This window comes from Zea mays, chromosome 2, assembly GCF_902167145.1.
Source record: "Zea mays cultivar B73 chromosome 2, Zm-B73-REFERENCE-NAM-5.0, whole genome shotgun sequence".
Lineage (NCBI taxonomy): Eukaryota > Viridiplantae > Streptophyta > Magnoliopsida > Poales > Poaceae > Zea > Zea mays.
In genome coordinates, this window is record NC_050097.1 from 135,027,268 (window position 1) to 135,099,356 (window position 72,089).

The 72,089-nt window shown below is 42.4% G+C and overlaps 1 protein-coding gene across 1 annotated transcript; it reads right to left on the reverse strand.

Annotated features, from left to right (window-relative positions):
* Positions 1 to 26,009: 26,009 nt before the first annotated feature.
* On the reverse strand, positions 26,010 to 32,682 carry LOC100192672 (transmembrane 9 superfamily protein member 3). The gene is made up of 12 exons (NM_001137880.2): positions 32,489 to 32,682; positions 30,355 to 30,547; positions 30,119 to 30,223; positions 29,982 to 29,999; positions 29,806 to 29,894; positions 29,584 to 29,736; positions 28,951 to 29,085; positions 28,421 to 28,587; positions 27,628 to 27,722; positions 26,883 to 27,256; positions 26,464 to 26,737; positions 26,010 to 26,384 (listed from the first exon to the last, which is right to left on the reverse strand). The coding sequence occupies exons 1-12, from the start codon at positions 32,576 to 32,578 to the stop codon at positions 26,317 to 26,319; spliced, it is 1,761 nt and encodes a 586-aa protein (NP_001131352.2). The 5' UTR covers positions 32,579 to 32,682; the 3' UTR covers positions 26,010 to 26,316.
* Positions 32,683 to 72,089: the final 39,407 nt, after the last annotated feature.

Sequence of the window (72,089 nt, forward strand, 5' to 3'; positions counted from 1 at the left end):
ACAACCGAAGAAGAGGAAGTTTTCATACCTTGGCCTCTGATCAACTTCTTCTTACTTTAGTTGAATAGTATCCTTTAAGCTTGTGATTTATCCAATTTAAAACAAGCACTATCTCTTAACATAGATTTTCTATGGATAAACTCAACACAAGAGATGACATTAGTAGCACAAGCACTAGTTTCTTATTTAGCAACCCTTTATATGTGGAAGGCAATCGAGTTGCTAAAATAGAGAAACATCATAATATGAACTAAATTTCCCTTGAGCCCTCATGCACAATATATTTTGAATGACATGGATAATATGCATGGTTGTTCAATGAAGTCTAAAGGGCTGGCTTAATCCATATTATGGTGAGTGTCTAATAAAGAAGAATTAAATCCAAATTAACTAGATAGAGAATATGTCACATAATTTTGGATTGTTCACCATATGATAATATTCATTCATCTTCCAATTAGACCTTTATTTCATAATCAACAACTGATGTATATGCTCAAGTGCTTCTTTTTCCTTAGTGGCTACATAAGTCACAAAAAGATAAGATTTGAAAATAATATGCACTTGAGATTCAGTTGTTACCACCCTTGCTACTATCTCCAAATATGATTTATACATTTATTATCGAGCACCCAACTTGATCCATTGAAGGCGTGATCCTGCAAAACAAGTTTAAGCTGCATATCTTGGTATCCATTTGAATTGGGTCCTTTAAGATTAGTAGGAAGAACCTTGAGTACCCACACAATCCTTATTGTAACCTTTCTATTTGTGTAGGCACCCACATATACTTGACAACCATCTTACATGGTTTCAAGTCAATATTTAATCACATAGATAAAAGCTAGAGTTAAGAGTAGGAGCCATTTCTCCTTTTCTTGATACATCATTGTGTTGCCTTCTTGATGATGAACCTAGCTTGACCTTGGGTGCACCTAGCTTATTAAGGTTAATTGCACAAGCATTCATATCATAAAGACAAGTTATGCATGTAATTTACAACTTAGCGATCCAATTCAATGTGAAGCATATGGATACTGATTGAAGTAGATTTCTAAGATACCAAAATATGGGTTTCCAAAATTTATAGAGTATGGATCACTAATTGTACCTTTTACAGTTTAAAAATCATATCCATGTTAGTGCATATGTATGAGATGAATATTAACAAAAAAGATTCTTATGCACTTTTAGATTTAACTATAAGGGAATTTTAAACTGCATCAAGAGTAGCTATTAAAAAAACAAAGATTACAATCCATATGAATGAGATACAAATTTACCATTTTGGATTGTCTTAGTATAGCTTACTCAGGGGAAACTTATTCTCTACGACACAAGATATATAATGTTCTCCCACTAGATATGTGCATCAAGTATTTGAATGACTTACCACATGCACTTTCAATTCAGTTAAGAGTCTCATGAGGAGTACATTACATATCATGGTCAAGGCATGACAAATTTGCAATGAATTAACTTATGCCTAAGAATACTTACCACCATATAGAACATACCATTTGTTATACCAATTTGATAGATCTTACTATCTGTGGTGGTGTCACCTTAGTATTCTTATTTTCATCATTTGTGGAGACTTCCTTCTTTGTTATCTCTTTTCCTTTTAAAACTAGTCGATAAAACACTTTAAAAAGAGGCATTAGTAGTACAAGGAAGTATTTAATGAATGATGATATCTATATATGAATGACAAACAAATCATCATTTATGAGACATAAAGGCATAAATTAAATTCCTTTTAAATTAATGCACATGGATGAGTGAATTAATAATATGCACCAATTTACTAATGTAAGCCAAAAGGAATTTAACCTTCATATTGGCATTTCTTTTCATAAAATAGATTATTACCAATTGAAAGAATGCCACTTGAAAGGAACTATTATTGGTCACATACCAAATGAAACAACTAGTTCCATACCTTTGCCTTGAGCATTCCTAATCTTTCTTTATTTGAAGATTAACCTTTAATGCTTATGATTTTACCAAATGAAAGAGCACAATCTCTACTTATGAATTTCCATGAAATGGCTTAAAAGAGATTGCATTAGAAACACAAACAATATTTTCCTATTTAGAAACCTCTAGTATATGAATGACAAGAAGGTTACTAAAATAAGGAAACCTCATGATATGAACTAAATTTCCCTTACAAGCATCATGCATAACACCAAAATTAAACAAGGTGAAAAAAGCATGATTATTTAATTAAGTTTACATGGCAAGTTTAATTCAAAGCATGGTGAGTGATTAATGTAGAAGACCCAAAACCAATTTAAATGAGAATGAATACATCACATAGTATTGGTTCGATCTTCTTTGAATGTTGAATGTCACACTCCATTTGAGAAACACATTCTCATATTCTGAGACTACATAAACACTTAGATAGAAATATTAGTCTCACAACTCTAGTCATATAGAGAATTCCCCTTTTGATAAGTGCTTTAAGAATTTGAATTTCTTACTTAGCACTCTATTCATTTAAGAACATGGGATAATCCTCTTTATGTCTAGGTCATGGCAATAATACGATAATTCATTTGAAATATGCCATGAATTAATTATCATCAATTAAAGTATGTAGATTGCCACATATAAGAATAACAAATATGCAATCTACCATATAATTGGATTCTTTCCAAAGCAAGGTAAAATATTTTAAGTTCATTCTCATGTGCTTCATTTTTCCTATGTGGCTACAAAAGACACAAAGGAATATAATAATTAAAAGCAATGTGCACCTAAGATTTAATTTTTACCATCCTTTAGATATCCCTTAGTTGTAGGCATTTTGCTTGACAAAGGTTAATCCTTATTCCCTACAACACAAGTTCTTGCTAGAGATGAATATGAAGTTAGTGATATAACAACTAAATTCATCTTTGGGTCAATCTTAAAGGATAGACAATGTAAGATTGATAGTTTGAGATAAGGATTGAGTTAAACTATTTAAGCACCCCAAAGCTTCATATCATCTCTAGGTACCTGCAAAATCTTATTAAGTATATTTTGGTACCCATCTCATGATGGGTCCATCAAGGTTAGTCAATAAGGACTTAGGCACCCAAATAGCCTTGGTCCTAGAATGTGGTGAACTCATCACCTTTCTAGCACAAGAGTCAAATTTGGGTCTCCTAAGTATATTTGAATGTATTGACAGGTTAGGCTTAGGTGTTTTACCCTTTGGACAAACCTTGAATAGATGACCTCTTTCACAGCAATTGTAGCAAATGCGGTGCTTGTCCTTGCAATGCATTTGCCTTTTGCTTTCATCCTTCTTGATGGTCATCTTTCTTGATCGTGCAAGGTCTTGGTTCTTCATGCGGGGGCATGAACCAATTTCATGACCCTTCTCCTTGCATCCATAGCACCTCCTATCGCTTCTCTTTGATCTTTCTTTGTTGAAGCACATAGGTACATTGTTAGAGCAAATAATATGAGCATTAATTTTCTCACCTTGAGTCTTGCTCATGTCCTTCTTGGAAAGCTTGGTATTCTTTTGAAGGGGTTTTGTGCATGCTACAGTTGTCACCTTCTCAAGCTTTTTCACCATATTATCACGGTTATCTTGAGAAGGTTGAGCATGACACTTTCCCTTCAAAATAGTTAAGCTCATTCTTAGCCTTCCAACTTCTTCCTTGAGCTCTTTATTTTCTTGTGTGATAGAAATATCACTAATTCCTGAAATTTCTAGCTCAATGGAAGATTGGTTTTCTTGAGAGCAACATTTGTTAGCACATGATAATATAGTTTCTACTTGAGTACATGTGCATATGTGAGGTTGTTATGATTTAAAATTAGTTAACACAACCTCATGAGTCATTTCTAACATGATATGTGAATCCATAAATTTATTATGAGAGCACACAAGCATATCATGTTTTTCTTGCCATTCTAGATTTTCAATATTTAGCCTTTCTATCGTGTTCTTGAACATAACATTTTTATTTTATAATTGAGCAATATATGATGAATGATTAACAGCTTTAATTTGCTCAATTGAAATGTCTTCATACCTTTGGACCAAATCATCATGACAACACTTTAGCTTCTCATGCTCTTTGGTCAACTTCTCTAAGTCTTCGATTTTTCTGATGAGGAAGTCTTCTTGCTTATGAAGCATTTCTTTTTGTTCTTCCGCTCTTTTCATGAGTTTGAGCAAGCTCATCCGATGTTTCTTGCTTATCTGAGCGAAGAATTGTTGAAGATCATCCTCATCTTCATTATCCCTTTCTTGCTCCTCCTCATCCTCTCTTTCGCTTTCACTGTCACTCCCATTAGCAATAAAGCACATATGAGAAGTGGAATTGAAAGACGAACCTTGTGAAGAGGTGGATTCATCATTTGGTCTCCATCGATCATTTTCTTCTTCAGTTTTGTTCTTCGCCTCATCTTCCTTCATTTTGAGGACCATCCTTTCGGCGATTCTCATGGCAAGATCTATTGCCCTAGGATCAACATCTGCACCAAAAGATGAAGTCGAGGCAATCTCAACTTTTTCAAGCTTAGAAGCACTTTCGTTTCTTAGTCCCCCCGACATGATCTTTTCCTCACGCGGTTAAGCGTTAGAACGAGGATTAGGCTTGATACCAATTCAAAGTTGCCTAGAGGGGGATGAATAGGCAAGTTAAATCTTTTTCAACAAAAACTAGAAGCAAACTGGGTAAAACTGAATTGATCTCGAAATTCACCCAGTTAACTTTGGAAATGAGATGTTCTAGTTGATCCACAGGGTTCAAAGTAGTAGATCTGAGAAGGGCACTTCTCAGAATCCACACACCAAAAATATATAAACAAATCTTCCACGCAATGGTGAGAGAACGAAGAACACGAATAAGCATAATGAACAAGAACACAAAAAACACAAGATTTATCCCGAGGTTCGGTCACACCACCAAGGTGCCCTACTTCCTCGTTGAGGCGCCCACAAAGAGCCGGGTCTCTTTCAACCCTAATCCTCCCTTTGCCGACCACAAAGGTCAAGCTCACACACTAATCTTTGCTCAAACGAGCGGGTAATACAAACTTTCTTGTGGTCTGTCACACCCGGCTTTAAGGAACAAAGTCAGGTGCATCTCATACATGCGCCAAGAAGACAACACATATAATAACAGAGTGTATAGAGATAAATGTCACAAAACATCAGAGTATTTATTACATAGCGGAAGACTTATTACAAAATAAAATAATAAATATAAAACGAACTAAGGATCGTCGGTGCCAATGTCAACCGAGAAACGCCACCTAGATCAGATAAAACTCCTCGCCTTGTGGCTCCTCCTGAACCACCTGCTCTTCTCCTGTGGGGGGTGTGAGACAGCAAGGGTGAGCTCACACATGATCATCGCTCAACAAGTTGTAGGGAATAATGTGACATGAACTCACCAAAGGTGGGAGCTCATGGAGTGTAAGGCTTATCAAAGAGAATGGTTAAAGCTGAGCATTGCTTTTAATGTTGGTCAAACTTTTATTAGCAATTACTAGATGTAAGTAAATACCAAACCTTAATAAATAATAGAACAAATTTAATAATAAACCCATGCATATGAAAATGACAAAATTGAATTTAAGTTCCATAATTTAATCATCAGAGAGTCTTGAGCTGCTCATGACCGTGAGCTCGGCTAGTATACCAGTTTTACACTCTGCAGAGGTTGTACCCTTTACCCACAAGTCATGTTACCCATCTGCCAAGGGGTCGCGAATCCCATACACCTCTACCTAGGAAGCGCGGCAAGGCAACACTACGAGGCCTTTACAAAGTTCCACTAGCTTCCGAAAACCCGCTACAGTTTATAGGAAGCTCCAATGCAGGGTTCTTGTCTGACCGTCATCGCAGCAAAATCAACCAAGGACCTCCCTACACTGACCACTCCCCTACTGCCCTTGCCCCTTTCGGGTAAGGTAGTCTTCCACTAGCTTTCCTAATTAGTCAGCCAAGGGCATCCCATTAAACCCTTGTGGTGGCACGTGGTTCTCAAGTTAAGCTCTATGTTCCAATTAACATTAATGAACTTGACATGAACATAAATAGAATAACAAGAATAATTGGAACATAGATATAATGAATGATTATCCCAAAACCATATAAAGCAATAGCAAACTACCTAAGTGGTTCAGGGGTAAACAAGGTAATGAGATAAACAATCTAGGGTAACCTATTGGGTCCCATCAAAATTAACCTATGCATGGATAAATGATATTAAAGAACATTATTGGGTAAAAAGTGGTCAAGGGCACAACTTGCCTTCAATGAGCTCCTGCTCAGCTACTTCAACCTGCTGCTCACCAGGATCCTCAGCAACGGGCTCTTCTACTCGCCACAATACAAACAAGCACAGTGCATATAGAGAAATTAACATTACACCAAACATATAAACAAAATACACAGAGATATTCTACACATTAAAATAAAATTCTAGGAACAGTAATCATAATTTTTGGAGTTATATAATTTAAGTTACGAATTTTCAAAGGTTTCATGTGTTTTAAATAGGATTAAGTGATAAATAAATTCTCTTACTGTTTTCATGACAAAATAGAGGCTCTAAGTGATAGAGAATAAAATTATAAAATTTTAGGAAGTTGAATGGCTCAATTTGGACCAGAGATGAATTTTCTATGAATTTTATAAGTTCTAGCAATTCTTTTCATATTAAATATTCAATTTCTATTTCATTTATACAGTTTAAATAGGCTCTGGACTGGGCCTCAAATCTAGAGAAACCTAGGGGGCTCGGGGTAAAAATCTGCAGACACAGAGCACAGCTCCCGTGGATGGCGGGTTGATTCTCTGGAATCCTGGGGTCTCTTTAATAAAACTGACCCGCGAAGGGGTATGGACTAACGTGGGCCGTCCGATTAAAATTCTAGGGCGCAGATTAGATCTAACTTAACTGAAGTGGTGCACGATTCGAGCCGCCGGATCCGAGATCCACGGCCACGGTTTAATGAGACCCGATCTAATCTGAGTCGTCCAGAGAGCGATCAACGGCACAAGCTGTTCCCCTTCAATCCTACACTGGCGCCATCATTCTGAACCGTTGGATGCGGTTTCAACGGCCAGCATCTTTCCCCCAACACCCCGAGCTCCAGCGCGGCGGCGCGCTCCCACCGCGGTGGCGCAGGCACCGGCGAACCCAATTCTTCCCCTCCGGTGCACCACCCCTACTTCCGATACCCGCAAAACGAAATTGGCACGACGACGGACTTGGGATGGAGGTGCATACCGACAGTTGAAGGGCGAATCTTCCTGTCCACGGCGCGGCGGAGATGGCACCCGACGGTGAGAAATCTCGGGGTCTCCGTCGACCAAACGTGCACGTCGAGGCCACTGACACCTTCCTTGCGGTCCGTGGAAACTCCCAGACACGACGTTAAGGCAGTGGCAACGAGGAGCTCGAGGTTTGCCTACCGGCTCTCACTCCCAACCCGCGGCGGCACTCTCCCTCGCTCGAATCCCCTTTCTCTGTGTGATTCACGGCGGCGCAAACGGATGAGGAGGGAAGGAGGGAGCAGGGGAGTTCGCCTACTTATCCTCCATGGACTCGGCTCGGACTGGAAGGAGGTCGTCCACGATTCACGGCAACGGCGGCGAGTATCTCGCGCGGGTCTGTTAAGGCGAAGAGGAACGGGCTGACACGGGGGCCCAGCCAGTCAGCGACCATAATGAGTTCGTGCGGTAATGGATGGCTGGCCAGTGGGACTCGCGGAACAGCGGCTCAAGTTGCGGACGCGCGCGCGAGTGAGCCACTGGCCGAGCGGGCCCACGTGTAAGTGGCGGATATCACGTTTGCGCGCGGGTGGCTAGTGGTGGCTTCGTGGGCCGCGCAGGGGGTTTCCTCTGATGGGCCAAAATTGCAGTCGTGGCCTAGGTAAGTTATCTTTCCTTTTTCTTTTATTTTCTACTTTTCTTTTCTCTCTTTTCAACTTCCATTTGAATTCAAATTTAATTCAAACTTTTGGGGCTCATCATTACAAATTATTTATGAGATTAAATATACCAATCTTTAAGAATTTAATTTATTATCTATATTTTTATATCATTTCTCTTCTTCCATTTTCAAAACCCTAATTTCAATCTAGGGTATAATTTAACTTCTAGTATTTATTAACTTATTATCCTTATTATTATTATTGTTATTATTTCATTTGATGCACAAACATATAAACTCCACATGATGCATTTTCTTTTATTTTGGTATTCATTGGTTTTAATTAATCACTCTCATTTATCTGTGTGCTTTTTTTCTTTTATGATGCAAATAAGGCACATAACATAAGGAAATCACCACATAAGGCTTTTATACACTTTTGAGTATTACAAATCCTACCCCCTTAAAAATAATCTCGTCCTCGAGATTTAAGAAGATCTAGGGAAAAGGTGGAGAAAATCTATGCGAAGCTCTTCTTCTCTCTCTCACGTTGCTTCATCTTCACCGTGGTGACTCCATTGAACTTTGCATATCTTTATCACCTTATTTCTTGTAACTCGAGTCAAAGTATCCAAAATCTTGATCGGGTACTCCGTGTAAGTCAAATCACCTTGAACACTGAGCTCTTCCATGGGTAACTGTTCCTCAGGGACACGGAGACACTTCTTCAGTTGAGATACGTGGAACACATTATGCACATCCGATAGACTATCAGGTAACTCAAGCTGGTATGCCATCTCTCCAACTCTTCTAAAGATCAAGAATGGTCCAATATAGCGAGGGGACAATTTGCCCTTGACTTTGAATCTCCTCATCCCACGAAGTGGTGACACCTTGAGATACACATAATCTCCTTCTTCAAATTCCAGTGGTCTCCTTCTATTATCAGCATAGCTCTTTTGCCTGGTTTGAGCCACCCTCAAATTCTCTCGAATTATACGGACTTGTTCTTCTGCTTCTTGAATCAGTTCGGGCCCAAAGAACTGTCTCTCTCCAGTCTGATCCCAATATAGAGGAGTCCTGCACTTCCTCCCATATAAAGCTTCAAAAGGTGACATCTTCAGACTGGCCTGATAACTATTATTATACGAGAACTCAGCATACAGTAGACTTTTATCCCAACTTCCTCCATGCTGAAGTGCACAAGCTCTCAACATATCTTCCAATACTTGATTAGTCCTTTCAGTCTGTCCATCAGTCTGAGGGTGATAAGCTGTACTAAAATTCAACTTCGTACTCATATTCTCATGAAAGCTTCTCCAAAATCTTGAGGTAAACTGTGAACCTCGATCAGACACGATCTTCTTTGGTACTCCATGTAAACACACAATCCGAGCCATATATAACTCTGCTAGCTGAGAGCCTTTATAAGTAGTCTTTACAGGAATAAAGTGAGCCACTTTAGTCAATCTATCCACAATCACCCATATAGCATCATATCCTTTCTGGGTGCGAGGCAATCCAGTAATAAAATCCATACCAATCTCTTCCCACTTCCACTCGGGTATCTTCAGTGGGTGCAGTAGTCCAGCTGGCCTCTGGTGTTCAGCCTTAACTTTTTGACATACATCGCACATAGCCACATGTGCAGCCACATCTCTCTTCAATCCATACCACCAATATTTCTGCTTCAAATCCTGATACATCTTGGTACTACCAGGATGAATAGAATAATCCGAGTCATGCGCCTCCTTTAAACTAGTCTCACGAAGGCTTTCAATATCAGGAACACATATCCTGTCCTTGAACCATATGGTGCCTTGCTCGTCTTCCGTAAATTCCGGAACTCGACCTTCAGTAATCAGATCCTTGATCTCTTTTATTTTAGCATCACCAACCTGACCTTTACGAATTTCTTGCTCCAAGGTAGGTTCCAATTCGATGGTAACTCCTTCCGTATGTGTAACAATTCCCAGGTTGAGCCTCTCAAAATCTTTTGCTAATTCATCAGGTAGCTGGACAACGAAAGCGGAGTGAACATGCTCCTTCCGACTCAAGGCATCTGCAACCAAATTTTTGCCTTGCCAGGGTGATAATGAATCTCCAAATCGTAATCCTTAATAAGCTCCAACCAACAGCGTTGCCTAAGGTTGAGATCCTTCTGAGTGAATATGTACTTCAAACTCTTATGATCCGTGTATACTTGGCACTTAGTTCCCATAATGTAGTGTCTCCAAATCTTAAGTGCATGCACAACGGCTGCCAGTTCTAAGTCTTGAGTGGGGTAGTTCAACTCATGTTTCCGCAACTGACGAGACGCGTAGGCGATCACATGTCCTTCTTGCATGAGCACACATCCCAAGCCTTGGCCGCAGGCATCACAATAAACGTCAAATCCTTTCTATAGATCTGGCATAACCAACATTGGGGTGACATCAATCTCAACTTCAGTTGGTTAAAACTATCTTGGTACCTCTCGTCCCACTTAAACTCTCTTCCCTTCTCTAGAAGTGAGGTCATAGGCTTAGCAATCTTAGAAAATCCTTCAATAAATCTCCGATAGTATCCTGCAAGCCCCAAGAAACTCCGGACCTCAGTAACTGTAGTGGGTATGCTCCACGCCACTATCTTCTTGACTTTAGCAGGATCCATTGATATCCTTCCATGATATGTTCAAGGACTGGCATCTCGTCAATCCAGAACTCGCACTTGCTAAACTTGGCGTAGAGTTGATTATCTCGTAGCTTCTGTTGCACCAATCTCAGATGTTCCTCATGATCACTATCACTCTTGGAATAAATAAGAATATCGTCGATGAACACTACGACGAATCTGTCCAAATACTCCATAAACACCTTATTCATCAAATTCATAAAATAAGCTGGTGCATTAGTTAATCCAAACGACATAACAGTGAACTCATATAATCCATATCGGGTTGAGAAATCCATCTTGAAAAAAATCTGATGGCCTAATCTTCATTTGATGGTAACCCGATCGGAGATCAATCTTCGAGAATACCCTAGCATCTCTCATCCGATCAAATAAATCCTCCATGCGGGGTAATGGATACTTGTTCTTCATAGTGACACCATTAAGTGATCTATAGTCCACGCACATCCCTTGCGATCCATCTTTCTTCTGTATAAATAGAACTGGCGCTCCCCCAAGGTGAGGAACTCGGACGAATGTACCCAGCCTCTTGTAATTATGTTAACTGCTTCTTCAGACCCTTTAACTCTTCTACAAACATCCGAAAAATCTCTAACCACACGGATGTTGTCACCAACAAACTTCCCATCTACTAAGTATGTCGCTAGTCTGGTGGCAGTAGTTACTACAATTCCAGCTTCAAATCTTTCTCCTTTGGAACTAGTGAGTTCTATGGTTCCCTTAGCATAGTGTATAAACTGTTTGTGCCTTTCTTAACCATGACATACCAAGGATCACGTCTATAGTGCTCTCTTCTAACACTATAGGGGTAGCCCATCTAGGTTAGAAACACAGGGTAAGAAAGGAAGAATTGTAGACAAGGCGGGTAATTACGAGGAATGTTACTGCTGGGGATTTATTAGCTAAGTAGATTAGTGTGTCACCTAATAACGCTAATACATTACCTTATGATGGTACATGCTAAGATGCCCGTCTATACTATTTCAATCAATCAAAGAAGCAAATCAGACATTGTTCATCAGCACAATCAACCAACATTTTTTTTAATAGAGAAAATAATTTTAATTTTTGTCTTAGGTCTCCTATCTCTTAAAAAGGTCATAAATGTAGGATTCCAAAGTGTGAAATCCATCTTGTCTCAGAGTAGAAAAGGTAAGAATCATCAGAGTAGAACAATAGAAGGTGAGACAGGATCAAGATAAGTATAGAGAGAATAAGAGTAAGGTAAGTATAGAATGAATCAGAAGAAGGTAAGTAGATAAGGGTTTGTCCATTTCTATCTAGGTTTCGTCCTACAGTCAACATTTCCTCTGATACCACTTCTGTCACACCCGGCTTTAAGGAACAAAGCCAGGTGCATCTCATACATGCGCCAAGAAGACAACACATATAATAACAGAGTGTATAGAGATAAATGTCACAAAACATCAGAGTATTTATTACATAGCGGAAGACTTATTACAAAATAAAATAATAAATATAAAACGAACTAAGGATCGTCGGCGCCAATGTCAACCGAGAAACGCCACCTAGATCAGATCAAACTCCTCGCCTTGTGGCTCCTCCTGAACCACCTGCTCTTCTCCTGTGGGGGGGTGTGAGACAGCAAGGGTGAGCTCACACATGATCATCGCTCAACAAGTTGTGGGGAATAATGTGACATGAACTCACCAAAGGTGGGAGCTCATGGAGTGTAAGGCTTATCAAAGAGAATGGTTAAAGCTGAGCATTGCTTTTAATGTTGGTCAAACTTTTATTAGCAATTACTAGATGTAAGTAAATATCAAACCTTAATAAATAATAGAACAAATTTAATAATAAACCCATGCATATGCAAATGACAAAATTGAATTTAAGTTCCATAATTTAATCATCAGAGAGTCCTGAGCTGCTCATGACCGTGAGCTCGGCTAGTATACCAGTTTTACACTCTGCAGAGGTTGTACCCTTTACCCACAAGTCATGTTACCCATCTGCCAAGGGGTCGCGAATCCCATACACCTCTACCTAGGAAGCGCGGCAGGGCAACACTACGAGGCCTTTACAAAGTTCCACTAGCTTCCGAAAACCCGCTACAGTTTATAGGAAGCTCCAATGCAGGGTTCTTGTCTGACCGCCATCGCAGCAAAATCAACCAAGGACCTCCCTACACTAACCACTCCCCTACTGCCCTTGCCCCTTTCAGGTAAGGTAGTCTTCCACTAGCTTTCCTAATTAGTCAGCCAAGGGCGTCCCATTAAACCCTTGTGGTGGCACGTGGTTCTCAAGTTAAGCTCTATGTTCCAATTAACATTAATGAACTTGACATGAACATAAATAGAATAACAAGAATAATTGGAACATAGATATAATGAATGATTATCCCAAAACCATATAAAGCAATAGCAAACTACCCAAGTGATTCAGGGGTAAACAAGGTAATGAGATAAACAATCTAGGGTAACCTATTGGGTCCCATCAAAATTAACCTATGCATGGATAAATGATATTAAAGAACATTATTGGGTAAAAAGTGGTCAAGGGCACAACTTGCCTTCAATAAGCTCCTGCTCAGCTACTTCAACCTACTGCTCACCAGGATCCTCAGCAACGGGCTCTTCTACTCGCCACAATACAAACAAGCACAGTGCATATAGAGAAATTAACATTACACCAAACATATAAACAAAATACACAGAGATATTCTACACATTAAAATAAAATTCTAGGAACAGTAATCATAATTTTTGGAGTTATAGAATTTAAGTTACGAATTTTCAAAGGTTTCATGTGTTTTAAATAGGATTAAGTGAGAAATAAATTCTCTTACTGTTTTCATGACAAAACAGAGGCTCTAAGTGATAGAGAATAAAATTATAAAATTTTAGGAAGTTGAATGGCTCAATTTGGACCAGAGATGAATTTTCTATGAATTTTATAAGTTCTAGCAATTCTTTTCATATTAAATATTCAATTTCTATTTCATTTATACAGTATAAATAGACTCTGGACTGGGCCTCAAATCTAGAGAAACCCAGGGGGCTCGGGGTAAAAATCTGCAGACATAGAGCACAACTCCCGTGGATGGCGGGTTGATTCTCTGGAATCCTGGGGTCTCTTTAATAAAACTGACCCGCGAAGGGGTATGGACTAACGTGGGCCGCCCGATTAGAATTCTAGGGCGCAGATTAGATCTAACTTAACTGAAGCGGTACACGATTCTAGCCGCCGGATCCGAGATCCACGGCCACGGTTTAATGAGACCCGATCTAATCTGAGCCGTCCAGAGAGCGATCAACGGCACAGGTTGTTCCCCTTCAATCCTACACTGGCGCCATCATTCTGAACCGTTGGATGCGGTTTCAACGGCCAGCATCTTTCCCCCAACACCCCGAGCTCCAGCGCGGCGGCGCGCTCCCACCGCGGTGGCGCAGGCACCGGCGAACCCAATTCTTCCCCTCCGGTGCACCGCCCCTACTTCCGATACCCGCAAAACGAAATTGGCACGACGACGGACTTGGGATGGAGGTGCATACCGACAGTTGAAGGGCGAATCTTCCTGTCCACGGCGCGGCGGAGATGGCACCCGACGGTGAGAAATCTCGGGGTCTCCGTCGACCAAACGTGCACGTCGAGGCCACCGACACCTTCCTTGCGGTCCGTGGAAACTCCCAGACACGACGTTAAGGCAGTGGCAACGAGGAGCTCGAGGTTTGCCTACCGGCTCTCACTCCCAACCCGCGGCGGCACTCTCCCTCGCTCGAATCCCCTTTCTCTGTGTGATTCACGGCGGCGCAAACGGATGAGGAGGGAAGGAGGGAGCAGGGGAGTTCGCCTACTTATCCTCCGTGGACTCGGCTCGGACTGGAAGGAGGTCGTCCACGATTCACGGCAACGGCGGCGAGTATCTCGCGCGGGTCTGTTAAGGCGAAGAGGAACGGGCTGACACGGGGGCCCAGCCAGTCAGCGACCATAATGAGTCCGTGCGGTAATGGATGGCTGGCCAGTGGGACCCGCAGAACAGCGGCTCAAGTTGCAGACGCGCGCGCGAGTGAGCCACTGGCCGAGCGGGCCCACGTGTAAGTGGCGGATATCACGTTTGCGCGCGGGTGGCTAGTGGTGGCTTCGTGGGCCGCGCAGGGGGTTTCCTCTGATGGGCCAAAATTGCAGTCGTGGCCCAGGTAAGTGATCTTTCCTTTTTCTTTTATTTTCTACTTTTCTTTTCTCTCTTTTCAACATCCATTTGAATTCAAATTTAATTCAAACTTTTGGGGCTCATCATTACAAATTATTTATGAGATTAAATATACCAATCTTTAAGAATTTAATTTATTATCTATATTTTTATATCATTTCTCTTCTTCCATTTTCAAAACCCTAATTTCAATCTAGGGTATAATTTAACTTCTAGTATTTATTAACTTATTATCCTTATTATTATTATTGTTATTATTGTTATTATTTCATTTGATGCACAAACATATAAACTCCACATGATGCATTTTCTTTTATTTTGGTATTCATTGGTTTTAATTAATCACTCTCATTTATCTGTGTGCTTTTTTTCTTTTATGATGCAAATAAGGCACATAACATAAGGAAATCACCACATAAGGCTTTTATACACTTTTGAGTATTACATGGTCTTCCACAAGATTTGGAGACTCACAAGAGACACCTAGTCGTCTAGGAGTTAGGAGCTCCAAGAGTAATGAATCCACAAAGAACTCGATGTAGTACCAAAGCTCGAATGAAGAAAAGCAAGAGAGATGTGGAGTTGAAGCACAAAAACCACAGCTCTCAAACTCACTCAAAGATTTCTCTCCAAAGATTTGAAATGGGAGAGGCAAGAGATGTGTGAGAGAGTGGGAGGTGTTCTTCAAGTTAGAAATGGAGTTTGGGTCGTGCTCTTGTGTGGGGAGAGAGGTAGGAGTGAGTATATATAGGTGGAGCTCAAAACTAGCCGTTGGGAAGATTTTTCTGTCTGAGACCGGTTGAACCACCCCTGGCAGGTCAGGCAAACTGTCTGCCAGTCTGACTGTCAGACTGACTGGCAGACTGACCTGCAGACTGGACAAGTTGACCAAGACCGGTTGAACCGCCCCTAAGACCGGTTCAACCGCCTAGGGCAGGCTGACAGACAGTCTGCCAGTCAGACTGCAGGTCAGACTGCAAAAACAGGTCCTGACACCGGTTGAACCGCCCCTAGGGCCGGTTCAACCGCCTGGGGGTCACACTGGCAGTCAGTCTGCCAGTCAGGAGGTCAGACCGGTCAGGTGACCCTGACACCGGTTGAACCTCCCCAAGGACCGGTTCAACCGGTTTTGACCAGTGAGGTCCGGGGAAAATACCCCGGCTGAACTTTCCCTGGACACCGGTTGAACCTCTCTGGACCCCGGTTGAACTTGCCATGGACCCCGGTTGAACCTCTCTGGACCCCGGTTGAACTTGCCCTGGACCCCGGTTGAAGTTGAAGTTCAGCTGGAGTTGAGAAAGCTCAACTCAGCTGAAGTTCAGCTCAGCTGAAAAGCTCAGCTGCAGCTGAAGAAGCTCAGCTCAGCTGAAGTTCAGCTCAACTGAAAAGCTCAGCTGCAGTTTAAGAAGTTCAGCTGCTTTTCAACAAGAACACTCTAGGTTTCTCCAACCTAACCACGATCAACCATAGAATTTTAAAGAGATTTTTGGTTTTCAAAAAATAGCTTTTGAATATAGAGGCTTGAGCTTTGGCAAACACCTACCTTCTTTTTGGATCCCTCTTTATAGTACGATGATTCCTATACTCAAGTTAAATAAAATATAATTAAGTAAACTCCTTGAGTCATTGGTGTCTCATGTGTGATTTCTCCATGGCGTTGCTTCATAAGGATCACAAACATCTTTGTCTCACCTTTTGAAGCAAACATAAATCAAACCATGTGACTTGTACCATATCACCATATGTGAGTTCAAATCATGGTTTCAAGTCACTGTACTGATGCATCAACATGTTATAACTCTTCATAGCTGATTAGTTCATCGACTTAGTGCAAGTACTCTCTTCTTCACCTTAGTCATGGTACCTCGGTCCACAAGCCGTCGCTTGGCCTTCACCTTCGCTTAGTTCCTCGAAGCCCTTTCCTTGCTATCTTCACCCTATCAAGCCATTCTTGAGTCACATCATATTGATCATCCATTGAGAGAATCATTTCTTCAATATTGTGAACCTTGCTTGAATGTCTTCTAGATATAGCCGTTAAGATCAATCAAGCTCTAGTTTGATTCTCATAGAAGCATATATGGACTGATAGTAATATGGTCAAGCCAATTCACCATTTCTCATATCTTATTCACTTTGGCTTGACCTATCCTCTTAATCACTTCATCCTCTATTTTGATCATATGTATGTAGTGATTTCTCGGGTCTTGTCCATATATTCAAACCAATATAGAGATCATATAATATCCATTTGCATTGTCTCATTGGTTATTTAACCTCGTGTTGAACCTTCGTTCACTGATCATTATACACTATTCAAGTATGTTCATCATACTGAATTTCCTGTTCAACACTTAGCAAACTCGTTAGACCTTTAAATGTGTTGTTATCCAAATCACCAAAACTCACAAAAGGGATGAATGCACTTTCACCTGTTTGAAGGATGAGTTCTCTCTCCCGAGGATAAACTCCCTCATAGATGCACCTGCTACTTTGGAGTTGATGAGTTTGCTAGATTGTTATTCAGGCTATCACCAAATCTGGATGAAAAAGGAAGATGAGCTGAAGACTAGTTTCATAACCCCTAGTGGCACCTACTGTTACCTTTGGATGCTAGAGGGACTGAAAAACGCTGGAGGAAGCTTCAGTAGGATGACCACCAAGGTGCTAAGTAGCCAAATTGGCAGGAATGTTTTTGACATATGTGGATGATATTACCATAATAAGTATTAAACAAGATCATATATCAGATCTTCAGGAAAGATTTGCAAACTTCTGAAAGGCTGATCTCAAGCTTAACGCAGAAAAATGTGTGAAGAAGGGAAAGTTTCTTGTTGCCTGGTTTTAATAAAGGGGATCAAAGCCAATCCACATAAGATAGAGGTAATACTTCGAATGGAGCTATCAAAGTCAAGGAAGGGAGCCCAACAGTTGGTAGGCAAACTTGCATCTCTAAACAAATTTATATCAACGTCCGCAGAACGAAGCTTGCCTTTCTTTGAGGTGTTAAAGTCAGTCGAAGTTTTTTAATGAGGGTCAGCACAACAACAAGCCTTAGAAGATTTAAAGCAATATTTGAATCAATTAACAACTTTTTCAGCACCAACGACAGGGGCTCCTTTATTGCTATACATATCCGCCTCTCATTCTGCTGTACGTGCAACATTAGTTCAGGAGAAGATGGAGAATGGAGTTAAGAAAAATGCCAGTATACTTCGTCTCAAAAGTACATGGTCCATCTAAAAATAACTATTTAGAAATGGAAAATGTATTATATGCAGTGCTAATGTCTCTAGGAAGCTTTGACATTATTTCCAGTCATACAACATTATTGTACCCTCATCTCAACCATTGAAAGATATTATAAGAAATAGAGAAGAAACTAGCAGAATTAGAAAATGAGCTGCTGAGCTTAATGAGTTTGTCATTGGTTTTATACATCGATCATCAATCCAATTTCAAGCGTTAGAAGACTTCATTGCTGATTGGACACTAGGGTCTCAAGAAGAAGCAAGTATCCTAGACAAAGCTATATAGATAGTCTTCTGTGATGGGTCCTAGGGTACCTTTGGAGCAGGAGCAGCTACTATTCTCATTTCACCCTAAAAACAAAAATTTCATATGCAACCAAACTAGAATTTCAATGCACTAACAATATCACAGAATATGAAGCTATAGTCCTCGGCCTTCGAAAGCTTAAGGCTATAGGTGTTAAAGGATAGTACTCTAGTTTGACTCCCAAATAACATGCCATGTGGACAAGAGTAGCAAGGCAAAAAATCCAAAGTTAGAAAAATATCTTAATACAGTTCGAAGGATAGAGGGGTCCTTCGAAGGATTTTCATTAAAAAGCATCCTAAGAGGAGATAATAAATGTTGGGGGCCTTCCTCTTCCGAAGGTCCTCAAAAACATGACTAACTATATATTTTCAGCATGATTATGAATAGTTACAAGAAGCTTCGGCTTTGGGATGGAGGACTTCTCTTATGACAGGACGAAGGGAAATAAAGAATGAGCGACAAAGCTGGAAGCCAAAGGACTTCGGCTGGACTTGTTGACGAAGCTCAAGTATGATGATAACTGGAAGAGGATAAAGACCATACAGTCCTTAATAATTCATGTTAAGATTATAAATAGTTACCAGGGACATAAATGTACATTAATCTTATTAAAGATATGTACACTAATGTTGTGACAAGTGTCCGAACAAGTGATGGGGACACCGATGACTTTCCAATTAACATAGGACTACATCAAGGGTCGGCTTTGAGCCCTTATCTTTTCGCTTTGGTGATAGATGATGTCACAAGGGACATACAAGGAGATTACCGTGGTGTATGCTTTTTGCCGATGATGTGGTACTTATTGAGGAGAGTAGGAGTGGTGTTTCGCAAAAGTTGGAATTGTGGAGGCAGACGCTGGAAGCAAAAGGTTTTAGTCTTAGTAGGTCTAAAACGGAATATATGAAGTGTGATTTCAGTGCCATGGGGTATGAAGATGGCGATGTTAGTCTTGATGGGCAAGTGGTACCCAAAAAAGACACTTTTCGTTACTTAGGATCAATGCTTCAGAAGGATGGAGACATCGATGAGGATGTCAGTCATAGAATTAAAGCTGGATGGTTGAAGTGGCGGCAAGCGGCGGGTGTCTTAGGCGACCCCCGGGTGCCACACAAACTAAAAGGCAAATTCTACAGGACAGCAATCCGACCGGCTATGTTGTATGGAGCAGAATGTTGGCCCACTAAAAGACGACATGTCCAACAACTATGTGTGGCAGAGTGCGTATGTTGCGCTGGATATGTGGCCACACAAGGAGAGACCGAGTCCGGAATGATGATATACGAGAGAGAGAGTAAGAGTGGCGCCAATTGAGGAGAAGCTTATGCAACATCGTTTGAGATGGTTTGGACATATCCAACGAAGATCTGAAGAGGCACCAGTGAATATCGGAATAATTAGGCGTCCCGAGAATGTGAAGAGAGGTAGAGGTCGACCAACCTTGACGTGGACAGAGGCTGTGAAGAGGGACCTGAAGGAGTGGAATATTGATAAAGAGCTCGTCGTGGATAGGAAGGGGTGGAAGTGTGCAATTCACGTGCCAGAACCTTGATTTATAGTTTCGCTTTTCCTCTTTAATCGTTTGACCTTTTCTTGTGCCCATTTAGATCTTGCTGGTTCTTGTGGGTTTTATCTCTTTTATGTGTTTCCCTGTTTCGTCGTTTTTCGGTTCTCCTTTGCCTTTGTTTCCCCTTTTTTTTCTTTGGGGTTGAGCTCTGAGGTTTTCATACGGGGTTTCATCTCTAGCCTACCCCAACGTGCATGGGACAAAAAAGCTTTGTTGTTGTTGTTGTTGTTGTACCAGGGACATAAATGTACTTTTATCTGGGCTGCGTCCCGTGCATATAAATAGATGAACAGTAACACCATACTAGACACATTGTATTGTAATCACTCTTGCATCATTCTTTCATCTTCACTTTCTAGCAAGCCGAAGGTACCAATGCAATATAAATATAATTGATGTTTATTCATGTTTATGGAATACAAGAATAAATAGATTATTGTTGATACATATTGATCGTTACTTTTATTACTATGTTCCTTTACTTTCTTATTTACATTCATATTTATATGCTGAAATGATGAAGGTATGTCCTTCATGACCTTCGTCTGAAGGTCATTATATCCGAGAGGAAATGATGCTTCGAAGGACGTAGGCCTTTAACCATTAACAATTGTGTTGCCTTTTTCTTGATTTATAGCATTTGAGAACAAGTGACCAACAATAAACATGCTGACCTACTAGCCAAGTCAGAAGCCTAGGGGCTACCTCTTCCTCCTGAATTCTTTTCGAGTCCTAAGATCACCTTCGGTTGATCTAATAGAAAAGAGTTGTCTTGACAATCTCTCCAACGCATAACGAAGACTGGAGAACATAAATTATATTGTTTCTTCAAGGCAATCACCCTTCAAACAACAAGGCTTATGTCAAGAGGATGCAAGCCAGGACAAGACCATATAGAATCATAGAAGGAGAGTTGTTTAAGGAGGGTGTTTGTTCACCCCTTCTCAAATGCCTTTCAAGAACCAAAGGACAAGAGCTGATGAAGGACATCCACTCTGGGATATGTGGAGCAAATATTGGATCTAGAGCGCTCCTAGGAAAGTATTCCAATAAGGTTTCTATTGGTCGAAGGTAGCTTCAGATGCAACAAAATTGGTTCAGAAGTGTGACAATTGCTAAAGATGTACAAGAGACTAGAAACCGTGTTCGTCGCTAATCTAGCTAATCCAACCAACATGGTCGTTACAAAGATGGGGAATGGAACTAGTTGGTCCACTACCACCATCGCAAGGTAAACCCTTGGCCAAGTGGATTGAAGCTAAACCCTTGGCCACAATAACGTCGGCTACAATTCAAAAAAATTATTGGCAAAACATTATCTATCGCTTTAGAGTGACGAAGTCGTTAACCATCGATAACGGAACTCGGTTTGATTCTGAAGCATTCAAATATTTTTGCAATCATGTTGGTACAAATGTACACTCGCATATGTCAGACATTCAGAGCCGAATGGGCTAGTCGAAAGGGCAAATGGAATCAGTCTATTTGGAATCATGACATCTCTTTTCAATTTGTTGAAGGGAAAGTGGCTAGATGAATTAACCAAAGTGGTGTGGAACCACAACTCTTCAGTATCTAGATCCACATATTTACGGAGACGAAGCAATATCACTATAAGAAGCAAAGCTAGGGCCAGCACAAACTATTGCTTCGACTAAAGACAAAGATAACCAGAAAATCTCAAAAGACACAATAGAAGGGATCAAACTTCAAGCAATTGACCACATAAAGAAGAGTCAAACTGAAACAACAAAATGGTGGGATAGAAAGGTAAAACTAAAAAACATAAAACCCAACCATCTCGTACTATGAAGGATAGCCAACCCAGAAACAGTAGGAAAACTCCAAGTCAAATGGGAATAATCTTTTTTGGTTGTATCTTTGAATAGGCTTGGATCCTATAGGTTGAAAGTCGTGGATGGAAATGAAGTCCTAAGATCCTAGAATGTTGATGAGCTTTGTAGATATTATGTGTAATAATCATTAATTTTTTTGTTCTTCTTTCTTTCATAGTGGCGCCCTTTTTCCTTTCAAAAGGGGCAATGCTTTTTAATGGGGCCATCTTTGTAACACATGTAACTTTGGCCCATCATGTATAAGGGCACACTCCCCGATGTAAAATGTAACCTGGGACTACACCATCGAGTTTAGTAAAAAAAGAGAAGAAAGATCCCGAAGTCCTTCAAACAAAGGTAAGATAAGTGCACCCAATAAAGGTCCCGACGGCTCAAAAGTTGTTCCTAAGAGAATGCAAAGCCAGACAAATCACCTAGTAAAGGTGAAGAGGCTCTGTTGGGGGCCTTTTCCTTCCGAAGGTCCTCAAAAACATGATTAACCACTTGCTTTCAGCATAAGCTATTACAGGAAGCTTCATCTTCATGATACAAGCCTCTTCCTCATGACGAAGGCACACAAGATGAAGACAGATCTAAAGAGGATAAGAGTAAGAGCGGAAGCTATCACCAGATGGACAACTTCGGCTCACAACGGAGATTAAGTATAATGATGATGCTAGCCGAAAGAGGAAAAGACTACTTAGTCCTTAATAACTTGTATTATGATCATATGTGAATATTGAGGACATAAATGTACTTTTACCCGGGCTGCGTCCCGTGTCTATAAATAGATGAACAGTAGCACCGTACTGTTATGCTAAATTGTAATCACTCTCTCGCGTCTTCACCTTCGAGCAAGCCGAATGTATCAATGTAATATTAATTCTGTTGATGTTCATACATGTTTGATAGAATGCGAATATGAAGGAACTAATGAGATGTAATTTATATCTTTGCCTTTTCGCATTCATGTTCACATATTGAATGGAGGCATGTTCTTCATGTCCTTCGTCTGATGATCATTATACCCATGGGGAGATAATGCTTCGAAAGACAAATGTCCCTAATAATTCATAATTGTGTTGTCTTGTTCTTGATTCACAACATTTGAGAACAAGTGACCAACATTGGTGCCCACCATGGGTGAACTCAAACGACCACCTTCGGCAAGCATTCACCTTTGTCATGCCACCGAAGAAGACAACAGCGCCAGGGGCTGCCTTGCAGCCACTGGACACAAATGAGGAGACACTCTCACTACGAGAAGCTAGGAGCCAGAAGAGAAAGGCTACCAGCCCAACACCTCATGAGGAGGAGTTGGACCAGGAGATCAAGGATTTAGAGGCTATTCACCAGCAAGTGCAAAGGAAGAGAGAAAATATGCTTCGGCTAGCCGACCTTCAGAGGAAGATCGACAAAGCTACTGAAGAAATGCATCACATTACTCAGGGTGACCAAGGCCGAAGGCCCCAACACAGGGAGCTTCGTCAAGAAAGCCCAATCAATGATGATGAATGGTATGATGACTTTCATCATGGTATCTTTGCTTTTGATGATGCTTCTCCTCTAGCAGCAGAGTTGCAAGCTACCCCATGGCCACCATCTTACAAGCCACCTCAGCTCCCCATGTATGATGGGCACTCAGATCCGAAGTAGTTTCTGATGACCTACGAAGCAACTATATCCTCATATGCGGGCAACACCGCTGTCATGGCGAAGTCCTTTGTCATGGCTGTCAGAAGTGTGGCTCAAACATGGTATTCTTCTATTTGGCCTAGGACAATCACATCGTGACAGAAGCTGAAGGATATGCTAGTCGCCAGCTTCCAGGGTTTCCAGATGAAGCCAGTCACTGCTCAAGCATGTTCCAATGTACGCAGGACCATGAGAAACTTTTATTTCGACACTACGGTGTGGAAGCAGAAACTCCTGCAACACAAGGCAAGCCCTGGTGCATTTTATCTCTTTTCCTTTTTGTTTTAAACTCTTTATCACCTTATATGATGCATTAGGTGATAAGAATTGTGTGTTAAACATTGATGCATTTCCTTCCTTGGAAAATTGGTTATCATTCCTTATTTACCTGTTTTATTTAAACAAGTTTTCTAATGCTTAGTCTTGCTATAGAAAACAAAAGGTTTTGTTTTAAAACAAAAGGTGTTGCTTCACACTGGATGGGGATTTTTACAAAGAAAAGACTTATGATGGTGAATCCATCACGGCTGTGATGGGTTCAACATCTGAAAAGAGTACCTCTGCCAGGTACCAAACTTTGGGGTTTTAAATAATAAAGACGAGACTAGGCGGGTGACTTCTACGAGAGGGCAGTCTCGGTGTAGTGTCTCCGTCTAAGTCAGTTAAGGACCAAGCCGATGTAGGCTTGATGATCGAGGACCTTTTAACTGGCCACATGCCTCGTCATGGGTAAGCTTTATCACGGTCGGACCAATACCATAAATGCTACCACGTAATGGGAGTGGATAGATGGCGAGAGTAGCATGTACCCTCCGTGGCAACAGGCTGGACGATGGAGTATCTGTACTCTCGGTTGACGTGAACCCATTCTAGTCTTGAGATGCCCGAGTGCGAGTTGACATATGTCGAGTGGTTGAAGATCCCCAGCTGGGTATTAATCGATTTGAATCGTTGTTACTTCTCGAACATGAAGACTTGGTCACTGCCCTACACGTAGCAACAAGTGAACTGAAGGGATAATAAAAGATGGCTAGTATAGGCCAAGTGCTTGATCTAAGAATAGAAAAGAATCTAGATGCATGTAATTACTTAACTGGATGAGTAAAATGAATTCTTAAGGATCCACTCATAGTAAGCTTTTCGACAAAAAGAGTCTTTGAATCTTGTTAAACTTTACCTTGATTCTCAAAGGCCAGCATATCCTCGAGTCTTTTCCTTTTGTCGGGTAAGACTTGTGAAAGTACACTCCGTACTCAGTGTTTTCATACTCATGTTGTTGTAGGTAATGAAACTATTGAATTCTGTTGTTTCTGTTCCAAGATTGTCCCGGAACAGGAGGAGAACAAAGAACTGCCTGGGGAAGGTGTTTTGCCTTCCTATGATGTAAAAAGTTTAAGCACTCAGTACACGATAATGTAATAATCAACTCTTTCTATATTATATTTATGAATGTAAATTATGTTATTGTAATCATTTCCGCTTACTCCGATGGTGTGTATTGTCTGCGTTATGGAATAAGCGCTCTTGGATGATGTGATGGTGATACACATACATGACTGTTTGAGATCCTTAGGAATGTGGGCCTAATATCTTAGGAGGTTCCATGACATGTACATTTTTTCTTATGATATTTTGATTACACGACAATTGCACATAAATATTAATTGCACAACATTTTTTCTTGATTTTCCTGAGATTCTAAGGGCTAGTTTAGGAGAGCTTCATCCGATTTTGGTTCTCTATGAATATTGATTCTTTGGAAGAATTGATTCTGTTGCTTTTTTAAAATTTTATCACTCTCAAAATCACGATAAAGAATCACAATTGCAATTAAGGATCACTTCACATAAACAGGAGAGAAGCTATTTTTTCAGCTCTCAGCCTCTTAGTTCATTTTAGTGAAATTCACATATATCTACAAAGAATCACTTCTATTTGATAACAAAGCTGAAACCGAATCAGTTCTATTTCATAACAAAGCTGAATCAGCTCTAAGAGCTCTGACAAAGGGCGCCTAAGAGTATGTTTGGTTAGATATACAAGGAGAGATGAAAAGAAACAGCCACAGTTTATATAGTGTTTGGATAAAAATCACGTGGAGACAAGTTAAACACCAAAGTAATTTTTTGTGACGACGTAATCCTAAAAAATCGAGGATACGGTATCGCCCCCACCTCATCCTACTCTAAACTCAAACCAAACACATCATAATAAGATTGCTGAGTTCCTATGCAAGTCAAAGGCTCATAGCCTTTATAGTCCTAAATAAGTTGGTATGTACAAATGAAACACCGAAAAACCAAAGAGAACTTAAGAAGATAGTACCGAAATGAAAACTATATTATAGTCCAGGCATTAATGTTATACTCTAGTAATAAAAATAAGTCCAATTCCTAGATCATTGGCCTGGACATGATATATTTGACGTACTCCTCCGTCCCAAAATAGTAGTCGTTTTAGCTCTATATTTTTATATCTATATTCAAATGGATGTTAATGAATCTAGACACGTATAAAATGCATAGATCAACTATTGTATGAATTCATTAATTCCCTAAAACGAATTCTAATTTGGGACGGAGAGGGTACGTAGTTAGAAACAGTCATAAGAGGGGCGAATCTAGCCCACTGGAATCTGCACTGCAGTAATATTCATCAATGTACTCCTACAATTGACCGAGAGAGGCCGCACCAAAAAAACCTACATGTACTTTCCAGTACTCTGACTAATTCTCCAACTAGGTATACATTTATCATGGGCAGTTCCACACGTCCAGGAAGATAGGCCAAAAAAGATGAAAAGAGTAACGAAAGGGAGAGCAACCTCCTGTGTAATTTCCGAAGTCAATCAGAAGCTCAAGGTATTACTCTGCACCATATTGTGACAAGACATGCTAGCAGCCTAGACCAAGTTTAGTCGCATTTGATATTTCTGTAGATCCTCCTCACAAATAGGGTGGAGCCCAAATATCCAACAGCACCTACATATACACATAGAAAGGTGTCAAAACACGACCACTGTAAGACTGAAATTAGATGAAAACAAGTTTGAAGACTCACCGCAAAGTATTCCCAATCCAAGACAGAACATCAAGGTGTAACCAAAGTAGAAGCTTGTCTGGAAAAATCCTGACATCTTTGTCTTCACATGATAATAGTATATAGAGTATAGATACACATACAAGGCGGTAGAAGCAGCAGAGAAGAATGATGTCCATTGCCAATGATAGTTCTCAGCATTCAACAAGAAATAAGTACCCACAATAGTGACACATATGGTGACTATTATGAGGATGACAAACACCAGCAACATGAAACCATAGACGTAGTACACCTGCCAAGGCACCAAGTGGAGTCAATATTCCTTGAAACTAAAAGAAAGAAACTTTGCTACTGTGACCAAGAAAGTAGTGCAGATCATTCTATATGCTGGTGATTGGATCTTTAGTACTTCAATCACCACTATGTTTTTTTTTTACCTTGTAGTTCCAGAAGGAAGTGAATACGAAGTACATCTCAATGAAGATGCTGCCGAAGGGGAGAAGTCCACCCATCAGTGAAATAACAGAAGGTGTAAGGTACCACTTCTTTTCAGGAATTGGGCGCGGGATCGTTTTCACACGACACGGGTTGTTGGGAGCACCACTCCAATTTCTACCAACTACAGTCCCCAATAGAACCAACGGGAAGGAGATGAAAGCCCAAAGAATAAACATGACAACCATTGTGCCAAATGGTATAGCTGCTAATGATCGGTAGAAGATAGCAATAGTGTTTAACAACAATCCAATCGAGAAACACAAGAATGGAAAAAGTGATGCTGTAAGGATCATAGCCTTTATCCAGTTTTTTCCTGCCACGATATATAGTGCACTCAGTGAAGTGAAAAACAAGGTAACAAGAAATTTTCAAATTCAAGAATCTATTTATTGGAGCAAAAAAACATGGGTAAGCATAACAGAGTACTTGAATAAACTAGTAAAGTGCATGTACGTTGCTACGGTTTCCATTTATGCTCGAGTATAAAGTATAAAACACAAAGACATATGTGTTCTATTGGCCAGGTGAGTGTGTGCATGTGGGTTTGGAGCCAACCATGGTTCGAATTCCTATGATGCATAGTTTTAGCTTTTTTACCATTTAAATGTGGGGGAGTAGAGGACATGGAACCGTGGAAAATGATGCTTTATATAGTAGAGAAGAGAAAAACATGCAGAATCATACCACCATTCCTTGAATAGAGACCACCACTAACATATCCAGAGATGAAAGATGTAAGAGCGTAGCACACAATGAAGGTTGTGATGATAGCTCCTCGCCTGGCAAATACAACAAAGTATTTACATAAAGGCTTGAGCAAAATGTTAATGCACTCATACAAGGTGAACAAAATCCTTGTTAATAAAATTGAAGCCTCTACAAGTGCAACTGCAATGCATGAGAGATTCCGTTGATCATGATGGCTTCATATAGACAGAATGACAGATCATATATGCTGATTTCTAAAAGAAGTTTTGCATCTACATTACTGATGTACTCGCATAATGCTTAAAGCAGGATTCTAGTAATTTCTATGTTACAAACTTTCCATGCTCTCTGTTTCTCCAAGTCTGAACAATGGATGGGTTGCAAATTCTGGGTTGCACGCTCATGCACATCACATCTCAGAGCAGTGCACAGTTCCATATGTTAATACAGAAGGATTTTGCCAAAGGTATTGCTAGATTATGCAAAAGCAACCATTTTATCTAAAGATCCTACAACAGTCATAAATCAAAATAAGAGACTAATAACCTACCAAAGATATCAATTACACCAACTCATATCGTCTAAAGAAAGAGATGATTTATATAAGCACAAAATAAGGACGTCCTTTGAAAGCTAAGTCATTCTTATTCATAATTTTCAGATTCAGATAAGAATTTTAGCCAAAAAAACACTTTCAGAAATTAAACACCTAAATTTTGCACATCCAAGGAAGAAAAGAGAAGATAAAGAAAGCTGGTTATGAGCTTACCCAACATATAACATGACAACAATGGCCAACACAATCACAAGCAGGATAAGAGCCGCCAGCTGAGTGCCAATACCAACTAGGGCAGAAAGAAACACCTGGCCACGAGGAGGCCGGAACACATCACCATGGACAAGCTTCCACCCGGATTCTTCATTAACATCTCGCTCCTGAAAAAGGAAAACTGTATCTTAATCCTAAACGATCCATCGAGTCAAAGAAAAACTTGTTACTTGTTGTTACTTGGAACTTGTATGATTCAATTTTATTTTTGACAAATTGATTTGTTATTTCTTTCATAAATATTAGATTGCTGACATTAAAACAATGGGTGTTTTTCTATAATAATTTACAATGTTTGGCTAATGGACTTTTTACTTTTAGAATTACCATATGAAATAGATAAAATTAATGGTTAAACATTCATCTAGACTGTAAAAACGCAAAAAGACAAACAATGAGTTATATTAGCAGACAAAATGAGAAATATATAACCATATCGATGTGCTACGGATTGCAGGTTCAGAACTTACAAGTGATTCCAGATCATCATCTTCACGAGCATATTTTGCATAATCATTTCTTAGTGTCCTCATCAATATCATTGACACTAAACCAGTCAAGAAAATAACCATCATGAATGAATTGAAGATGGAGAACCAATGAATCTAAACATGGAAAAAAGGGTCAGCCATCTTGTAATTACTTCAGACAGATAGCAAGGTCCACATTAGTCAGAGCCGAGGAAAGACCAAAGTGGCAAAGTGTACACTTTTGAAATGGTATGTTCGGTGTTATTAAAACTACGTTTAAACGCCAAAATAATAATCAGAGGTTGAAACCACGTTTTGGCGTTCTAAACTGTAAAATGCAGTGTTTCATGCGTTTTAGACCACTAGCTACATTTAGGCCCAGTCTGTTAGTTACTTTTGGGTCCAATCCAGCTCATGGGTGAAGTTTTGGTAACCCACTAACCTCTCTGTTTTGGTATTTAACTTCATGTTATTGTCTAAAATTATGATATATTGGTATTTTTTCCTATGTTGTTTAAAACTACGTTTAAACGAAGTTTAAACGTTAAAAGTCACAACTTCACCCATGAGCGTTTCAGCGTTTTATCGTTTTAATAACCTTGGGTATGTTGCCCTGGTGCAAGCAAGAATTACCTGGTGTTCAAAGAACGGGTAGTCTAAGTAAACCTCAAAGCGCCGTGCAAATGCCACATTTGTTTGCACCCACTTCACTGAATAAGTCATATCCAACTTTTTGCCAGCTTCAAGAAGCTTAGGTGACTCTTGTGTTAGATTCACATGAATTATCTATAAAGAATTTAATTAGCCAACATATAGGTCTCAGGTAATCCTTTTAAGGTTATATACAACACATACCCTGTTACCATTGTATTTAACAACAATGTTCTTGTGAGTGTAAAGGTAGTGCTTTTTCTCATTGTTTTTGTCAGTCTCCCCAACAAAACCTGCTCAGAGGGAAAACGGCTCCATTATTTCAAAAGAAAATAGAAAGACTTCGTGCAACAGAAATGAATAGGTATAAAACCACCTACCCCACAATGGCAGATCATCTAGGTTATGGAACCACGGTAGCCATTGGAGCAAAATGTGGAGACAAAGAATGTCAGAAACAAGATAAAGCGTCCAAAAAATGTGCATCAGAATAAAAATAAACGATGATTTCCCATACCTATGAAAAGCTCAAACCAATATGAGTTTTCAATGGCATTAGCAAATTGCTGAACCTTTTGAACATCAAGTTCAATTGTGCAAATGGCCCCCTTGTCCACATTTTCTAAAACAAAAGAAACAATAAAATGAAAAGCCAACAAAATAAATCAATTCAGTCACAGAAACAAACATGCATCAATACACAGTCCAAGAAAAAACAAACTTCAGGAGGATGTCAAGATAAGGCAAGCATACTTATGAACTTTATATCGATCTGACTATCAATCAGCTCATTTCCACCAAGGACCTCTCCGAGACCACCCCATTTATGTGCAGGGTTTTCAGATGGTTGACAAAACGGGAGACTGTAATAGTTGTAAGTTTCTTGAGGGTTATTGTAAGGCCCAACCTTGTTTACCCATAGCTTAACAGGTTCTTCTGTTTTATACTGCACATAAGAAAAATATTATAAGCTGCAATGATTTAGTAGGTAAAGGCATTATCGTCATAGTTAAATTCAGTGCAGGTAAATTCTGAAAAGACAGCAAAATTTAAACTGGTTCTGGTTGTAGGAAACAAGTTTTCTGAATATTGTAGCATCAAGGGTAACAGTGAAAGATATAGAAGCATGGTGATCATGACCACTAAATGTTTAATTTGAAACAGCCCCAACCATATCAGGGTGAAAAACTCAGACATTTCTTAAATCCAAGGATTCAATCTTCTAACCACTAATCATCAGAAATGTATGTATTTCATGGACTCAAAACAGAGCAGCCTTCTAGCCAGAAATAAAAGGGTAAGCACTAAGAAGTCAAACTAGGACTTCCATAATCCACATATCGTTTTACCTTACCAACCACAAGTTTGTCTAAAGACATAAAGGCCTGACTTTACATCATAGAGTAAGCGAAAGGGTCTGAGTAGCACTCCTCAGGTCCTAGGTTCGATTCCCCATGGGAGCAAATTTTCAGGCTGTGGTAAAAAAAAACCTCGTTTGTCCCACACCAAAGCACAGGTTTAAGGCCCAGCCCCGGTCATTCCCATATGGGCTACGGTGCCGCTGTGTATGGGTGGGGCAGGGGTTCGGGGGTTTTCTCAACCTACGTGAGAAGGTTTTCTTCTTAACATAATGTCATGGGGGCGATCTTACCGCTACAGGTCGAATTTTTTTTTACATCACAAAGTAACACTCGCATTACAGAAGACTACCCAAAAGTAATTACTCTGAAAGGTCTAAATGCAGTTACACTCAGCATCAAACTAAAATAATGTCCAAAATAGAACTGCCACCCCCCAGGATGCTGCCGCAAGGACCTGCCACTGCGCTAAAGCTCATCACTTCTTAGCCAACTGTGAGTATTCCAGTCCAGAAATGTAACAAAATAAAATGAAGAATGGAGATGTATTCGCCTTTGAACTATCAAGTCAAATGCCACCACATCATGTTCGACTAGTAATCTCCCTATGGGAGCGCTTATCTGAAATCCCCACGATAAATACCATATTAAAGTGCAGCATACCAACTGTAAGCCCGCGATGATCCGCATGCATTTTCACCTTTCCTAAACATGACACGCACCCAGGGGCGGACCCACAGAGGGGTCCAGGTGGGCCGCGGCACATCCTAAGCCGGAGCCGGCCCACCAAGACCCGCTTCAGCCTTCACACTAACGAGCCCGAGCGCGACCAGCATTCTCATCTCTAGCCGCCGGCCGTCAGGACGTTGTGCCCAGCCCTAGCGCCGCCAGGACGCCGCGCGCCTAGCCCCAGCGCTGACCAGCTGCTGCGCGCCCGCCCAATGCTGCCCTGCTGCAGCATGCCCGACAGCTTTCATGGCGCGCGCCACTTGCTGTGTTGATTCTTTTGAAGTCCAAGAGAGAAACATATATAATTGTATATATTTTTTTGTACGGCACACCCTATATAAAAAACCTAGGTCCGCCACTGCACGCACCACCTGATAATGTGAATGAAAAACCAAAAAATGCATGCAATTGTAAGCAAAGAGATGTCACCTATATATATACATTAAAATTTACACGAGGCCTACATTTGACGCAACTAGAACCAGCTGTTTGTCCACGAGAATGTTAACACTATCCAAAAGTTGCATGCAAACAAAAAGGAACAAAATTTTGTCTGAATGCGGCCCCCGAGCAGCCAGGATCAAAGCAACCAGTTCCCAAAACAACCCCGAAACCGTATCTCGCTCATGACTCCAAATCTGTTGCGCCCAGAATTTCGCGCCACAGAGCTACAGAGCAAAGTCACCCCGTCGTACTGAGCACGCAGTGGGCCAGCGGCGCTCGGCACCCAGATCCGGCGCGACGCTTCAACGGATCCAGCCAAGGGAGTGTTCAGATCTAGGGTTGGGATGAAGGGGCACCTTGTGCTCGGCCTCCGAGGCGTACGCGAGGGGCGAGTGTGCGACGGCGATGAGGATGGCCGCGAGAAGAAGCACGCCGCGGCGGAGCATCTCGGCGGCGGCGAGATCTGCGCTGAGGGAGGCGTGTTGGGGTGTCTCAGTCTCGAACGAGCACAAGCTGCCTCATACGGAGGTAGTCAGAGAGAGAAAGAGAGGGGCCGTAATTTTGGGCAGAAACCTTGTGAAATATTGTACTGTATATGCGAGAATGTTATTGTTATTTACGAGAACGGAGCCATAACGGGGCAAACGTGAGAAAAATCATGACAAAATCGTGTAAACATTCTTCCTGTGTGCTGAAGGTACGTTAGTCGTTAGAATGGAGAAAAAATAAAGGAAATTTATAGGATTCAATTTTTATGAAAAGTTTTCCTATGAGAGCATTGCAACAAAGGATTGAATCCTTTAAAATTCCTATGAAATGATATCCTTTATAGCAATTTTGGTGGAAAATAAGCATGAGATCCCCTCATGTTTTATTTCTTTTATGTCTTGTATTCCTATTTTGTGTGTATGATCCAAACACATATTTTGTGACTTTTTGTATTATAAATTCATGTATAATTCTAGTGATATGTGCGTTCTAATCATGTGTTTTTCCTATTCCTGTGTTTTGAGAATCATGCGTTCCAAAGGAGCATGTTGGGACCTGACACATGGGCTCAAGCAGGTGAGAACACAATGCATGACAAAACGGTAGACATGAGAACTGGAACATCTTGTCAAGCATGTCCACACAAAGTATTTATAGGGTAATCAGGAGGACACAGGTCTAAATACTATTGTACTCCTTGTTGGAGGCCTTCTCTTGCCGAAGGTCCTCGAAATATTAAGTTGAGAATCACCTCTAAATCCATTTCAGGTGTTCCGATGGAATAGTGAAGACCACCTTTGTCTCGACAACACATGCGAAGGCGAAGCTAAGGGTTTGGCTTCATGGTCTGGGCGCGAAGTGATGAACGGCCTAAGGCGAAGGAAGAACCCGGAAGCTTGATAAGCGTTGCTATGAAGGAAGGAAGACGATGGTGCCCTTAGAAAATCTTGTAGTTTATATGTATAGTAACTGAGGACATATTTGTAATTTTATACAAAATGTACTCCGACTCATCACTAAAAATAGAGGTACAGTGTCATGCAGAGAGAGAGGCGGTCAGAGGGGAAAATGAGAGTGATCCGCCTCCGAAGCTATATTATTTCCTTACCTTTTGTATCACTGTCTCAACTCTTTGAAGGTACGCATGTAACCATTTATAATCAAGAAAGAATAATAGAGGAAGTACACCAGTAATGATCTCCCTTAAGCACTTTTATTCTATTGTTCGAAGGTCTACAATTATAATAATCTTCCTCCTCTAATCTACCCATTAAATAGATCGAATGAACGAAGCCACGAAGGTCTTTTATTTTTAGTTGTGTTGTCATGTTTGGTCCCCTTTAGGAATCAAAGCAGGTAACCAACACCCATGGTTACCTACTGCATTCATAGGATACGATGTGCAATAGGGTAATTACAGTATAGTATTAGTGCGCACCTAATTACACCAAATCGTCTACCCCACTAGGGGGCCTGAATAGAGGGTCCGAGGGCCTAGCAGGTGGACCCAGTCTTATCTTGTGGGTCTTGCTCCCATCCACTCCCTCAAAGAATTTGACCTGGGGAGTGAAGTTCTAGCGCCTTAGCTGCAACCAGTCTCAAGGTCTAGGGTCTTCGCATGCTCTTGTGGGATCTACTAATTTGAAGGGTAAGATGTCGGTGGATCGGATGTGACAGCCCTCCGGGTAGCCTTTGAGCTGAAGAGCCCCTATAGTGGCCATCCTTCGCTCCAATAGCGCAAACACGGTAGAGTGCAAGGGCTCCCCTACATGTAATCTACGCCAAGATCTCCACCTCGTGTAGCTTTGAAATTTGTCAAATCTTCCAGCTCTTTTGTGGTTGCCTGTGTGTGCATGTGTTCTGTGAATCTTCTCTCCTTGCTGGTCTATGTCCTACGGGGTTTTTCCCTCACTTCTAGAAACTTTCCATCATTGTTGTATCTTACGCACACAAGGTGGTCGATTAATTGTTCTAAACAGTTTTCAAAGCCAAAACCCGACCTATTGGATATCTCTTGTCACCTCCACTCTCTATAGGGTCTTATTTACACTTAACTCGCATAACATGAGTCAAGTTGATTATATCATGGATTCCAATTTCAAAAATCAACTCAGGTTCATATCAAACACCTGTATCATTACTCATTTCAATTAATACCTTGTGCCACATCCCTTGTGTCCACTTTCAAATTTCACTCAATTGTCACCAGACCATATTAAAATCTTTACCTTGGGCCACATCCCTTAATAATATTCATTTTAAAGTGTTTCATACCTTTATCCTTGGCACACTCATACCCTACATTGTCACTTTACCAAATCTCTCGTGAATATGTGTTGAGTTTCCCATTTCATATCACTATGATTGTGTGATTGACACCTGCTCACCTCTTCTTTCATTTCAGTGTAACGACATGCCCGACTCAAGCGAAATTCTTCTCTGTGCTTGATCATCGAGTGACACTCCTCAGGTAGCAAGCCATTTCTATTTCTTATCTTATTTGCTTTGTTCCCTAAGGTACTTCTCATCTCTAGTCAGTCACCTTTCCTATGTATCGTGAAGCGTGCCAGTTGGTAGTGCTTAGGGACAGCTCTTGGCAATGTCAGTTGATAGTGATCAGACTTAGATTTAGTCTCAGTGCTTAATTAGATGGCTCGGACCAAGAATTTGGGTCCGATCGGTGGAGGTGATGGACGGGAACCACCTCCCCCACCACATCCCAACAAGGGCAAGGTGAAAGGAAAATGTGCCCTTGGGCCATTTCTATTTATTTTGGTGATTAAATGCTCAACACATTACTATGATCTAACATCTCTTGCTATGAGCATAAGCACAAGTGATTATTGGGGGTCTTCCTCTTCTGAAGGTCCTCAAAAACATCACTAACCATTTGCTTGCAACATATTACTAAATATTACAGGAGCTTCATCATCAGAAAAGCTTCAGAATAACACAAGAGGAGCGAAGCAAACTTCATCTAACAAGTTTCATCATGGTCAAACGGGTGGACGACGTGGTTTCGGCATAATGAAAGGGAAGTACAATGAAGCACGCTTCATCAAGCAGGTTTCGTCACGACGAAGCAATAAGACAATGCAAGGAGAAGGTGTTGCTCAAGTTATTAAATACAAATGGCGATGTTACCCTTGTGATATTTTGTAAACTCTGTATGTAATCATTAAGGGCATAAATGTAATAGCGTACGAACCATTGTGGTTGCCTATAAATAGATGAACAGTAACCTCATACTATTCATGTTGGTTTGTAATTGCTCTTGTGTCAAGACCTTTAAACAAGCCGAAGGTATCAATGTAATATAAATTATGTTAATGTTCATATGTATATATATATCATGAAATAAAGATATAGATGAATGAATAACATATATTGCCTCTATGAGCTATTATTCTCATGTCATGAATGATGAAGGTATGTCCTTCATGACCTTCGTCTGAAGATTGTTATATCCAAAAGGAGATAATGCTTCGAATGACGAAGGTCCTTAATCTTTAACAATTGTGTTGTCTTGTTCTTGATTCACAACATTTGAGAACAAGTGACCAACATTGGCGCCCACCTCCAGTGAACTCAAACGACCACCTTCGACACTAGGAGCTCGACCAACCACCTTTGTCATGCCACCGAAGAAGGCAATAGCGCCAAGGGCTGCTCTTGCACCGCTGGTCATCAACTAAGAAGGGCTCCCTCTGAGAGAAGCCTGAAACCAGAAAAGGAAGGCCATTAGCCCAACACCACAGGAAGAGGAGCTAGATCAAGAGATTAGAGATCTAGAGGCCACCCACCACCAAGTGGAAAGAAGAAGGGAGAAAATGCTTCGGCTAGCTGAACTCCAGAAGAATATTGATGAAGCTGTCGATGAGATGCGCCATATCACACAAGACAACGAGCAAGGACAAAGGACACAACAGAGAGAGCTTCTCTAGGAAAGCCCAAGCTACGATGATGTATGGTATGACGATTTTAATCATGGTAACTTTGCTTTTGATGTTGCTTCTCCCCTAGCAACAGAGTTGCAAGCTACCCCATGGCCATCTTCGTACAAAACGCCACAACTCCCCATGTATGATGCGTATCCCGACCCGAAGCAGTTCCTCATGAGCTACGAAGCAACCATATCATCATATGGTGGCAACACTGCCATCATGGCGAAGTCCTTCGGCATGGCAGTCAGGAGTGTGGCTCAAACGTGGTATTCTTCTCTTCGGCAAGGAACAATCACGTCATGGCAGAAGCTGAAGGATATGCTACTCACTAGCTTCCAAGGTTTCTAGACAAAGTCAGTGACTGCTCAAGCTCTATTCCAATGCACACAGGACCACGAGGAATACTTGCACGCATACATCCGAAGGTTTCTGCGTCTCAGAGCTCAGGCGCCAACGGTGCCAAATGAGATTTTTATTGAAGCCATGATCAAGGGAGTTTGACCAAGACCAACAGCACAGTACTTCGCCAGGAAGCCCCCACAAACCCTGGAGAAGCTTCTACAGAAGATGGACGAGTACATCAGAGCCGACAATGACTTTCGGCAAAGACGGAAAGAAGCTTACAGATACTCTGAGATGACCAGAGGCTTCGAAGGAAGACTCCACCCTAGGCATGTCAGGACAATCCATAATCCCAGCTCAAGTGAAGACAGGGGAAATCATACTCAAGGGCATCAGCACAGCTCCCAATCATCAGGAACACAGCAAAGCTTCTTCAGGCCACCAGCCCCAAGAGGCAAAGGAGGTAGAAGCTTCGGAGGAAGATTCAGCTTGCAACCAAGAAGGTTGTTTTGCCTATTCTGTGGAGAAGATAAGGGGCATACAACTAGGACATGCCAAGTCACGATACAGAAGCAAAAGGAAATAGCTGAAGTCGAAGCATGACATAATCAGCCAAAGCAGGTCCTGCATACCGCTTCGTTCTATTCTCCGTACATTCTTGAGTATGCGGACAATCAACAACCCACAATATCAGTAGCTTCGGCAAGCCACTCCCTGGCTGCATGGGCCCTGCCACCACCACCACCACTCATGGCTCCAATGTCGTCTCATAATCAACAACTAGAAGGGCACCACCAAGCTCAACAACAACGCGACGCACACGAAGAGTCCGAAGCTCGAATAGTCAACAACACTGTACCAGAATCGAGAGACATTTACTGAAGCAACAGAGGGGCTCAATCAAAGAACATTCATACACACTCAATGTAATTTTTATTTCTCTTGCTTTTATGCCTCTACCCTAAAGACAATATAAGAAGGTACAACCTTCGACCTGTTGTAACAAATCTGGAGTTACACCATCGAGTGTAACAGAAAAAGTGATGAAGCTCCAAAGTCGTTCATATGGGGATGCAGAGCTAAAATGTCACCTAAGTAGAAGGTAAACAAGCTCCAAAGTCGTTCCTAAGGAAATGCAGAGCTTAGCTCCAAAGTCGTTCCTATGGGGATGCAGAGCTAAAATGTCACCTAAGTAAAAGGTGAAGAAGCTCCAAAGTCGTTCGTAAGGGAATGCAGAGCTTAGCTCCAAAGTCATTCCTATGGGGATGCAGAGCTAAAATTCCACCTAAGTAAAAGGTGAAGAAGCTCCAAAGTCATTCCTAAGGGGACGCTAAGCTTAGCTCCAAAGTTGTTCCTACGGGAATGCAGAGCTAAAATACCACCTAAGTAAAAGGTGAACAGACTCCAAAGTCGTTCCTAAGGGGATGCAGGGTCTTACTTTTACGAAGCATTTATGCATTAACATTTGTTGCATCATATCATTGCATCATGCTGCATAGCATCGCATCATTCTTCATCTTGCATCATCCGAAGCAGTGGAAAAAAGAAGGGAAATTGCTCCTTCAAACATGTTGCCTAACTCATGAGGTCAGGCCTATCTTTGACAAAGAATTATGAGAGGATATTTTAACAGTGCAAGATCCATGCCTTCAGCAACAGTATTCTTATGCAAAGATCTACGGCTTCGGCAACGACATTTCTTATGTAAGATCCATGCCTTCGGCAACACGTATTTCTTATGCAAAGATCTATGACTTAGGCAACGACATTTCTTATGCAAGATCCATGCCTTCGGCAACATGTATTTCTTATGCAAGATGCCAAGATCTACGGCAAGACCTTCGAATCTAAAAAGTCACTTCGACCGAAAAGGGATTTTTCTTTATGAAATGTGAAAAGAAGGGAAGGTGTTTTCGCCTTTGGCTCAAAAACGGTATGTACAAAGGTTTCACGCTTTACAAAGAAATATATTACATCATGAGATACATAGTTGACAGTTGTTTTTTACATAAGAAAACATCACACAAAATTTTACAAGTATTTCAATATACAAGGTCTAATCATCCTCCTTCAAGATTTTATTAGCAGCTTCGTTCAGGAGCCTATTCACAGCTTCGTCAACAGCTTCATTAGCTATCCTGATCACATCAAGAGCGCCCTTCAAAGCTGGATCGGCCTCAGCATCGTACGGCTCCGGAGGAGGAGAAAGTTTGGCTGCACCAAAATATAAGTTTTCATTAATTACGAAGCTAAAAGAATTTACAAAGATAAATCATGACAAATATACCTATAAGCCTTTCACGCTCTGCAGCCTCTTCAGCTTTCTTTGCTTCTTCCAAAGCAATATGAGACTCTTTCTCATTGTGTCTAATAGCTTCGTATGCTATTTCTCGGCCACCTTTCAACCAAACTTCGGAATAAAAATTTCCGCTAAGAGCAATGGCTTCGGCTGAAGGATCCATGATGTCACTCGCTGAGACTGAGAATTCTAGCTGAATTACTGCCTTTGCATGCTCGTAGCCATCTTTTTCAAAGAGTGAGACGACTCCTCGGGCGCCAGCGAAGGTGCAAAAATCTCCTCTATCATTAAGAATTTCATCAAAAGCTTCGGCTTTGCCACGGATCCATCGGATAACCCCGTCAGGATCACCATGGATAAAGTTCTAATTAGTAGAGAATGCACCAACTTTAGCAAAACTATTTTTTCAACTTCTTGCAACATTCCACAACAACATTGTAGCACTCCTCTTTTGCCTGACGAAGCTCCTCAACATTTTTCTAAACTCTCAAACGCCCAGAATCAGATATCTAGCGTTTTTCTTGTTTGACATTAAAGTTTTCTGTGATCTCATCAAGCTTCTTCTCAAGTCCTTGCACTTTGGATCTGTGCAATCCCACTTGAATAGATAGAGCATACTCTAAATCAGCAATACGCTTCGCATCTGCTTCTTTCTTATTTTCAAATTTCTCCATTTTTTGTTCTACCTTAGAAAGGCTAGCCAATTTAGCTTCGCTAGATTTTAACCTTTCAACTAAAGAAAGTAGGATTTTGTCCTTCTCAAGGGCCTCATTCTAAAGTGTTATGCCTTCAGCAATACGCTTCGCATCTGTTTCTTTCTTCTTTTCAAATTTCTCCATTTTTTGTTCTACCTAAGAAAGGCTAGCCAATTTAGCTTCGCTAGATTTTATCCTTTCAACTAAAGAAAGTAGGATTTTGTCAGGTTCCCGAAGGCTATCCGAGTGCTTTCGTCTTCAGCATCTTTCTGAGCCTTCAAAGCCTTGCTAAGGATAAGACCCTGACAAATAAAAACACATAAATAGTAATTATGAGTATTACCACAAACCGAGCCTAACAAAGGATCAATGAATACAAAAATAAATATGCAAACCTTCAAGCTATTATAAGCAAGGTTGTCTGCAAGTTGACCCTTCGTCATTGCAGATAGTCCAAGTTCAAGTTTCGGATAACCCATGTTATCCATAATTCTTGGCAAACATTTATCTTCTTGTTGTCTGGTAGACAGTAAAGGAACTCATCTTCATCATTTTCTCCATATACTAAGGACCCTCGGTGGTATTTTAGGTCCTTTGTGTAATGTTGCACTTTGGCAATTTGCTCTTCTAATAATTGTTTCCCTGAAGCATGGAGAATAATATATTCCAAATCGTCTTGAGAAGGCGCTTCGAGTATAGGTGAAGTCTGGGAGGCGTCCCTCCCCTGTGCCTCAGCTTGAGTCGAGGGATGCACCATTGTTGAGGAAGAAGGGTGATCTTGCACTTGTTGTTCCTATGGTCGCACATCGTCTATCGCCATATTCCTCATTGTAGCCGTCGAAACCTCGTTTTCATTTATGTCATCAAGATCAGCTTGCTCTTTTGGTGAGCTATTAGTCTCATCAAATACAATGTCACTAATGACTTCAACTAAACCCAAAGATTTGTTGAAGACCATTAATGCCTTTGTATTTCAATCATAACCAAGCAAAAACCCTTCAACGATTTTGTGAGCAAACTTTCAATGTCTACCTTTCTTAACCAAGATGTAGCATTTGCTCTCAAATACACGGAAATTGGAAACATTTGGTTTGTTACTGGTGAGTAGCTCATATGTCGTCTTCTTGAGGAGGCGATGAAGATAGAAATGGTTTATGGCATGGCAGACCGTATTCACGCCTTCCGACCAAAATTGCTCTGGGTCTTGTATTCTCCCAGCATCGTCCTTGACGTATCAATGAGTGTCATGTTCTTCCTCTCCACTACACCATTTTGATGTGGACTGTAGGGAGAATAGAACTCATGATTGATGCCCAGACTGTCCGGTGCGGCCCTTGACAGAGGGCCTAGCAATGCCCCAGGGGCACCCTCTGGCCCCCGAGAAAACCTGAGAGCAAGCAGTTCGTGGAACTGAATTTTAGCCAGGCACCTGACTGTCTGGTGCGCCGTCAGAGCAACGACTAGCTGTCAGAACTAGCCGTTGGCTGCGCACCGTTGGCGCACCGGTGGCGCACCGGACTGTCCAGTGCACCCATACGCAGAAGCCACATTAACTGCTAGTTTTGGTTGGTGAGGGTATTTATACCCCTCTACCAGCCACATTTAGTATCTTGCTGCCCACATACACTTCTATTCATTGCTAGTGCATTGCATGCCCACAAAGCATAGTGTGGTGATTAGGAAAATCATAATCCCATGTTAGGACCTCATTAGTGCACATGAGAGCTACCTAGAGCACACACCATATGCATTAAGCTTCTCTTCGTTAAGTGAAAGTTTATAGCTTGTTACTCTTGGTGATCGGCATCACCTAGATGGCTTGGTGGTGATTGGAGTTCGGTGATCACCCCGGAGTTGGTGACTCGACTCAAAGATTGTACGCGGTCGTGAGGGGTCTACCGCGCCGGAGAGGCAAAGAATCATCTCATAGAGAGCACTTGGTCCTTGCGAGGACCAAGGGGGAGCGATTCCATTGCGTGGATGCTCTAACGAGGACTAGGGAAGAGTGCCGACTCTTCGATACCTCAGGGAAAAAAATGGCGGAGTCTTCTTGCCTTTACTTTATGTTCCGCATTTACTTTGAGCATTCTACTTTATGCAACTGCTTAGTTAGTATTTGTAGTAATGACTTAGGGTTGTTGTCTATCTAGTAGTATTTACTTATTGCTAGTAGTTTGGGTGAAGTTGGGCTCATGCTTAGGGTTTAACTTTTATTGAAATTTTAGAAAAGCCCAATTCACCCCCCCTCTTGGCATCGTGATCCTTTCAATTGGTATCAGAGCATTGTTGTTCCTAGTTTAGCTTAACCGCTAGAGTAACGATGTTCGGTGGGGATGAACCTCCTCTCGTTTTTGATGGTGACAATTTTCCTTATTGGATAATTCGTATGGAAACTTATTTAGAGGCCATAGACATTGGAGTCTATAAAGCCGCCATCCAAGGGTTCCCCGAACCTAGAGATGCCACAAATCTTGTGGGTGATGAGTACAACTATATAAAATAGAATGCAAAGGCCAAAAACACTCTTTTTAGGGGTCTTTGCAAGGATGTATTCAATAGAGTTAGAAATCACAAAAATGCTCAAGATTTGTGGTTAGATATTTGTGCTCTACATGAAGGAACCAAAAGTGAGTGTAAGGAAAGATATCATATTTCCATGAAAAAATTAAATTCTTTTGAAATGCTTGCCAATGAGAATGCAAATGATATGTATTGACGACTTAATATTGTTGTAGAGGAAGTCAATGGTTTGTGACTCACTCAAATTTCACAACCGGATGTTGTGAGAAAAATTCTCAGTGTCTTGGCAATTGAGAATTATGGACACAAAGTCACCGTGCTACACCAAATGGATCTTTCCATCACTACACCAACTCAAATATTAGGAAAGATCAATGCTCATGAAAGGTATATGCACATCAATGACAAGGATGGGTCTTCCTCCAAGAAGAAAGATTTGGCTCTCAAAGCTAGTCAAGAAAAGAAAGGCAAGACCAAAATCCATGTTGAGGAAGAATCCTTAAGTGATGATGATCTTGAATTCTTGATACAAACATTGTCTTGATGGGGAGAAAGACAACAAATATGTTGAAGAAACTCAATCGAGAAGGCATCAAATTTGATTTAAGAAAGAAGAAGCTTTTCTCTAGCAAGAGAAAGTGTAACCCTCTAAATCCATCAAATGAAAACAACCCAGTTTGATGTATTAATTTTTAATAGAAAGAAAAATATTTATGTTTTAAATATTGAAATGGTGACATAATTAAATTGAATAATTTTCTTTAATAGATAAAATTTACCAAGTGTTTGAAGCATTCATGTTGGATCATATATTTTGTTTGAACTGAATTTCAAACCCAATTCTTGGATTTGATTGTATGAGAAAAAAAATCACATTTAAAATAATAATGAATTGTTAAAAGTAATACTTTTGGATAATATATATTTTGTTAATGGTGTTGTGGATTTATCCCAATTCTTGGAATATATATTTTTGTATATATTTTGAATATGGAGAAAATAAATTGAAAATAAAAAAAAACAAAATGGCACATTGGCACCCACGCTCGTCTATTTTTCCATCAGACATCAGCTTCTCTCCCTACCCATTCTCTACTCACGATTCGTTCCTTGTCTGTTCGCATGCCGTCGCTCGGCTTGCAGCCGTGTCACTACCTCCTCGCGTCTCCTTGTCAACCCAACACCCGTCGCTAGCTATTGCCGACTCCTCGCCTGCAAGTGCAAGCACCATGGACCGTCTCAGCTTCCTCCTCTGAGAACCAACAACTTTTCCCCTTCTGCGGAACACACCACCCATCCTCTCCTCGCCCGCTCGACTTCCTCTGACAGTTTCTTCTTCACTAAATTCATCTCCATTAACACCATTAATAGCCGGCGCTCTAGTTCCTCTTCTAGCGCCCGTTTCTTCCTCTCTCTCTCCCTATATAAATCAAGTGCCCTCGATTTCTCCATGTTCGCCAGTCCCTCGTCTCTGCTCGTCGAGCGCCTTGCAGCTCGCTCACCATCCTCATGTCGAGCGCAGCCTCGTCCCGTGCTAGCTGCTTGCAATCCTTTGTGCTTGCTCAATCGCGCCTGGTGGTGCTGCTGCTCGCCCTGCTGCTCGCCCTGCTCCATCGCTGCTGCACATGGTAGAAGACATGACCTTCAATCGCGCCTGGTGGTGCTGCTGCTCGCCCTACTCCATCGTTGCTGCACATGGTAGAAGACATGACCTTGTTGCTATCTAGCCCTTTTAATCTATAGTTAATTTTGAGCTAACCTCTGTGATATTTTCCTATAATGCGCATGTGAGACTCAATAAATTAAATATTATTTTGTTAGCTTTATAAATTTGTGTTAAAAACTTTAAATCAGTGTCTGCAACTTTTTATATATTTTTGTTATTTTAATCTGATGTGTGTCTATAATAATTGATATATGCATAGTTTTATAAATAAGAATGGAAGAAAGATTACACATTTTAAACCACAAATAAGAGACTTATAGACTTTATGTTTTTTAAACAAAAAAGAGATGGTTGTTTATAATGACACTTGTGCACAGAAATGCAACTTTACTAGCTACCCCTCATAGTCTACTTTTATTTATGTGTAGGTTCCTATTACAATTTTTATTATAAAATGTATATTAAAAACCCAAATAAAATAGAAATCGTTTTGTTAGTTTCATAGATATGTGATAATCACTTTTAACTAGTATTCCAATAGTTCAATTTGAATTACGGTTGTTATACAAAAAATATTAAAATGGCCCCTTCAATAGATGTCATATTTTCATAATTTAACAATGTTCATTAGGTGTTTAAGTATGGCTTTCTCAAGTAGAAATTTAAAAGAAACTATAGACCATATGTTTCTTAATAAAAATAAAAGATATATATGTCTAATTATATTTCCCATAAAACTTGATTTACCCTTATATTCAAGTTCTTATAAATGATGATATATTATGTCTCACAATGTTTAAAAGTAATATAGATCTTTTTCTAAAATAAGTGTTAAAATGGATTAATTAGTGTTCTTGCTTTTATAAACTAAAATGACAGTCTATATAATGTCGAATATAGTTTTCTCATTAATAAATTAGATCATTTGTTTCTAATTTAAAATGACTTATTTAGTTTTATAAACTATGCATGATTAATTCGCCATTTAAATTGAGTCCATATTATTTATGTACATCACATAGTTTTTTCTAATGAATAAAATAATGAAATTAGTGTTCGTGTTGTTTTATAATTTAAAATGTTAGTTTGCATATTGTTTTGTATATAGCTTTCTTAATAAAGAATGTAGGCCATGTACATTCTAATAAAAATAAAACATAGTCATTTGTTCACTATCTTTTGCATAAAAGTTCACTTAAGGCATACATCATAACTCTTCATAAATAATAGGTGTTCAACAATATGATTATGATTTTTTCACATAAAATTTGTTTAAGATGTTTATTAGCTTTACATAAAATTAATGTTCATGCATACTGCAAAAACACTTCACGCTCGGTTCCAGCCCTTGGCTTCTTACAGCCCAAACAAACAAGCCCATTCTAATTATAGCTTCAGTTGCCACAGTAGCAGTAGATCCGACTAGATTGCCTTCCGAGTCTGTCGCCTCTCGTCTCGGGCTCGCTCCACCCCTGCTCGATATGATCCCTTAGACCAGTCACCACTCCACCTCCCACTACACTAGCTCCTGCCACTCTTGAGCCTTACACCACACCTGCTGCACCCACTATCTCCACCACACCAGCTTCTACTGCTCCTGCTCCTGCTTCTGCTCCACCTCGCTTCTGGGAGCATGACGAGACTAAGGTGCGTCCTCTTGCTGTGGACCCGCGTCTGCTCGACCTTCAAGGACCACAACTATCAGGGTGCATCAGTTTAGACACGTGCAAGTGGACTCTTGGTTGCTTGCTCAGCGGGATCCGACAGCTGCACCACTCTTCAGTACCAGGACCCAGGAGTCCTTCTTCAGGTCTTAGTTATCAGCTCAGATAGCTCTGCAGGCTCACCGATGCCTGGATCTCTTTGCTTTTCGTACAGCGACCGGTGCAGATTCTGAGGGCCACATCACATATCTGCCAGGATTGTACTCTCTGCTGACTTTTGGTGGCCGATAAGTTCAGGAGTGGGTCTGAGTGTTTTAAGCCACATGATGGATTGACCCTGACCATCAGTGGATGAGGTTTCGGTTCGAGCGTGAGGACGTCACTCTACATACAGCTCAGACCCGAGAGTTATTTGGATTCCTGAGTCGATGACGAGGCTTCACATCATGTGTTATGGTACCTCAGACCCTCCTCGTAGTCCTCATGGTGGAGTAGCTCCTTGCATCGCTCACGCCGCTGCTCTGTTCCGACCTCCGTTTAAAGACAGATCTCGATGTTCTCCTACTAACTTCACCCCAGCGGCAAAGTTTCTCTCTGAGTTGATGAGGCGCACCCTGCTACCGAGGATGGGATACAGAGAGGCCACTACTCATATTTAGCTATGCCTGCTCGGTGCACTGGTCTCCCACTCTGTGTCGATGTTGTCCACTTCTTGATCTTTGAGATTGAGAACACAATGTTGGATGGACTGTGAGCTCGGTGTCAGCTGCCCTATGCACACTGTTGGGGCCCTTCCTCTTCCGAAGGTCCTCAAAAGCACAACTAACATGTTTTCTAGTATAGTATACTATCACAGGAAGCTTCGACTTTGAGATGAAGGTGTGCATGGTATGAAAGGCGTGATCTAGAAGAAGGATGAACCAACTCCGAAGCTGTGGGTGGAGAAGCTTCGGCTTAGCACAAGGACGGTGATGGAGAATGAAACCGACCTAAGGAGGAAAAGACTGCTTAGTCCTCGACAGCTTACCTTTTGGCTAACAGTAAATGTCAGGGACATGAATGTAATTTTGCCCAGGCTGCGTCCTGTGCCTATAAATAGATGAACAATAACACCGTACTGTTCACGCTGATTTGTAATCACTCACACGTCACTTCAGCTTTTCTACCTTCTGTCAAGCCAAAGGTACAAATATAATTTAAAATATCGTTTATGTTTGTTTATAATTATATAATAGAGATATGAATGGTCTAATGATTCGGAATGATTATTCTTATTTCCTCTGTATTCCATATCTCTGTTTATATCCATGATTATTGAAATGATGAAGGTACGTCCTTCAAGACCTTCGTCTGAATATTATTGTATCCTAAAGGAGACAACTTCGAAGAACGAAGGTCTTTAACCTTTAACACGTGTTGCCTTGTTCTTGATTCATAGCATTTGAGAACAAGTGACTAACATTGGCGCCCACCTCCGGTGAACTCACTCGACCACCTTCGGCAAGCTTTGACCTTCGTCATGCCACCGAAGAAGACAGCAGGGCCAGGGGCTGCACTGCAGCCACTGGACGTCAATCAGGAAACGCTACGCGAAGCTAGGAGTCAGAAGAGGAGGGCTACCAGCCCAACACCTCAGGAGGAGTTGGACCAAGAAATTAGGGACCTCGAAGCCATCCATCAACAAGTTCGGAAGAAGAAAGAAAATATGCTTCGTCTCGCCAATCTTCAAAGGAAGATTGATGAGGCCGCTGAGGAAATGCGTCATCTCACCCAGGATGACCAAGACAGAAGGCCCCAACATAGAGAGCTTCGTCAAGACAATCCATACAACGATGATGAATGGTATTATGATTTCCATCATGGCAATTTTGCTTTTGATGATGCTTCTCCTTTGTCAACAGAGTTGCAGGCTACACCATGGCCCCCGTCATACAAGCCACCTCAACTTCCTATGTATGATGGGCACTCAGACTCGAAGCAGTTCCTAATGAGTTACGAGGCAACCATCTCTTCATATGGGGACAATACTGCAGTCATGGCGAAATCCTTCGTCATGGCAGTCAAAAGTGTCGCACAAACTTGGTACTCTTCTCTCCGGCTAGGGACAATCACATCATGGCAGAAGCTCAAGGATATGCTAATCACTAGCTTCCAAGGCTTTCAGACGAAGCCAGTCACTGCTCAGGCTTTGTTTCAGTGCACACAAGACCATGAGGAGTACCTTCAAGCGTATGTCCGAAGGTTCCTGCGTCTAAGAGCACAAGCGCCTACAGTGCCCAATGAAATTCTTATTGAGGCCATGATCAAGGGGCTTCGGCCAGGACCTACGGCTTAGTATTTTGCCAGTAAACCCCCAAAAACCCTGGAGAAGCTTCTTCAGAAGATGGATTCACCCCTGGTTGATAATGATTTCCGCCAAAGAAGGGAAAAAGCATACATGTTTTCTGAGATGACCAGGGGCTTCGGAGGAAGAATTCACCCCAGGCATGTCAGATCGATCCATAATTCCAACCTGAGTGATGATAGAGGAAGACAACCTCAAAGGCAGCAACACAGCTCCCAATCTTCAGGGCCACAACAAAGCTCTTTTAGGCCACCAGTCCCAAGGGGCAGAGGCGGCAGGGGCTTCGGAGGAAGGTATGAAGATCAACCCAGAAGACTATATTGTTTATTCTGCAGTGAAGACAAGGGCCACACCACAAGAACATGCCAAGTCACAATTCAGAAGCAAAAAGAGATTGCCGAAGCTGAGGCACGGTAGAATCAGCCGAAGCAGGTCTTACATACTACTTCGTGCTATTCTCCCTACATCCCAGAGTACATAGGTAATCAATAGCCTACGGCCTCTGTCGCTTCGGCAAGCCGCTCTCAAGCTTCCTGGGCTCAGCTCCCACCACCACCACCTTTACCACCTACTCTAACTAGCCAGAAGGGCACCAGCACGCTCAACAGCAGCGCGACTGTTGGCGAATTGTTCTCAAATGCTATGAGTTAAGAACAAGGCAACACAAATGTTAATGGTTAAAGACCTTCGTCTTTCGAAGCATTATCTCCCTCGGGATATAATGATCTGCAGACGAAGGTAGTGAAGGGCATACCTTCATCATTCCAGTAAGTAATAATGAAAGTAGAGACATATGAAACATAGAAAAGAACATGAATAATCACATTAAATCATCAAATTATTTGTGTTCTCATTATATAATCATGAACAAGCATTAATGATATTAATTACATTTGTACCTTCGGCTTGACATAAGGTGATGGTCCAAGAGCGACGTGCAAGTGATTACAAGTCAGCGTGAACAGTATGGTGTTACTGTTCATCTATTTATAGGCACAGGACGCAGCCTGTGTAAAATTACATCCATGGCCTTGACATTTACTATTGACTAAGGAGTAATCTATCGAGGACTAGACAACCTTTTCCCCTTTAGGTCAGTTTCATTTTCAACCGCTAAGCCGAAGCTTCCCCATCCATAGCTTCGGAACTGGTTCATCCTTCTCCTAGACCGCACTTTTCATACCATGCACACTTTCATCTCAAGGCCGAAAGTTTCCTGTGACAATATATTATACCTGGAAAACATGTTAGTCGTGTTTTTGAGGACCTTCGAAAGATGAAGGCCCCCAACAGTAGCCCCTCGCAGTATTAATTTGTTCTTGCAACAACGAATTCAGACTGCGATGTGAACGAAGGCCTTAAGTCGAAGGTCCAAAAAAACACCTTCCCTTCGCTAGAATAGCGAAAGTCAATGACAAATGGGGCCCGCCAAGTTGCAATATACTAAGCGTATAAATAGATCCCCACAATAGCGACATTTGCTACACCATTTCTGTTGCTTGTGCTATTTTTTCAAATTTTTAATTCTTGCTTTTCAGCTCTCGCCTGATTTTGGAACTTCGTATTAAAGTCAAGTGCTTGTTCCATGTCTGAAGAGAAGAAGATGTCTAGAGAGAAGAAGATATCCGAGGAGGAGAAGCTGTATGAGGAGAAGAAAGTTGTGGATCCTTTTCTTGCTTGGTTTTATGAATCTATGGCAAAGACAAATACAGAAAAGATCACGAAGGAAATAATGGCGGATTTATCTGAGGATTCCGACGATAGCGATGACTATGATGTAGAAAGTGGGGATGAAGATTCTGAGGACCAGCCCTAGCGACCAAGCCATACCATCTTCGGAAAGTCGACTATTAAGCAAAGTCATGTTGACACCATGAGGGGAAGATACTTTCGTGACATGTCTATTGTGAGGGTTGGAGGAGACAGCACCACCCCTGCTCCTGAAGAAAATGAGGTGGTTGTTTACAAAAGCTTTTTGAAGGTGGGTCTTCGGTTCCCATTAAGCAGATTTTTGGTTGAAATGCTAAAGATATTTCAGATCTTTCTTCATCAACTTACTCCTGAAGCTATAATTAGAATGGGCTTGTTTGTTTGGGCTGTAAGAAGCCAAGGGCTGGAACCGAGCGTGAAGTGTTTTTGCAGTATGCATGAACTGTTGTACGAGACGAAGGCCACTGGCAAAGAGCAGTATCATAACAACTTCGGTTGTTACGGATTCATTGCTCGCTCTAATGCAAGCTACCCGGTTCCAACATACCGGAAAAGATGGCCTGGGGCCTAGATGGAGGAATGGTTTTATGTCAAGAATGATCTTATTGAGAGAGAGGACATTAAGGAGATTATCCAACGTCCCATCTGGTCTCGCTTTGGCCTTCGAAGGCTGAGGGTAACAATTGAAAATGATGCCGAAGCATGTCAGAAGGCTTTCAGCAATGTCTGTGCTTTCATTGGCACAAGAGATATACTTCAAGAGCACATAGCCTATATAGTGTGGCCACTTGTTGATAGCTGGGAGATGCCGAAGGAGACTGTTTCTGGGTCCAGCGAAGGTGGATTAGTTCGGTTGAAATATACCTTCAGATTCGGAGAAAGGTTCGATGAACTGAATGACGACTGGTTGAAATGCATTGAGGCTACTAGCAACGAGTTGCTTGGGGCATATACCAGAGCCGAAGATTGTAACACCCCAGGTGTTACCATGGCTAGAGCACACCTTAGCACTAAGGACTGTGATCATATGTGGTAGAGGCTTAAGGCAACACATAAGAACTTTGGAGATCATGTGATAATCAAAGTTGTCAATGACCTAAGAAGCATTACTATAATCCTTGCACACTTACTACCTTGGATAAGAGGGGAGAAGAAACCTAGACCTCTCTTAAACCCTATCTCCCAAAACCCTAGATAAGAGGGAAAAGAGAGCGAGCAAATGTGCAAAACATGAGTAATCTTTACCCAAACCTTAAGTAACCTTATAACCAGCAATTAGGGGAAGGAGTTATTGCAAAAAGACCCCTGGAGAAACCCCAAATCAAATCTCCAAGTGGAGAGAGAGCTAGAGCTCTCTACTTCTCTCTAAGTTAAAAACTACACCTACACTAAAGATCAGTCGTGTTCACCTCGAAGCTGGCACCAAATCCACCTATGTCCTATACCAAAAATGTGGCATACCACCCAAGGCACCCACTGAAAAAAGTTGAGCCCGAGACTTGGACGTTTGACATGCCTTGGCATGGTTTTTGTCGCGAAGTGGGCAGTGTGACACACCCGATTTGGCGACCAGAGATCTCCCTACCTAGGCCATATCTGCCATGGCAGCTCACGGATGAGAGACAGCCCTAGGTGCCAGGAAAAGACTCGCGCCGGATTTTTGCCAAGATTCGCACGTTTGCGACTTGGGTGAGCTGTGGAACACGGGCAGAATGAAAGCTCCACGTGTTCGACGCGCTCTGTGTGCGCCAGAGCACGCCCGCGCGCGCCCCGCGTCGCGCCAACGGCCAGCCGGCGCCCTGTCCCGTGCCCGCGCCTATAAAGCCCGCTCGAGCGTCGGCTACACTCTTCCGCGCACGCTCAAACCTCACCGGAGCTCAGTTCACCGCCGTTTGCCCGTGCGCAGCGTGTCCGCGGCCACCCGAGCCACTGCCGCCGTAGACCGGCCAGTCCAGCTTTCCCCAGCCCCATCCAACCCTCTGAGACGAGTGAGCACACCTCGGTGAAGCTCCCCGGGCAAGGAATCGAAGCCTACTTCACCGGAGAGGCCAGTCCACGGTCGCCGGAGCTCTCAACCCCGCCGGAGTGCGTGGACCGGGTAAATCACTAAGCCATTTCTCGATTCACTGCACAGATAGCCTATACGTCACCCCAGGAAGCTCACCGTGCCCTTGGATTGAACCAGATCGCCGTGGTTTGGCCGGTACACTCGCCGCCGACGTGAACACCCGCCTGCGCACGTGGACCGAGCGATTCCGGCCATCCCCGCCGTCGAGCCGCACCTCGCTGTGACCGCCAGATCCTCCCCGAGCCAACCCTGCCCTTCGCCGGACCGATCTCGCCGCTGGTAAGCCGCGCCACCCTTTTCTTTCCCGCGGGTACTGTAACACCCCGTCCAATCCCTGGACCGGCGGTACTTACTCCTGGCAGCTCTCTTGGATCATATATTGTCCCCACAGACCAACACGAGTCTTTTATGTGCACTTTGTCCTCACTCATGCGCACCCGAGAAAACTTCCCGGTCGGTCACCCATCCCAAATTGCTCCAAGCCAAGCACGCTTAACTTGGAGGTTCTTTCGAGATAGGCTTCCGAAAAAGAAGATGCACCTTGTTGGTATAATTACACTATTAATTTTATTAAGCCTTGGGCCAGGACATCCCATCCCAGGGGCCAGGATATCACAATCCACCCCCCTTAGAAGACCGACGTCCTCGTCGGTCAACCCCAATCCAGGAACCTCCCTGCTTGGCCACGTCTGTATGTCTAGTGCCGTTATATGCCATGAAATGTGACCACTCTGGGCCCACATGCGCCATGCGCCATATACCCGAACCCCCTAGCCCACACACGCCCGTGAAACCGCGAGGGTCGGCTCTGATACCACTTGTAACACCCCGTCCAATCCCTGGACCGGCGGTACTTACTCCTGGCAGCTCTCTAGGATCATATATTGTCCCCACAGACCAACACGAGTCTTTTATGCGCACTTTGTCCTCACTCATGCGCACCCGACAAAACTTCCCGGTCGGTCACCCATTCCAAATTGCTCCAAGCCAAGCACACTTAACTTGGAGGTTCTTTCGAGATAGGCTTCCGAAAAAGAAGATGCACCTTGTTGGTATGATTACACTATTAATTCTATTAAGCCTTGGGCCAGGACATCCCATCCCAGGGGCCAGGATATCACAGGTACTGTTTACATTGGGGGAAGGACTGCGGGTGAGAGGGAGAGAAGGTCAGGGGGCTTTTTGAACTGTCAGCGACTCAGGGGAATAGTGGCGCAGGGGTAGATTTGTGCGGGTTGATTTAGTTTAAACCCAGGGACCTCAGTGTAAACTGTTTTTCTAGGAAACTCTTATTAAATCTGTTTTTAATTTGAACAGAAACTTTAAAAATTCATAACTTCTGTTTAGTTCATCCAAATTTGATCAAACCAATTTTGTCAGACTCTAAATAATGTAACCTAATTAAGAAAAATATAAAACCCCCTATGTACTATAGAAAACTTTAAGGTTCTGATTTAATTATAGTTCTAGCCAAAAGCTCAATAATAGAAAGAAAAATAATTGTACTATTTGACTAGGGTTAGAAAAATTTGGAGAAGTTTATATCTACCTACTGACCTATTTAAAAATGTTAAACCTCTCTGTCCACTCCATTAAGTTAGTTTTTACCCCTTATTCTATAATATGCTTAAGATTAAGAAAAATAGAAAATGTAAGTTAAATAATGAACCAGAGGGCACCCCTATTTTTGTTAGGGTACTTATTCAATGTAGTTCACTGGAAAAATCTATCATACCCTGGTTTAGTATAAAATAATTGGGATACCTTTTATTTAAATAAAACAAGGAAAACTTAGAAAAACTCTACAAAAATAACCCCAAGGTGAAAACACCCCCACCCTTGGGATAGTTAATGTTTTGTTATTAAGAACTTAGGAAAAATATGAAATCTGCTGTTTGACATTTTTCAAATAACAATGTAGTAGAAAGTGCCTTTTTGACATTAAACTTTAGAAAAATCATAATTAAATAACCACCCCTTAGCCTTCTGTGGTTTTTGGCACAGAAGCCTATTATTACTGTTAGCTGCCAACAAAAATAACCCTTAGGACAGACCCCACCTCTAATTAAGAGTTGTAGTACAAAGTGACCCATTTACCCAATTCTTATTCTTTTTGTCTTAAGCATAGCCTTTATATGTTGAGCCTCAAATTCTTAAATTAGGCTAGAACAGCAAATGGCAACCCACTGTAATTTTTTACAGAATTTTTGGAAAATATTAAACCACTGTCGTAGTTCAAACCTACACTAGAAACCATAAGTAGAAATTAAAGAAAGGAAAATGAATAAGGGTAATTGATGTCATCCTAAAAACCCTTGTAATTTGTCCACTGAAATGTATAAAGACAATACAAGTCCACTATGTTATCCTCAATGAAAACCTAAGCCTAAAAGGTAATAAGTATAAACCACTTGGAGCCCCGCATGACTAAGAAACCCTAAGTCACTTCTTGACTTAGTTTCTTTTAGCATAATGTTATTAAATCTTGCATAATCATGACATACATGTTCATTGCATTTCGATAGACTGTAACCTTGCTGACGGAGAGTACGTCCTCGTGCCGGAGCAAGGAGCTGCTCAGGAGGTAGCCCCGGATCCAGCCCCCGAGTCTGCACTAGAGGATCTGCCTGCCACTGCTTTGGAAGGCAAGCCCCGGTTTATGCATAACCCGTTATTTATGCTATTTTACTTCACTTAATGATTGTAGGATTGATTGTGCACTTAGGTGTAGGAATTGTTTGAAACCCTAGTTGCATGATCTCGGGAATCCTGTTGAGATGGATACTAGTATGCTAGGTCGAGTAGTTGCTTTAATTAATTAGGATCTCGGTAGAAGACGAGTGATTTTTCTAGCACTCGCGCGAGATCAGGAAATTGATTGTACCCACTTTCATACTATCATGATACTAGTTTGTGGACAACAATCCATGGGGATTGGTTGTTTACGAGATGGGAAAATGGAATAAGGATTAACGTGCGGATACCTGTGTCAAGCGTTTGAACGTACTAAACACATACCGAGAAATATGGTAAATCGGTAAGCCTAGTACCTGATTGAACCTGGCAGTAGACTTTGCCCCTCACGCGACCTGAGACGTGGTCTCCCATTCTGGTTATGGTGGGTACAAGTGCGGTCACTGCACGACGGCAGTCGGGGTCAGTGAGGCATTGTACGCCAAGGCGGTGAGCCCTGATCTGCTGACGGGGAATCGATGGGGACGGTTGATGTGTGTGGGGACGGAGTGCCCCTACATGTCGTGTGTTTAGGTTTACCTTGCAAGGATAAAAACTCGATTCGAATCGTCTGCTTCTCGCAGCTAATGAGACTGCTTGATCCATTGTACTGCATTGAGTAACAAGTGGAAAAATGATGAGTTGATATAAGCTGTTGATTGCTAATAATGCTTGCTACTATGTATGAGTAGATAGTACACTTTTAGCCTTAAGAGAGTCACACTTAAATTGACAAGTTAAAACTTGACTTAGAAACTCAGCTAGTGCTTTTGGCAACCAAACCCCACAGCCAAACAGCTGCATGTCTAGAGGTAGAGGAGTAGACTCCTCGCACCGGGTAAGTCTAGCTGAGTATTAGTATACTCAGCCTTGCTTGTGGCATAATTTTACAGGTTCTCTGGAGGATATGGTTGCTGGAGTGACTTGGTCGTCCATCTTGCCACCGGGTTGGACTGTCGAGTGGGACCCTACCTCGGCTGAGGAGGAGCATGAGGAGTGATGGGACAGGCTTCCCCATCTCTCTGTTTATTTACCGTTAGTTTTATTCCGCTGCACTTCGAACAATGATGACTACTTTTGCAAAACTCCTATGATGATGTAATAACTTAATACTCTTTCATGCATGGTTTTATGCTTTATTGTATTTGCTCTATGACTCACCATCGAGTGAGATTGTGGTACTTGATCCTGTCAGTGGCCGTGTCGGACTAGATCCGAGGGATTGACGGGTTATTCCCATTTAAGTGTGGTCTAGCCTTTAAAGCGGGACTTAGGCACTTAAGTTGGAATAATTCGGGCAGTTCCGCCACAAAGATGATGTTTGATCCTCAACCTTCGGGAGTCAAGGCAAGAAAAGATTGAACAGGGTTTCTGATGCAATTGGCTTCATATACCCTGATTACTGCTACCCCTTGCGAAGGCAAGGAAAAAAGAGAAAAATTGCCGCTTCGGCCACCACTGCTGTGCCGAAGGGCAAGAAAATAAAGGTTTTGACCCACCGGCCACGATATATTGAAACAGCCGTAGTGCCTAAATTTGGTGAAGGGACCTCCTCCGCTGCCGAAGCGAAACAAGCTGTTCCCATCGCTCGGAGCGCTGAGGGATCGATTGTAGTGCCGAAGGTGACTATAGTCGGGTCAGCCAAAGCCAAAGATGATGCGGCCAGAGAGCCACAGCTGGATACAACAGTGATGCTGCCAAAAATTATGAGTCCTCCGGCAGAGGCAGAACTGCCGAAGGTTACAAGGGCTCCCACCACAACTCCCAAGAGGAGAAGAATGGCAAGCGTGCTAGACGCCATTGTGGAAACAACAAGAGCACTGACTTCTGCTCCTGTGAAGAAGATTGTCGAAGCTGCTACAACACATACGAAAACCGAAGCTGGGCCCTCAGTGCCCATTGAAACGAAACTCGCCGCGACCGAGTAGAGGGTCAAAGAAGAATGTCCAGATACTGGCGTAGCTCTGGAGAAAAGTATGGCCAAAGAAGCCAAATCCCCTGCTCCCGAAGCACCGTTCAAAAGACTTGATTATATCATTCGACATGCTTCGGGAAAAAAATTATTTGAAGAAGTTTTTGGAGCCAAACACTATGCCCGGGAACTGAAGTACCCGAAGGGGGCCTTAGAGTTTAACGGTACAGACGAAGATGATCTCCTGTACTGCCTCCCGGACAACAAAGAGTTATCCGTCTGCCGGGAGATGGCCAAAAGTATGGGATTTCCGAAGCTCGAAGCTGGCCTCTGCGCCATGACAAAGGCTGACCTTGCAGACAGCCTCGCATACAACAGTCTGAAGGTACATAAGTGAACTTTAAAGCTTATGGACCTGGAAATGGAGTCTTTTATTCTCACGCTAATACTTTATTAGTTTTTGCAGGGCTTAATCCTAAGCAACGCCCTGAGGGCGCAAAAGAACACCGAAGACGAGAGCTGCACTATAGCTCTCAGCAACCTTCGATCAGAGGTCATCAGGCTGAGAAACAAAGCCATGGAAAAAGACAAAATTCTACTTTCATTGGTGGATAAAGCAAAAGAAGATGAAGCAAAATTTAATACTCAATCCAAAGCTTATAAAGCCGAAGTTGAAGATTGTGACACCCCAGTGTCACTCAGGGTTTTTCTCAAAAGCCAAACCAAGAACCATCATTTTATGTGAACCAAAGTAAGCATGAACAACAAAACAATTTAAGTGAGAAAGAATTCACCAAGTATATACTTAAAAGTGTCATGGTCAAAACAATTGAGACTTTTGAAAGATAAGAATGTGCAACCCTAATTCAAAACCCTAAGTAAGCCCCATGAACAAAATTCAAGAAAATATGAAAAGAGGATGAAAAGTTTAAAATTTTGAGTTGAGCCAAACATATAAGTTAAAATATATTTATTAAGCAACAAGAAAGATTGAGAAGGCTTAGCCAAAATAACTCAAATAAATCTCCAAATCAGCCCTTGATCAATGAACCCTTAGAGAAATTCAGATTTCTGAATTTCTGAATTTCAGACCTCTTCTCAAAGATCATCTGTGTTCTCTGCTTTTCAAAACTCAAAGCCAGAAGATCCAAATATCAAAGTCGTGCCAAATTACCTTGAACACATTCTGGGAAAGTTTGAACTCAAACCAAATTCATTTGACACGGTTTTGGCGCAGCTTAACCTCGGGACCAGGCATTCTGACACTGGACCTTGGTGACGCTACAACTCCCTGTCCCTAGCCTAAAACCGCACGTCGTCCATACACAAAAGACAAAGCTTGGTCTGGTGAACAAATCCCTTGCAGTGATCTTGCCCAAATTCGCGAAGATTTGCTCCCAATCGGCGCTTGAACAGGGGCAGAGGCAACGGGAACACGTGTTCGACCGCGGCTGACACCCCTGGTTCACGCCCGTTCGCGCACCGCGCCTTCCCAGTGCACGCCCGCTCGCACTCGCCGGTCCACGACCGCCCGTGCACCGCGCCGTGCCTATAAAGCCTTCCCAGGCGCGCCCCACTTCGCCCCGCACTCACCCTCACCGGCCAGCCCCTTTCCCTTAGCTCCGGCGAGCTTGTTTCCGCCCGCCATTGCCGCCAGAGCTTCGGCCACCGTGGCCAGCCCATTCCAGCCATCCTCTGGGCAAGCCAGTGCTTCGGCTAGCTCCGCCAGTAGCCCGTGAAGCTCGCCAAGCCCTCGGACCCGACCGGACTTCACCGGAGGCCCGAGATCAACCTCACCGGACTTCGGTCTTCCGCCGTCGCGCGTGGACCGAGCTATCCAGTGAGTCTCCGCCCAATTCCTTTCGCTCATGTCTTCTCTGGCATCCCGTGGACCTCCCTGACCTATTTGATTGAACAATCTCGCCGTGACCAGACCCGTCTCCTCGCCGCCGACGAGCATCCCCGCCTGCGCGCGTGGACCGACCGACTCCGGCCATCTCCGACGGCGTTCCGCACACCGTTGTGATCCCCGCGACCTCCCCTTCATCCTCGACCACTTCACCGGAACAGTCTCGCCGCCGGTAAGCCCCTCCGCCCTTTTCTTCGCCGCGACTACTGTTTAAGGTAGAAGAAGGACCTCGGGTTAGGATTTGTAGAACCCGAGGGGTTTTCTGTAAGGTCAGTGACTCATGTGAATAGTGGCCTAAGGACTGATTCGCGAAGGAAACTTAGAAACCCGCCAGGGACCCCAGTGCAAAGTGGATTTCCATTTAATCAATTCTGTTATTCTTTTTAAAATGACCAGAGAACTTAGAAAATCCATAACTTGATGAAATCTTAATAAAAAGTTGTCAAACCAATTTTGCTAGCTCTGGAATATTATGATCTATCATTTAAAAATAGTGAACCCTATGCTTTCTGTTCTAAATTTTAGAGTTTAAAATTAAAAACAGAAACCCACTAAACCTTGTTTAATTAAAGAAAATTAGTTTTTCTTTTGTGCTGAGCTTAAGAAAATTTGTAGATGTTTATACCTTATTTAGACACTGTTTAAAAGTAATAAGAACACCAACATTGAAAAATATGATGTAGTTATTCATTTAAAGCTATTTTGTCCAAAACTTAGAGAAAATCAGAAAGGCCTTAGAAATTAATGAACAGTGATTAATAATATTTTTCCTAGTTTACTTATGCAACAGAGAACCTAGGAAAAATACAGAGACCATTAATTTGGACCAGTTTTTAATTAAGATGATTTATTTAGCCTTATATAGACTGAAAATCAATTATTAGGATTGCCAAACTATAACCAAAGTGATTAATAAAAATGCAGTGAACTTATAACCACCAGAGCCCCACTACAAAAATACAGAGCACCCCAGCCCAACTCTTTAAGTAAGGAAAATAAATACAGAGTAATAATAAGGCATTTTTCCAATAAAAGGAAGTAAACCCATACCTTTTGCTAGTAATTTATGAGAAAGGCCATTTAATTCAAATAATGCAAACCACCCCTTCCCTTAAACAAAAAGAGACCAAACTTCAGAATGATTGCTCTTGCACAAAATACCAACTAAGAAAAATAAGAACTCTGTTGTTTGATGTTTTTCAAATATAGTGGTAGTAGAAAGCAGCCCTTTGGCTAGAAACCTTAAGAAAACCATAGGAAAATAATTAAAAGGTATTAATGACTAGAAATTTGTATCAAGTCATGTTATAACACCTAAAAGCCATCAAAAATGAGTTTTAGAGAATTACCCACTGTTAAATAATAGTTGTAGTTCAAAGCACCCCTTCTGCCCTAAAATTTGGTAATTTTGTCCAGAGAAAACCATTCACTTTCTGATCCCCAAATTTTGAGACAGAGCAACACACACCAGTAACAAGCCACTGTAATTTTTGCAGAATTTTTGGAATTTTATAAAAGCAACTTGTAGTTCAAACCTACTCCAAAACATTAAAAGAATAAAAAAAGGAAAGAAGGAATAAACCTCATCCCAATAAGTCTAACTTGAGAACTTATCAATTCTCCCTAAGACTTAAAAGGAATTCAGTGGAACCCCAAAATTTAATCTGCTACTTACCTTAGCTAAGTCTAACCCAATTTACCAAGTATACCACTAAAGGGTTTTACATAAGTAAAGTTAACTTGTTTAAACTCAAAAGATCATACATCTTTAAAGTTGTAATTTCTAAAGCACATATCATATCATGCATATATCTTACGCATTGCATTCATTAGATTGTAATCTTGCTGACGGAGAGTACATGCTCATCCCCGAGCAAGGACCTGTCCAAGAGGAGGACCAGGAGCAGGCTTCAGAGGCTGCTATTGAGGATCTCCCCGCAGCCCCAGCAATTGAAGGCAAGCCCCGGTTTTATGCATAACCATGTTATTATATGCTACTTTACTACACTTAATGCTTGTAGGATTGCAATGTGCACTTAAGTGTAGGAGTTGCTTGAAACCTCTAGTTGCATGAACTTAGGATTCCTTTTTGAGATGAATACTAGTATGCTAGGTCGAGTAGCTGCTTGCTAATCAGGATCTCGGTAGAAGTCGAGTGATTTTCTAGCACTCGCGCGAGGTGAGGAATTGATTGTATTCATCTTGATAACGGGAATTATGTTGGTCTATGGACTTGGATCCAGGGAGGATGCCTTGCCCATGAGACGGGAAAAATGAATTAAGGATTAATGTGTGGATACCTGAGTCAAGCTTTTGAACGTACTAAGCACATGCCGAGAAAAATGGTAACCGGTAAACCTAGTACCTGAGTGAAGCCGGGCGCGGACTTTATCCCTCATGCGACCTGAGACTGGGTCTCCCATGCTAGCTATGGTGGATACAAGTGCGGTCACTGCACGGCGGCAGCCGGGGTCAGTGGAGCATTGTATGCCAAGGCGGTGAGGCCTGGACGCGAACGGGGAATCGATGGGGACGGTTGTCATGTGTGGGGTCGGAGTACCCTAACATGCCGTGTGTTTAGGTTTACCTTGCAAGGTTTAAAACTCGATTCGAATCGTCTGCTTCTCGCAGCTAATGAGACTGCTTGATTCCTTGTACTGCATCGAGTAAGAAGTGAAATGTGGTTATATGAGATAACTTGTTGATTGAACTAATTGATTGTTACCATGAATGCTTAGAAGGAGCAAATCTAGCTAAGTTAATAATGGTAGAATTTGAAAAGCTAAAAATTGATTTTAGAAACAGCTAGTGCTTTTGGCAAACCAAACCCCTCAGCTGTTTACAGCTGCATAGTCTAGAGGTAGAGGAGTAGACTCCTCACACCGGTTAAGTCTAGCTGAGTATTAGTATACTCAGCCTTGCTTGTGGCACCATTTTTGCAGGTACCATGCAGGAATTGGTTGATGGTGTGACTTGGCCTACCACCCTGCCACCGGGTTGGACGGTCGAGTGGGATGTGGCTCCGGCAGGAGAGGAGCATGAGGAGTAGTGGGCTAGGCCTTGCCCATTTCCTCATTACCGACGACATCGATTATCCGCTGCACTTTAATTTTATGAACTTTATTTGCTACTCAAAAACTCCGATCTATGTAATAACTCAGTACTTAATTTGAGGTTTCCTGTTTTATCGTATTTCTTCTGTGACTTACCTTCGAGTGAGATTGTGGAATTTGATCCTGGTTAAGTGGCTCTATCAGACTAGATCTGAGGGACTGACGGGTTATTCCGATTTAAGTGTGTTACGGCCCCTGAGGCGTGACTTAGGCACTTAAGCTGGAATAATTCGGGCGGTTCTGCCACAGCTGGTATCGGAGCAAATTCCACCACAGAGAAGGACAATAAACCATGAATACCAATTTTCAAAATCTAAAACTTGCCTAGAAACTACTACGGATCGTCAGGACTAGATCGCTAGACCTAGGACGAAAGGCCTTAGGCATAGAGGGAGAAATAGGTGGCTAATTAATTAGGCCCTGTGGGCCAATACTTATATTTTTCAGGATGCCCTAAAAAGGCACCCTATTTTCTTTTGAGAGGCAACGTTTCTTACAGCATGCATGCATTATAAAACACAAAGAGGAATTAAAATTTGAGCTAACCCCTTTTCTTTAAAATCATCTGGGCTCTCTTTTTCTTTTTCCTTCCACCATAATCTTTATCTTTGGTTCCCTTCCGCAGATGAATTCACCCACCCCCGCCAGTGGAGGAGACTTCGTTTCAGTTCCGACTTCCTTTCTCGCGATGGCTTTCCCTCCATCTTGTGGGAAGTGCTTAACTCCGCCGGTTACCCTACGCCCCCTTTGTACACGGTGCAGTTGTATGAGGAGCATCGGGTACCTCGTTGTCGGGTCTGGTTGACTTTGGAGGCTCATCCCCTTCAGCCGGGTTGGCGTTCTCTTGACTCTGAGACGATTGGACTCAGGACGGACGACACCGTTGAGGCAGCAGCCATGAAGACTCTGACGACTTTCTGTGGCTACCATCCCCTGGAGATGGTGATGCACCCCTTGGGACTCTTCCCTGCTGAGAAGAAGGATGATCCCATGTGGTGTAACCGCGTGAGCCATGTGAAGGATGTGTGGGCAATGTATCCTGACTTGGTTGAGAGGGTCACTGTTCAGTGCATGAGTGCGCTGTACCGCCTTCAGGCCCTTCAGAGCGATGCTATGACACTTCTTGCTAACACCGCTCAGACTGCCAAGCTCACTCTCGACAGTCGGGAAGATTTTGTGGTCGACCTATCCACAGAGTTGGTGGAAAAGGATCTGCAGGTGGAGAGGCTGAGCCAGCGTATCGCTACCCTGGAGCAGCAAGTGGAGATCCGAGACAACACTATTGATGTCTTGGAGAACCAGCTTCACGATGTGCAGAGGGAACTTGAGGAAGCCAATGACCACTTGGACATGCACCACCTGGAGATGGAGGCCAATGAAGCAGGAAGCGAGGGAGAACAGGCTCCCGAGGAGCTAGGACCAGCCCCTGGTGCCAATGGGACTACCTCCGCGATGCCTCCTTCACCCGTATCCAGTGTCGCTTCCACCGCTCAGGGTTAAGCAGTCGCTTTGACGTTTTTAGGCGGATAGAAACCTATGCGAGCTTAGTAGTATCACATTTTGGACTAGGCTTGTGGGTACCTTCCCCTGATTAATGTAACCCTGTAAACTTTTGAAATCTGTGGGATCCTTGTCACCATGTTATCTTCATTTCGAACCTAATATTATGATTATGGCATTTTCCTTCCATATGAGGTGATATCTTGTCGTTCGAAGCTGTGAGTTGGGATAACAATGGCGACAATCTCTGTTTTCAGATGGCAGCTAGGCAGCGTCGCGGGCAGAATGAGCAAGCTCCCCCGCCACCTCCCCCAGCTCCCACAGTGCAGGAGCTGATGGCCCAGCAGAATGAGATTCTGCGACAGCTCTTGCAGCGCCAGCCCCACCAACAGCATCATGGTGGAGGCCAGCATCAGCGACCTCCGGCTATGGCAACTTACCAGGAGTTTCTGAGCACGCAGCCGCCCTTGTTCACTAAGGCAGAGGATCCGTTGGACGCCGACGTATGGCTTCGCGTCGTCGAGTCCAAGTTTCCCCTCCTCACAGGAGACTGCCCTGATGAGGCCAAGGCTCGCTTCGCCGCACAGCAGCTTCGCGGCCCTGCTCGGACTTGGTGGGACCACTTCCGTGCTATGCTCCCCGCTGATCGTGAAGTATCTTGGGAGGAATTCAAGACTGCCTTCAGAGGACACCACATCCCAGCGGGCATTCTTGATCGAAAGTTGAATGAATTTCTGGCCCTCAATCAAGGAACCCGCACGGTACTGCAGTATGCGCAAGCCTTCAACGACTTATGCCAGTATGCAGGGTATCATGCTGATTCTGATGAGAAGAAGAGGGATCGCTTCCACAGGGGTCTCAATACCAAGCTGCGGGAACGACTCAACACTGTCCGGGCTGATAGCTTCAATGAGTTGGTCAACATGGCCATCTCCCAGGAGGATTGCATTGTTGCTCACCGGGCAGAGAAGAAGAGAAAGGCACCAATGGCAGCACCCTCCGCTCAGGCTCAGAGGTTCTAGATTGTTTCTCACAATCAGAGCAGGGGTTTCCAGCAGCAGGCAGGCATATGGGTGATCAGGCCACCTCAGCAGCAGCAGCAGCCGACACCCAACCGCTATCTAGCTCCCGCCCCAAGGAACAATCAGCCTCCGCAGCAGCAGCAGTTCCGCCAGGGCAATGGGAACAAGTGTTTCACTTGTGGCAATGTGGGCCACTATGCCAAGAATTGTCCCAGGAACCAGCAGAGGCAGATGCCAGCACCAAATCAAGACAAGGAAAGAAAGCAGAAGGTGCAAGTCAGGCAAGGGAAGCTCAACTTCACTGCTCTAGAGGAAGTACCAGAAGGAGCTCCTATCATGACCGGTACCTTTTCAGTTTATAATCAACCTGCTTTAATTCTGTTTGATTCTGGTGCATCTCATAGTTTCATTAGCCAAAAGTTCAGTGCTAAATGCAAACTGCCATTCTCTCACTCAAAAGGGTCATTCATGATAGTCACACCTAGGGGTAAAATTGCAACTAATCAATTAAACCAAAGTGTGCCTATTCAACTGGGAAGCCACATTATCAAAACCACTCTTCTTGTGTTGGGATTGGAAAATGTGGACATTATTCTAGGGGCAAATTGGATGACCTTGCACCAAGTTGTGCTTGATGTAGCCAGTCGTACCGTGGAAGTTAATTCTCCTTTCTGCGGGAATTTCACTTTGATTCTGCCTAGTCAGGGTTCTTCTCAGTCATGTGCTTTCTCTATGACGGAGTTACCCCTGAAGAAGATCCCAGTGGTCTGTGAGTATGCAGATGTCTTCCCTGATGAATTGCCAGGAATGCCACCGGACCGGGATATTGAGTTCGCCATCGAGTTGCAATCGGGAACGGCCCCAATTTCTAAGAGGCCCTACCGAATGCCACCCGCTGAGTTGGCAGAGTTGAAGAAGCAGTTGCAAGAGTTGCTGGATAAGGGTTTTATTCGCCCAAGCACTTCGCCTTGGGGATGTCCAGCACTGTTTGTGAAGAAGAAGGATGAAAGCTTGAGGCTGTGTATAGATTACCGCCCTCTTAATGCGGTAACTATCAAGAACAAGTATCCTTTGCCTCGTATTGATGTTCTCTTTGACCAGTTGGTCGGAGCCAAGGTGTTTTCCAAGATAGACCTTCGCTCTGGCTACCATCAGATCAAAATACGAGCAAGTGATATTCCGAAGACGGCATTCTCAACCAGATATGGGCTATATGAATTCTTGGTGATGTCATTCGGGCTGACAAATGCACCAGCATATTTCATGTATCTGATGAATTCTGTTTTCATGCCGGAATTGGACAAGTTCGTGGTGGTTTTCATCGATGATATTCTGGTGTACTCAAAGAACGAAGAAGAACATGCCGGGCATTTGCATGTAGTGCTTCAACGTCTGCGAGAGCACCACCTTTATGCCAAGCTATCCAAGTGCGATTTTTGGCTAAAGGAAATCAAATTCTTGGGTCACACTATCTCTCAGGCTGGAATAGCTGTTGATCCTGACAAAGTGCAAGAGGTGATGAACTGGAGGCCACCAACGACTGTTCGCCAGATTCGGAGTTTTCTGGGATTAGCTGGTTATTACCGAAGATTTATTCCGGACTTCTCTCGAATTGCGAAGCCTATTACTGAGTTGCTGAAGAAAGAAGTCAAGTTTGTGTGGAGTCAGAAGTGCGAAGATGCCTTCCATGCATTAAGGCAGCATCTGACCACAGCACCAGTGTTGGCGCAACCCGACAGCAGCAAGCCTTTTGATGTATATTGTGATGCCTCTGGCACCGGACTAGGTTGTGTCTTGATGCAAGACAACCGAGTCATTGCTTATGCCTCAAGAGCACTCAGGCCTCATGAGCAAAACTATCCCACTCATGACCTCGAGTTAGCAGCAGTGGTTCATGCATTGAAGATGTGGAGGCACTATCTAATGGGAACCCACTGCAACATCTTCACTGATCATAAGAGCCTTAAGTACATTTTTACTCAGGCTGATCTCAACATGAGGCAGAGAAGATGGCTAGAGCTGATCAAGGATTATGACCTGGAGGTACATTATCACCCAGGAAAAGCTAATGTGGTAGCAGATGCCTTGAGTCGGAAGTTGCAATGCAACTGTATTCTGATGGATTCTCGCATTAACACCTTGTGTGATGAGTTGAGCAAGATGTAAATTGAAGTGATTCCTTCTGGTTCCTTGTCTCAAATTGCTGTTGAGCCAGCTTTGCAAGACCAGGTTATCATGGCCCAGCTCAGTGACAAGGGAGTGCAGATTATCAAGAAAAATCTCCATCAGAAGGTTGAGAAGTACAATTGTTTCCGCCAGGATGAGAAAGGTGTGTTATGGTTCAAAAGCAGATTGGTGATTCCTAAGGACCAGGAACTCAAGAGGAAAATTTTGGATGAGGCTCATCTCTCCAAATTCTCTATGCATCCGGGAAGCACCAAGATGTACCATGATTTGAAGCTTTTGTACTGGTGGACCAGAATGAAGAGGGAGATAGCCCAGTATGTATCAGAGTGTGACACCTGTTAGAGGATAAAGGCAAGCCACTTGAAGTCCGCTGGAGCTTTGCAACCACTGTCCGTACCTTCGTGGAAGTGGGACGACATCAGCATGGATTTCATTGCGGGTCTGCCCAACACCTCTCGTCATCATGATTCAATTTGGGTTATTGTGGACCGACTGACGAAAGTGGCGCATTTTCTTCCTGTGCACACCACTGATAAGGCTCAGAAGTATGCAGAATTGTATATCGACTGGATCGTGTGTTTGCACGGATTACCTCGGACCATTGTTTCTGACCGAGGGGCCCAATTTGTTGCCAGATTTTGGGAACAATTGCAAGAGTCTTTGGGAACCAAGCTAATCAGGAGTTCAGCTTACCACCCACAGACTGATGGTCAGACGGAAAGGGTAAACCAGATTCTGGAGGATATGCTGAGAGCTTGTGCGATCGATTGTGGCAAGAACTGGGATAAGCACCTCTCCTTGGCAGAGTTTGCTTATAACAATAGTTATCAATCCAGCCTAAAGATGGCACCTTTTGAAGCTCTCTATGGAAGAAGGTGCAGGACACCACTCAATTGGTCTCAACCTGGTGAAAGAGAAGTTTTTGGACCTGACTTAGTGACTGAAGCCGAAAGGAAGGTCAAGCTAATCAGGAAGAATCTAGAAGCTGCTCAGGCCAGGCAGAAGAGCTATCATGATAGAAGAAGGAAACCTCTCCAGTTCGAGGTGGGAAGTTTTGTATACCTCAAGGTATCACCCACCAAGGGAGTGCAGAGGTTTGGGATCAAAGGCAAGCTAGCCCCTCGTTACATTGGACCTTATGAGATCATAGAAGCATGTGGACCCGTGGCATACAAGCTGAAGTTACCTTCAAAGATGTCTGCCATTCACAGTGTATTCCATGTATCTCAGCTAAAGAAGTGTGTTCGATTGCCGACTGAGATCATAGCAGAGCCAGAATTGGAGATAGAGCCAGATCTCTCGTACCAAGAGTACCCCTCCAAGATTCTGGATTGCAAGGAAAGATCAACTCGGGCTAAATCGATCAAGATGTATAAGGTCCAGTGGAGTAATCACTCAGAGGAGGAAGCTACTTGGGAAACCGAGGAATTCTTAAGATCCAACTTCCCCGATTGCCTACCTAAGGAAGCTGGTACGTAATCACCCCAACCCCTCCTCCTGCCTTTCGAATCTAATTTCCAAAAATATGATCTTAATTCAGAATGAAGTAACTATAAAGTAAAGCTTAAAAGGACTTCCTTCTGAAGTTGCAAAGAGAATGACATTCGAAGAGCAGTTTTGCCCTAATAATAACAATCATCACCCTTTTTCCTATCAGTCTCACCCTTCGCTTCACCCCGGGAGGACTCTGGCCCGAATCTCGAGACGAGATTCCTTTAAGGGGGGAAGGCTGTGACACCCCAGTGTCACTCAGGGTTTTTCTCAAAAGCCAAACCAAGAACCATCATTTTATGTGAACCAAAGTAAGCATGAACAACAAAACAATTTAAGTGAGAAAGAATTCACCAAGTATATACTTAAAAGTGTCATGGTCAAAACAATTGAGACTTTTGAAAGATAAGAATGTGCAACCCTAATTCAAAACCCTAAGTAAGCCCCATGAACAAAATTCAAGAAAATATGAAAAGAGGATGAAAAGTTTAAAATTTTGAGTTGAGCCAAACATATAAGTTAAAATATATTTATTAAGCAACAAGAAAGATTGAGAAGGCTTAGCCAAAATAACTCAAATAAATCCCCAAATCAGCCCTTGATCAATGAACCCTTAGAGAAATTCAGATTTCTGAATTTCTGAATTTCAGACCTCTTCTCAAAGATCATATGTGTTCTCTGCTTTTCAAAACTCAAAGCCAGAAGATCCAAATATCAAAGTCGTGCCAAATTACCTTGAACACATTCTGGGAAAGTTTGAACTCAAACCAAATTCATTTGACACGGTTTTGGCGTAGCTTAACCTCGGGACCAGGCATTCTGACACTGGCACCTTGGTGACGCTACAACTCCCTGTCCCTAGCCTAAAACCGCACGTCGTCCATACACAAAAGACAAAGCTTGGTCTGGTGAACAAATCCCTTGCAGTGATCTTGCCCAAATTCGCGAAGATTTGCTCCCAATCGGCGCTTGAACAGGGGCAGAGGCAACGGGAACACGTGTTCGACCGCGACTGACACCCCTGGTTCACGCCCGTTCGCGCACCGCGCCTTCCCAGTGCACGCCCGCGCGCACTCGCCGGTCCACGACCGCCCGTGCACCGCGCCGTGCCTATAAAGCCTTCCCAGGCGCGCCCCACTTCGCCCCGCACTCACCCTCACCGGCCAGCCCCTTTCCCTTAGCTCCGGCGAGCTTGTTTCCGCCCGCCATTGCCGCCAGAGCTTCGGCCACCGTGGCCAGCCCATTCCAGCCATCCTCTGGGCAAGCCAGTGCTTCGGCTAGCTCCGCCAGTAGCCCGTGAAGCTCGCCAAGCCCTCAGACCCGACCGGACTTCACCGGAGGCCCGAGATCAACCTCACCGGACTTCGGTCTTCCGCCGTCGCGCGTGGACCGAGCTATCCAGTGAGTCTCCGCCCAATTCCTTTCGCTCATGTCTTCTCTGGCATCCCGTGGACCTCCCTGACCTATTTGATTGAACTATCTCGCCGTGACCAGACCCGTCTCCTCGCCGCCGACGAGCATCCCTGCCTGCGCGCGTGGACCGACCGACTCCGGCCATCTCCGACGGCGTTCTGCACACCGTTGTGATCCCCGCGACCTCCCCTTCATCCTCGACCACTTCACCGGAACAGTCTCGCCGCCGGTAAGCCCCTCCGCCCTTTTCTTCGCCGCGACTACTGTTTAAGGTAGAAGAAGGACCTCGGGTTAGGATTTGTAGAACCCGAGGGGTTTTCTGTAAGGTCAGTGACTCATGTGAATAGTGGCCTAAGGACTGATTCGCGAAGGAAACTTAGAAAACCGCCAGGGACCCCAGTGCAAAGTGGATTTCCATTTAATCAATTCTGTTATTCTTTTTAAAATGACCAGAGAACTTAGAAAATCCATAACTTGATGAAATCTTAATAAAAAGTTGTCAAACCAATTTTGCTAGCTCTGGAATATTATGATCTATCATTTAAAAATAGTGAACCCTATGCTTTCTGTTCTAAATTTTAGAGTTTAAAATTAAAAACAGAAACCCACTAAACCTTGTTTAATTAAGGAAAATTAGTTTTTCTTTTGTGCTGAGCTTAAGAAAATTTGTAGATGTTTATACCTTATTTAGACACTGTTTAAAAGTAATAAGAACACCAGCATTGAAAAATATGATGTAGTTATTCATTTAAAGCTATTTTGTCCAAAACTTAGAGAAAATCAGAAAGGCCTTAGAAATTAATGAACAGTGATTAATAATATTTTTCCTAGTTTACTTATGCAACAGAGAACCTAGGAAAAATACAGAGACCATTAATTTGGACCAGTTTTTAATTAAGATGATTTATTTAGCCTTATATAGACTGAAAATCAATTATTAGGATTGCCAAACTATAACCAAAGTGATTAATAAAAATCCAGTGAACTTATAACCACCAGAGCCCCACTACAAAAATACAGAGCACCCCAGCCCAACTCTTTAAGTAAGGAAAATAAATACAGAGTAATAATAAGGCATTTTTCCAATAAATCATAAACAACCCCTATCAATGTGATAATGGGCAACCAAAAATTTGCTAAGTCCATGATGAGACAAACCACCAGAGAAAAATGCAAACCCATGAAAAGGAAGTAAACCCATACCTTTTGCTAGTAATTTATGAGAAAGGCCATTTAATTCAAATAATGCAAACCACCCCTTCCCTTAAACAAAAAGAGACCAAACTTCAGAATGATTGCTCTTGCACAAAATACCAACTAAGAAAAATAAGAACTCTGTTGTTTGATGTTTTTCAAATATAGTGGTAGTAGAAAGCAGCCCTTTGGCTAGAAACCTTAAGAAAACCATAGGAAAATAATTAAAAAGTATTAATGACTAGAAATTTGTATCACGTCATGTTATAACACCTAAAAGCCAGCAAAAATGAGTTTTAGAGAATTACCCACTGTTAAATAATAGTTGTAGTTCAAAGCACCCCTTCTGCCCTAAAATTTGGTTTTTTTGTCCAGAGAAAACCATTCACTTTCTGATCCCCAAATTTTGAGACAGAGCAACACACACCAGTAACAAGCCACTGTAATTTTTGCAGAATTTTTGGAATTTTATAAAAGCAACTTGTAGTTCAAACCTACTCCAAAACATTAAAAGAATAAAAAAAGGAAAGAAGGAATAAACCTCATCCCAATAAGTCTAACTTGAGAACTTATCAATTCTCCCTAAGACTTAAAAGGAATTCAGTGGAACCCCAAAATTTAATCTGCTACTTACCTTAGCTAAGTCTAACCCAATTTACCAAGTATACCACTAAAGGGTTTTACATAAGTAAAGTTAACTTGTTTAAACTCAAAAGATCATACATCTTTAAAGTTGTAATTTCTAAAGCACATATCATATCATGCATATATCTTACGCATTGCATTCATTAGATTGTAATCTTGCCGACGGAGAGTACGTGCTCATCCCCGAGCAAGGACCTGTCCAAGAGGAGGACCAGGAGCAGGCTTCAGAGGCTGCTATTGAGGATCTCCCCGCAGCCCCAACAATTGAAGGCAAGCCCCGGTTTTATGCATAACCATGTTATTATATGCTACTTTACTACACTTAATGCTTGTAGGATTGCAATGTGCACTTAAGTGTAGGAGTTGCTTGAAACCTCTAGTTGCATGAACTTAGGATTCCTTTTTGAGATGAATACTAGTATGCTAGGTCAAGTAGCTGCTTGCTAATCAGGATCTCGGTAGAAGTCGAGTGATTTTCTAGCACTCGCGCGAGGTCAGGAATTGATTGTATTCATCTTGATAACGGGAATTATGTTGGTCTATGGACTTGGATCCAGGGAGGATGCCTTGCCCATGAGACGGGAAAAATGAATTAAGGATTAATGTGTGGATACCTGAGTCAAGCTTTTGAACGTACTAAGCACATGCCGGGAAAAATGGTAACCGGTAAACCTAGTACCTGAGTGAAGCCGGGCGCGGACTTTATCCCTCATGCGACCTGAGACTGGGTCTCCCATGCTAGCTATGGTGGGTACAAGTGCGGTCACTGCACGGCGGCAGCCGGGGTAAGTGGAGCATTGTATGCCAAGGCGGTGAGGCCTGGACGCGAACGGGGAATCGATGGGGATGGTTGTCATGTGTGGGGTCGGAGTACCCTGACATGCCGTGTGTTTAGGTTTACCTTGCAAGGTTTAAAACTCGATTCGAATCGTCTGCTTCTCGCAGCTAATGAGACTGCTTGATTCCTTGTACTGCATCGAGTAAGAAGTGAAATGTGGTTATATGAGATAACTTGTTGATTGAACTAATTGATTGTTACCATGAATGCTTAGAAGGAGCAAATCTAGCTAAGTTAATAATGGTAGAATTTGAAAAGC

Bases quoted from the DNA above. Each gene is read 5' to 3' on its own strand.
- LOC100192672 (NM_001137880.2), bottom strand. From the start codon at position 32,578: ATGCTCCGCCGCGGCGTGCTTCTTCTCGCGGCCATCCTCATCGCCGTC. The intron at 29,737-29,805 runs GTATGTGTTGTA...AATTCTTTATAG, and splicing joins TTAAATACAATGGTAACAGG to ATAATTCATGTGAATCTAAC. The intron at 26,738-26,882 runs GTAAAAAAAAAA...GTGCCTTGGCAG, and splicing joins CTTCCTTCTGGAACTACAAG to GTGTACTACGTCTATGGTTT.